The sequence below is a fragment of the Sebastes fasciatus genome, chromosome 13 (assembly GCF_043250625.1).
Source record: "Sebastes fasciatus isolate fSebFas1 chromosome 13, fSebFas1.pri, whole genome shotgun sequence".
NCBI classification, from domain to species: domain Eukaryota; kingdom Metazoa; phylum Chordata; class Actinopteri; order Perciformes; family Sebastidae; genus Sebastes; species Sebastes fasciatus.
The window spans coordinates 6,040,915-6,112,828 of NC_133807.1; the positions used below are offsets into that span (position 1 = coordinate 6,040,915).

The 71,914-nt window shown below is 41.8% G+C and overlaps 3 protein-coding genes across 3 annotated transcripts; 1 reads left to right on the forward strand and 2 right to left on the reverse strand.

Annotated features, from left to right (window-relative positions):
- The first annotated feature begins 640 nt into the window (after positions 1–640).
- LOC141781435 (uncharacterized) lies at positions 641–34,252 on the forward strand. The gene is made up of 19 exons (XM_074657203.1): positions 641–1,009; positions 3,472–5,329; positions 8,354–8,527; positions 8,650–8,823; positions 10,245–10,418; positions 11,222–11,395; positions 11,532–11,578; positions 13,485–14,033; positions 14,547–14,624; positions 14,726–14,733; positions 24,045–24,330; positions 24,426–24,518; positions 25,761–27,630; positions 29,011–29,184; positions 29,307–29,480; positions 31,139–31,312; positions 32,074–32,247; positions 32,384–32,430; positions 33,519–34,252. The coding sequence occupies exons 1-19, from the start codon at positions 655–657 to the stop codon at positions 34,073–34,075; spliced, it is 7,140 nt and encodes a 2,379-aa protein (XP_074513304.1). The 5' UTR covers positions 641–654; the 3' UTR covers positions 34,076–34,252.
- A 4,185-nt stretch (positions 34,253–38,437) lies between these two features.
- On the reverse strand, positions 38,438–49,465 carry ube2z (ubiquitin-conjugating enzyme E2Z). The gene is made up of 7 exons (XM_074655116.1): positions 48,566–49,465; positions 47,151–47,223; positions 45,536–45,723; positions 45,036–45,147; positions 43,435–43,547; positions 43,202–43,292; positions 38,438–42,559 (listed from the first exon to the last, which is right to left on the reverse strand). The coding sequence occupies exons 1-7, from the start codon at positions 49,009–49,011 to the stop codon at positions 42,377–42,379; spliced, it is 1,206 nt and encodes a 401-aa protein (XP_074511217.1). The 5' UTR covers positions 49,012–49,465; the 3' UTR covers positions 38,438–42,376.
- A 2,606-nt stretch (positions 49,466–52,071) lies between these two features.
- Positions 52,072–59,795, reverse strand: atp5mc1 (ATP synthase membrane subunit c locus 1). The gene is made up of 5 exons (XM_074655118.1): positions 59,681–59,795; positions 57,365–57,412; positions 56,057–56,137; positions 54,300–54,478; positions 52,072–52,512 (listed from the first exon to the last, which is right to left on the reverse strand). Exons 2-5 carry the CDS (start codon positions 57,401–57,403, stop codon positions 52,398–52,400), a joined length of 414 nt encoding a protein of 137 aa, XP_074511219.1. The 5' UTR covers positions 57,404–57,412; positions 59,681–59,795; the 3' UTR covers positions 52,072–52,397.
- Positions 59,796–71,914: the final 12,119 nt, after the last annotated feature.

A 71,914-nucleotide genomic window follows, 5' to 3' on the forward strand; every position in this document is an offset into this window, starting at 1 on the left:
TTAAATTATGTTTAAGTTAAGGTAAGGGTTAGGCAATTGAAACACTTGGTTATGGTTAATACAAAGGCTAACTTTTATAGTAATTCTGTAAAAACTGAATTTCCCCTAATGAAATATGCCTTCTAACTCTTTGTCTTCTACCCCTCCACCACCATGACCTCCTCACCCATACTTCCTGTCTCACTACATATAGAGTTTACTACTTCCTGCACTGGCACTGAATATCGGCACTGGACGTAAATTGTGAAGTGCAGAATTGTCCAGTATGAAAATAATTATTAGGGATACTGGGCTGGTAATTACTTAGTACTATCAGGCTAGCAGCTACTGTATGCAGAGAGTGAGAATAAGGACTTGACTGGTTAAAAAAAAGTACAGTAAATGAAGACAGGGAATCTCCCAGTTTGCAAACCTCACTGCAGAAATGCAAACCTACTTCTATTGTTGACAAAAGAGAAGAAATACATTCTTATAAAATCTCCACTTGACTATACAACAACAGATGAGCAATAAGCAGGTTCTTGAGCAAAATACAATACACTTCTCTTACAGCTAACCTTTGGCCTTCCAGTGACAAACATGACCCACACGTTAAAAACACTGTATTTCCAACTGTTGTTGGAGGTAACACATCCTCTTATTTACCAGGAACCAATGATGGCGGCTGTTAAAGAGCTGCTTTTGGAAACACTGGATGATCTGGGAGAGGAAGAGTTAAAGACCTTCAAGTGGTTCCTACAGCAGGCTGAAATCCTGGAAGACTTCCCAGCCATCCAAAGGAGTCGTCTGGAGAAGGCTGACAGGCTGGACACAGTGGACCTGATAGTGAAGACATACAATAAACAATCGGTGGAGGTGACCAAGATAGTGTTGACAAAGATCAACAGGAATGACCTGGTGCAGAGTTTGTCCAACATCGGCTCAGGACCCAATGTGCATGATGTTGGAGGAATTTCAGAGAGCAGAGAAACACCCTCTGCCCGTCCCACCAGCAGCAGTCAGACTAAAGGTAAAGCTCCTCTCATTTTCTCTCCCTGGATGTCTTTTTAATCAGCCTGCTTATTTAGTTAAAGGTGCTAAATGTGAGATTGATGGTGACGGCTGAGCCGGCGGCTCACAGCTAACGGTGCTAACAACGCTATCAGTGAAAACAACAGTGCCGACAGAGCTAACAGTGTTAACCTGGGAGGAAACAATAGACTGTAGCTGGCCTATATAAGAATTGGACGTAGTCATGAACATCATGCTGTATTGAAGAAGACTTGAAAGTAGTTATTGACTCGACGGGAGCGAGTAACGTTATCTACTCCGGCCCAAGCAGGAAAAGTGAACAGTGTTTGGTTTGTCCGTTCTGGGCTACTATAGTAACATGGAGGTGCAACATGGCGGACTCCATGGAGAGGACCTGCTCCCTATGTAGATATGAAGGGCTCATTTTAAGGCAACAAAGACCAACAATTCTTATTTTCAGGTGATTATACACTAAAGAAAACATACTTATTGATATTATATTCCATTTCTGTCAATAGATCTCCCTAAATGCTACACACTGTTCCTTTAAAGACTTTGGATTGGTTCTGTTATGCAGTTGTTTTTTTTAACTCTATGATTGTTTTCACAAAGTTTTAGCAACGAAACCAGGGAGATTGTCTTCAGTCTCTAGTTGAGCGAAGCGTTTACAGACTGACTTATGAGTCTAGTCACGGTGTGTCTCTCTGTCCCTCCTCTCCAGCCACATTCCCTATTTCCCAGGCCGCTTCATTGCCATTTTCCATCTTTCTTTCCTTTCCCCATCACCTGACTGCCCCACCCAGCTACACACCTGTTCCCACCTCCCTCATCTGTTCTGCTGCTTTCCCTCATCAGCCACTCTCCATATACTGGCCCAGATCCTTTGTTCCTCTGTCAATTTATCAATGTTGCAATGTGATTTCCGGTCATTGCTTTTGAGCCTGTTTCCTGTCTGCCTGTAACCAGGCAGCAACCTCCTATTCCGAAAAGTAAAGCCAATGGGGAAGTGCCTTAAACTTGCATTCTTCCTAACAGCCAGCACGACTTCTCAGGTTGCAAAAAAGAAGTCTGATTGTATAGAAGTCTATGAGAAAATGAGCCTACTTCACACTTAATTTATTACCTCAGTAAACATTGTAAACATGAGTTTATGGTCTCAATCGCTAGTTTCAAGTCTTCTTCAATACAGCATGATGTTCATTTAGTAAATTATGGTCCCATTTAGAGTCAAATAGACCATAAAGCAGGGAATGCTTTAGGGCGTGACTACCTTGTGATCGCTACCACGGCGTTGTCCGGTCTGGGAGTTATCCGTGTTTTCGTCTTAGAACTTTAACCCTGTGTTTTCTGCTCATAAAAGTTAATTGGAACATTTTGATCGTCTAAAGATGTCTTGTTCAGCTTTCAGCTGTACTTAGCTTCAACCTCTCGTGTCACTTCTGGTGCCAAACTCGAGGCTTCAAAACCACAGTCCACAAACCAATGGGTGACGTCACTGTGACTACGTCCACTTCTTAAGGCTCTGACACACCAAGCCGACGGTTGGCCATTTGCCAGTTTGGGGCCGTCAGTGAGCGTCTGTTGGTCTAATTTTTGCGATGTGTCCCGCACCATCGGCTCTAGTCTGCCCGTGTCTGAGTTTTTTTTGGCCGATTCAGCATGTTAAAACGGCGGCGGTGCCAGTCAGTGAGAGAAGTCATTCTGATTGGCTGTTTAGCTTAAACCAAACAGTGCACAAGAAGTGAGGAAAGCAAGCAAACAAGTAAAGTCAAGAGGGCACACACAGAACAGACACACATCTTTATCTCATCTGATCATTCAAATACACAGATATTTTCACAACCACATGGCCACCTGGACTGAAGCTAAGTGGTGAGCGAGAGTGGTGTGAAAATGGTCGGCAAGCGCCGCTTTGTTTCATGTACATATAACAACAGCATGTATAGCCGCCATCCTCGGTCTTCTGGTTTCCCTTTTTGAATGACAAATACAGACTAAAGCTGCCTGCTGGTGTGGAGAGTTATTTCCTCTCACGCAGGGGCAGAACAAAAGACGGCTAACTGGCTGTCGGCTGCAGTCTTTGCTGTGTCTTCAAGTACAACTTGTCGGCCAAGACAAAGACGACGCAATAGCCAGCTTTCATCGCCGCTAGTTCTTTCGTGTCAGTTTGGTGTGTCTGGGCCTTTATATACAGTCTGCCTGACCTACTGCCTAATTTGGATTCCTGTCTTTAGCTGCTCCCAGCCTGGTCAGGTCTGCCTTCCTTTGTTTGCCTGCCTGCCTGTAAGTCTATCCATACCCTTGCCACAATGAAACACTGAAATCGCCCTGCTTGCTCGACTGTCTGCATTTGAGTCCTTCCCCCGTTGCCACTGTCCCCCCTCCCATGTGACAGAATCTGTTTGTGGATATACTGATTGACAGTTTGTATTTACTCTATGTTAATTTGTTCTCGCATAGATTTGCTGGAGCCAGAACCTGACCGTCCAGAAGTCATTGATTTAAACCAACGCACACTCCAATCACACCTCCAGAACAGGTTTATGTGTGCCCAAGAAGGGTGGTCAGAAAGGATGGATAAAAAATACCTAGATGACATCTACATAGAGCTCTACATCACATATGGGAGCGGTGCAAACATCAATATGCAGCATGAAGTCAGGCAGGTTGAGATGGCATCAAGAGAACCGGGGGGAACAGAGCAACCAGTCCAACACAGTGATATTTTCACACACCCCTCTGGAAAAAACACACCCGTAAGAACAGTGCTGACCACTGGGATTGCAGGAATCGGCAAAACATTCCTTGTACACAAATTCATCCTGGACTGGGCTGAAGGAAGAGCCAATCAAGATGTGCATCTCACGTTCCCCTTCACCTTCCGCCAGCTGAATTTACTGAAGGGCAGAATGTTTCGTTTGGCAGAGTTCATTCACGAATGTATCCGGGAAACTAAAGACATCAGCGAAGAGGATCTTAATGATGTCTTCACAAAAATACAGGCGTCAGGAAACACCAACTACGACAAGAGTAAATTCAAACTTCTGTTTGTGCTTGATGGGCTGGACGAAAGCCGCCTTCAGCTCGACTTCACTGCTGACAAACATCCCACTATTGATGTGACACAGGCAGTTGGAGTAGAAGTCCTGGTGACTAGCCTCATCAAGGGAGAACTGCTCCCCTCTGCTCGCCTCTGGATAACCACACAGCCGGCAGCAGCCAATCAGATCCCTTTGGACTTTGTTGACATCATGACAGAGGTGAGAGGGTTCACTGATCCACAGAAGGAGGAGTACTTCAGGAAAAGATTCAGAGATGAGGAGCTGTGCGGCAGAATCCTCTCCCATGTCAAGACATCTCGAAGCCTTCACATCATGTGCCACATCCCAGTCTTCTGCTGGATCACCGCTACAGTTCTGGAGGATGTGTTGAAAACCAGTGACAAAGTAGAACTGCCCAAGACCTTGACTGAATTGTACATAGAATTCTTGATGTTCCAGATCAGACAGACGAAAGAGAAGTATGGCACACAGAAGTGCATTCAGTACATTAATTCGCTTGCAAAACTTGCTTTTCACCAACTGAAAAAGGGGAACCAGATCTTCTATGAAAAAGATCTCAAAGAGAGTGGCATTGATTTCAACGAAGCCTCAGTGTACTCAGGAGTCTTCACGCAGATCTTTAGAAAGGAGCGCCGCTTGAAGAAGGGCAAGGATGAGGATAAGATGTTCAGCTTTGTCCATCTGAGTATTCACGAGTTCTTGGCTGCTGTTTATGTGGTGCAGTCACTCATTAACAGAAACAATAATGTAATGGGGCCACAACAACTCGTGCAGATGCTTTTTAGCAAACCGTCTATAGCGGAGGTCCAAAGAATGGCTATTGACAAGGCCTTAAAGAGTCCAGATGGACACCTGAACTTGTTCCTCCGCTTCCTCCTGGGTCTCTCCTTAGAGACCAGTCAGGATAGCCTACAAGGCCTACTGAAACAGACAATAAGTACTTCAGAGGCCAATCAGGAAACAGTGCAGTACATCAAGGAAAAGATCCGGGAGAATCCGTCTCCAGAGAGATGCATCAACCTGTTCCACTGTCTGAATGAGCTCAATGATCATTCTCTAGTGGAGGAGATCCAGCAGAGCCTGAGTTCAGGAAGTCTCTCCACAGACAAACTCTCTCCGGCTCAGTGGTCAGCTCTGATCTTCATCTTACTGTCATCGGGAAAAGACCTGGACGTGTTTGACCTCAGGAAGTACTCTGCTTCAGAGGAAGGTCTCTTGAGGCTGCTGCCGGTGGTCAAGAATTCTAGTGTGTTCTTGTAAGTGTATAGACAACACTTTATAAAACTTTATGAAGTGAGAAGATAGTGATTTTCCAAATTGATTTTATCAATCTTTAGACCTGTAAAGTCCTAATGCAATAATAATTGGCCATCATGATGAATCACAGTTCACATTGCCAGCTAATGGACCTTTTTCACAGCAGACATTTTGACTTGTCCTAGCAGGAAAATTACAGGTGAAAAACATTTCATTAACAATGGCTCAGTTCCATTACGTGTCCTAATAAGCTATGCCAGTAAGCAAGTGTTGGAGGCGGGCGCACGTTCATTCCGATGAGAGTTTGCTCAGTCGCGCATGAGCCAAAATGGCCCGACTGCCGAGTGATAAAGTACCTCATCTTCCTCATCCATTGGGCCCATAGAGCAGGCGCAGTAGCGTTTCCTTTGACTCCGCCTCCCAGCCCTCGCTCCTGCCTCGGTCTGGGTCTCATTCACATGAACGGAGGAAGAGAGATAACTCTGGATTCAATTATTAGTGCATTTTACAACTTTTAGGACCTAATGATTGAAACAAGGGCTATTCAAATGTTTATACTGGGAAGTTGATTTACCTAAAAAAAAAAAAAAAGAAATATCCGCTGATGTATGGACATGTCTTTCCCAATGTAAGTTCCCAATGGGAAAAAAGTTTTTTGGACCCAATGGCATCACGTGACGGACTGAAGTTGTAGTACCGCCATTTGGCCACTATGAAAAATTGCTTCAAAGCCTGGGGCTCTTCCTGGGGGCTTTGGCCAACATGCACCATACCAGGACCCTGGAACTAGCTCACGTGAATTGAATGCAGTTGATTTTAATGTTTTAATTTACACCTGTGCTTTTCCTGCTGTAAAGACATGATAATCGCAAGTCTTTTCGTGTGCAATAGGAACATTGTTCTTGCTTTTGGCATGCCATGTAGTCTGTATTGACTGCAATATAAACGTAAAATCTGCGTAAATATGCAATACTCAGAGCTAGTGACGTAGAATAAAAAGTGAGAAAGACATCTTATGGTGGGCAGTAGGAGAGGTGGATGGGTCCAACAAACACAGGACTTTCAACCTGGAGACCAGTATTCAAGACCAGTGTTCGTGTCCCAAAATGTAGTTGAGTTAGTTTGAAGTAAGGTTTGTGACATTATTTCCATACTTTCGTTATTTTGTTTCCGTACATATTTCACTTAATTTACATACTTACTTTAAAGGTCACCTATTATGCAAAATGCACTTTTCCATGTCTTTTAAACATCAATATCTGTCCCCAGTGTGTCTACAGGCCACCATAGTATCATAAAAGACCATCCTCTCTCTTTTTCTCCTCCTCCGTTTGTCCGGAAATGGGTGCAGAAAAAAAATTCGCTTTTTTCCTTGTATCTTGACGTCATTAGGGAATGCAAGTCACGTGAGGGTTTCCTGGTCGAACCAGAGAGAACCTTCAGTAGCTGACCCCGGCCCACAGCGCGTCACTGTCTCTCCTCCTCAACCTAACTTGAGCAAAGTAGCTCCCTACAGTTAGTCTGCAAGAACCAGCAGAACAGGCTTCATGTACTCCCATCATCTAAATATAACATGTTCTTTCACAAAGGCTTTATGTAATTACACTGTTTAAACAGATGATATTTATATATTATATATATTTGATGTCATGCATGTAGCAGATTACAGGTAGTAAATAGTGACTTGTAAGCAACACAACACATTTCTGTTTCACAGTCAAACTTTATTTGAGTTGACAGATGACAATATTAATTATTCACAGCATTTGTAATCATCTCACCTGCAGTTATGTTAACATGGTACAGGAGAAAGTCTTCAGCTCTGGTAAACTACGGTAAGCTAAGCTCCGGTGGTCTGTAGTCATGAGACAGCTACTATTGTAAATAATATACCATTACTCTGATCTTCCATACATTTATCTTTTAGCAGAAATAATGAACTGACCACTGTTTCACATCTTCTATTTTCCACCCTGATGGTCGCTGTGTTTACACACCGTGTCATAGCGGTAGCATGTAGCTAACCCGTTAGCATGTAGCTACATGCTAACGGGTTAGCTACATGCTACCGGGTTAGCTTTGTATCTCCATGTAAACAGCCATCTGCTCTCAGCTGTCTGCTCTCCTCTGGGATGATTCTGTCGGTCATTTCTCACAGATGGATCTGTAAAGACAGACGTAAAACAGAGTGTATGTTTACGGTTTACAGAGTTGATGCATGAGGTAAACACTGAGCTAACTAACAGAGCTATAAACAGCATTATTTACCTGAGAGAAACCGTCAGGAAAACCTGGAATCTGGACCGCAGATGTTCATCATGTGTCGCCGATTTCTGATCAGATTCCTCCGGTAACGTGCGCTGGGTGAAGTTTCTGGTTTATAAACTTTAAAGTGGTTTATAAACTTTATTCTAGCTGCTATCTCTCCACTCGTCTCTCTCTCTCTCTCTCTCTCTCTCTAGAGAGAGAGAGAGAGAGAGAGCTTCTCCGGGAGGGAGGGGGAGGGTGACGCTGTTGTTGAGGACGTTTGATTGACAGAAAACGCTGACCAATCAGAGCAGAGTGGGAGGAGACAGAGGCTACAGACACAGAAATCAGCACTTTTGGAAATGGGCTGAAACAGAGGTTATAGAGACATGCTGGAATGCATGATCTGATTGTTTTTTTGAAAAAAAAACTTCAGAGACATGGTTTGGAGGTGTCTGAGACCTATAATAACTAGTTTAAATAGAGTATAATATGTGACCTTTAAGCCCAACCATGATGTTTTTCCTAAATGGTTTTGTTGTCTGAACCTAACTGTGGCTGTTACCGTAGTTTTACTGCGTGGCGTAAAAATTACACAAAAAGAGGTGTACAAACGAGACGCAAAAAGGCTATTATGCGTTTTCATGACACGCTGAATGTCTTTGTATTGTTGTGCTATTTATATGCCTTCCCATGAGATCGGGTTGCATGATAAGATGTCTGCAATGAAAAAGGTCTATTGTGGTTTGTTACATCTGTCACTATTTCTCCTTTAGCCTGAGTAGCTGTAAATTATCAGAGAGAAGCTGTGAAGCTCTGTCCTCGGTTCTCAGCTCCCAGTCCTCCACTCTGAGAGAGCTGGACCTGAGTAACAACGAGCTGCAGGATTCTGGAGTGAAGCTGCTTTCTGGTGGCCTGGAGAGTCCACACTGTAAACTGGAAACGTTCTGGTCTGCTCACCTCAATTTTATAACCATTCGTAATTCACTTTTACATGTTTTATGTTTGTGCATGTGTATGGTTTTCAAGCCAAGCTTATTGTGAGATTATTTTGTTTCTGATTCTTAATCAGGCTGAGTGGCTGCAAACTGACCTGGAGAAGCTGTGAAACTCTGGCCTCAGCTCTCAGCTCCCAGTCCTCCGGTCTGAGAGAATTGGACCTGAGTAACAATGACCTGCGGGATTCGGGAGTGAAGACACTCTCTACTGGACTGATGAGTCCAAGCTGTAAACTGGAAACACTTAGGTTAACATTCATGAAATTGCACAGTTTGACTGAGTTTTAAATCAGGTTGGAAATGTTAAAATATGTTATGAGGAAAGAGGGTATGGAGGAATTCATTTATCTGATACACTGTAACTTGAAGAACATGTATGATGAGTGAACTGTAGTTTTTTTGGATTCCCCATTATGCACTGATATTCCAACACAGTCTCACGACAGTTTGTGAAATAGTCATGAAATTTATACTATTTGATTCGTGTACACAGACACAAATTTCCCCCTTTTTTTTCTCGTGACGCTCAGCACGACTTTAAACAATGTATTTTTTTGTGCTTTTTCCTACGAATGTTCAGCAACACGTGACGCACATGTCAATTTTCGCTACAGTCTAATCAAAATAAAACGAATTGGTTAGGTTTAGGAAAAGATCGCGGTAAGGGTTAAACTTACTCCGGAAGTGCCATAACTTAAGTACGGAAGTTACGTGACAAATAAATCAACTTTGACTTCTGGTTTCAAATGGGACACAAACACCAGTCTCCTGTGTGAAAGTCCTGTGTTTTTTGACAAACCCATTCACTCCAACTTCCTCCCTACATGCCGTTCACCGCTCTTCACAATAACCTGGATTACATATGAATGCTATGAAGCAGAGAGAGATTACTGGTTGCTCTGTGTACCCAACTGTAGATAACAAATGTGTTGGGTGCTTTTGGAAAATGGGGGAAAACAGGATAAACACAAAGGCAATCCAGGCACTCCAAAATCTTAGGACAAGTAACAACGAGGAAATAAATATAAAAAAAAAACTTTACGATCGTGGCTAAAATCCGGAAATGAGTTAACATTTTAGCAATTCGGTTCCCTCGTCTGGAAGTCAATGGGTTTTTAGTAAGATACCTGAAATAAGGTCGGTGGTTAACACAAGCTTACAAGATGTCAACGTTTTGTTCTCAGACATAAAATACATCAGTAAATACCGTAAATTGCTAACAGATGGCTAAATGAGACTACTAAACGTCATCACGCCAACTCGTCCTCCTTTACAGCCTCGTTGTGTTTACTCGCGCTCATGGGACCGTGGTGTGGTTCATTTATAGCCTAACGTTAGCTTTTTACTTCTGGCATTTGCGTTCACGCTTCAAAAATCATAAAAGTGGTGTTCATTTGTGGAGATTATCTTGCTGAACAAAACGTGCATTTGCCACAGAGCAAATTTTCTGCAATAATCCAAAACCCAACGGAACAATCCCATGGGCTTTTTGTCGAGGGAACCAGGGAGATGCTAACTTCCTGGTTGGCCTACAAAAATATGTCATACCTGGAGCACTTTATTCATCAAGGCATTTAACTATATGAGTACAGTATGAGTGAAACTGAATTTTATATCTGAACTTTTCTTTTATGTTTTTCAAATTTCTTTTTTATTTCAAATTCTTCAGGTTGAATGTGTGTAACCTGTCAGAGAGAAGCTGTGAAGCTCTGTCCTCGGTTCTCAGCTCCCAGTCCTCCAGTCTGAGAGAGCTGAACCTGAGTAACAACGACCTGCAGGATTCTGGAGTGAAGCTGCTCTCTGGTGGACTAGAGAGTCCACGCTGTAGACTGGAAACCCTCAGGTCAGGAATCCTCACTTTGACAATACTGCCGTTTGGTAAGTTCCCCTCGGCATTGGAAACCGACGCACAGAGACACCCTTTAGCAACAGTATGTGACGAACCGGGCGTTCAACTAACTCCAATGTAAACCCACCCACTGCATTATTTTTGACAGTCAGAGCAGGTGACGTAGTATTAATAGCGTGAGAGTCCGTGCAGGGCGGGCGGGAGGAGTGGTGGAGGGGTCAAACAAACACAAGTCTTTCAACCAGGAGACCGGTGTTCGTGTCCCGTGTGAAACTAAAAGTAGTGTTGACTTATTTTGTCACGTGAGTCGGTAGTCAGTGAAGCTAAGGTCAACCACGACCGTTTCCTAACCCTACCTAAGTGTTTCCTAACCATACCTAAGTGGTTGTGTTGCCTAAACCTAACTTCCTGTGAAAACAGAAGTTTATTTTGAAAGGACACTATGCATGTAACGAGTGTATATTGACACGCCGTCCTCGGTCCGTCCAAAAGTAACGCAAGAGGGTTACCCCGTGCGTCGGTCTCTGATGCCGAGGGGCACTGACCAAGCGGTGGTAATTGACGAGTTGGGAGTGAGAATGTGTTGGTTTGTCCTTGTTGCCTTCAGTGTTGAGGCCTAAATTACATTATAAAAGGGAATTATGCAGCAACTTATTCAAGACCTGCTGAAGTGACCAAATACAGGCAGAAAGAAGATTATGGAGTAGTGGTTGCTGTTTGTTTTTCTAAAACATTTTAACACCACACATACAAAGTGCTTTGTAGTAAGACCGTGGCCCTCTCTCATGTCTGTGCAGGTTGTCGGGCTGCCTGGTCACAGAGGAAGGCTGTGCTTCTTTGGCCTCAGCTCTGAGCTCTAACCCGTCCCATCTGAGAGAGTTGGACCTGAGCTATAATCATCCAGGAGACCCAGGAGTGAAGCTGTTGTCTGCTGGACTGGAGGATCCACTGTGGAGACTGGGCACGCTCATGTAAAGCTTTAAACTAAACCCATTTTCTCAGTCACACTGATGAGCTGATAAGTATTGTCTCCATATTTAACAAGGTTATGACTGATATTGCTTGTAAAAAGAAAATACAACAGTCTGGTTCTGTTTATTTCTCCAGAGTGGACCATATTGGAATATGCTGGTTGAAATCTGGTCTGAGGAAGTGTAAGTGTGTATCTTTTCATAATAAATCCTGTGCATTCGATAATGGACACAGTTTTGTGTGAAAGCTAATCTATGATACCTTTGGGAAGCAGGGCTTGGGTCTGTTAGGGCTGTCACTCTTTATTCAATGTTTGAACGTGGGAAAATAGTGGGAACAACATAAAACACTTTGTGACACACCAAATTAAACAGAAATTAGATTTCTCAAATTACCTATGATAATTTAAAGAATGATACATGAAATAGAAACCCCTGTACAATGTGATGTAATGATAAGAATATATTTACATTGTATCATGTTATAATTGTTTATACTGTGTCAGTTAAGATTTCGTGGAACTTTTATAACTGTAGTTTGTTGTGAGGTGGACAAAATATCAGAAACACGTTTTCATATAATACAGTTCAATATGATAGCAAAGAACGCAAGAAGTGAAAGTCAATTGTTCGTTCCTTTGCAACATCAGCGCCCAGCAGCAGAACTACGGTTCCGCCATTTTGGACTAAAAAGCGACTACCGGACGCCAGTAAAACGTCCGCATACAAGTGCTGTACAAAATTAAAACTAAATTATTTATATTCTATTGTCATATTCTACTGAAATGGCCTGTGTTGAATAATAAAATGTTATAAATATAATAAGCGTTTTCAGTCCAAAATGGCGGCAACAGCTGTTGCCCAAAGAAACACTGTAGTTTTGTCTCTTTGCTTCTCTACTCTTTGTTAATCGGCTACTAACACAAACACCGAGCACCCTGACCGGTCTGTGGCTACGCAGCCCCATACGCAACAAACTGCGATGCACTGTATATTCTGACACATTTCTATTGGAACCAGCATTCACTTTTTCAGCAGTTTGAGCTACAGTAGCTCTTCTATTGGATCGGACAACACGGGCCAGCCTTTACTCCCCACGTGCATCAATGAGCCTCGGGTCTGACCCTGTCGCCGGTTCACCGGTTTTCCGTTCTCGGACCACTGCAGACCGGGAACATCCCAAAAGAGCTGCAGTTTTGGAGATGCTCTGACCCAGTCGTTTAGCCATCACTATTTGGTCCTTGTCAAAGTCGCTCACATCCTTACGCTTGCCCATTTTTTCTGCTTCCAACACAAAGTTCAAAGTTCAAAATTTGCACTTGCTGTCTAATATATCCCAGGTGCCATTGTAATGAGATAATCAATGTTATTCACTTATCCTCTCAGTGGTCTTAATGTTATGGCTGATATATCTATATATATATATGTCAATTCTATAATAATAACTCTATTCTATCTTTCATGGTGTCAGAAAAACAGCCGTTTTCAGCTTTGCGACGATGCTTTTTCCAGCTGATCCAAGAGGATTTTTTAAATAGTTTATTTAGCTGAGGAAGTTGGAGCATTTTGTCAATCACAAACATTCAACATCAACACATCTGGAGATACCTGGTTTTCACTGGACAGTAAGGGGATGAAAAACTGTCATCTGAAAAGTAACTTAAGCTGTCAGACAAATGTAGTGGAGGGAAAAGTAGCTGCAAAATGTACCCCTGAGATGTGTAGTTGTATAAAGTTGCATAAAATAGATACTCAAGTAAGTACCTCAAATTTGTACTGAAGTAAAGTACTTGAGTAAATGTACTTTCATTCCACTATTGTCCTTCTGTAATGAAGTTCTGTAAGATCTGAGCTAATCACACGGACAAAGTGCTTTGGTTAAACAGCAAATTAGAATTTCTGTTGATACAGAGCGGAGCTAAACATTGTTATCCTGCTAACTGGACCCAGTTTATCTCATCCCTGTTGTCTTCTGCCAACCACTTCAGCTGCAGAACAGTCCCACATCTAACATAAGAAAAGCAGTTTGGTCTCCACACAAAAGATGGAAAAATCATGGATAAAGATGATTTCTTGTTCTCTCCATCAGATGCTTGTGAAGTCACCCTGGACCCAAACACAGCAAACAGATACCTGGTTTTGTCTAAAGACAACAGAACGGTGACACTGGTGAGAGAGATGCAGCCATATCCTGATCACCCAGAGAGATCCTCCAATTCGAAGCAGCTGCTGTGTACAAATGGTCTGACTGGCCGCTGTTACTGGGAGGTGGAGAGGAAAGGGTGGGTTGATGTAGGAGTGACTTACAGAAGAAACAGTGCTGACTGCTGCCTCGGGCTCAATGACACGTCTTGGAGCGTGTGCTGCTCTCTGGACCGGTACTCTGTCTTTACCAATAACAGATTGACAGCCATATGTACGACCACCTCTGTTTCTGACAGAGTAGCGGTGTATCTGGACTGGCCTGCCGGCACTCTGTCCTTCTACATAGTCTCCTCTGACACGCTGGTCCACCTCCACACCTTCCACTGCACATTCACTGAACCCGTCTATCCTGCGTTTGGTTTTGAGTATCTGAGAGGCACTGTGTCTCTGTGTCAGCTGAATGAGGGAGAGTCGCCACCCATAGACAAACACGGTTGCTGAAATAAGGCCGTACAACATCACGCACACAAATAAAACTTATATATTTATGTTACAATATGTATTTTCATGTCACAATACAAATCTCAATGTCAGTGTCTTAATGTACTCTGCATGGAGGGAAATGAACAGTAATATAACTTGTGCAGTATCTGTATATTACGATTGACCGATTAAATTATCTTTCTTATGAACCTTTTTCTTTTATTTCCTTTTTTTTATTGGGTTTCTTTAACACTTTTCTTTTTTGTCAACCTAAGCAATTTCAGTTTTCAAATGTTGTCACACAGAATTGCAAGTTAAAGGTTAGAGAACTTTAATTGTCGCTCACGGTGGAAAAATACACTGAAAACTGAAAGCTAATGTCCAAGAAGTTGCACGTTCTGTCTGAATATAATAATATTGGCCCCTTGGCAGTGACAGTGGGTGGACATCTACAAGAAAAAAACAAGACTAGTCACAGGCACTCTTTGTGGACAATGCTCTCAGGCTGGTTTGTCTCCTGTAGCTTCCACCACCCTGAGTCCACCACCAGGAACTAAAGGGGAGCTACACTACAAGTCAGCCAAGTATAGGTACTATGCAAGTGTGCAAAAGAGTTAGACAAAGCTCTCCATCTACTGGACAAAGAGAAAAATTAAACTTCCACATTATGTTAACCTTGAGCTCAGTGTTCCCTGAGCTCAGCCTCGCAGGTAACATTTCCTCCCTTCTATGTACTGCTGCCAGCATGCTAATAATAAAATAGCTTTTCTAAAGCCTGAAAACAGAGCCATGAACACTTGAATTACAATATGCTGAGAGGTTATTGAAATTATGGAATTTATGCCCAATGATGCCTAAAACATTCTGCCTACTGCATGTTTCAGATAGTAGATGGTTAACTTTAGTGTTTGGATCATGACAGTTTTCGGGTACCTGCCAATCATACTGAATGGCAGGTTTACAGCATGCAAGGAAATGTTGCCTAGCAAGCTTCACTCAGGGAAACAATACCTCGCAATATTTCTTCACCTCAGACTTGCACTGGTCCAACGGTTAATCTGGATTTGAAGAGTGAAGTTGTGAGGATGTGACAGCAGGATCAGATCAAATGAGGCACAATCAGCAATGTTTCCTGAGCGTTTCCTATACAGATGGAATGAAAATCTCTTCATTTGGATGTGAGTTGTCTATGTTTAATGAACAAATTATTGTCATTTATTCTATAATTATATATGTAAGGATGACTACAAGGGCAGTTGTATATCTGAATATTAATTTGAGTTGTAATGTGATTGTGGGGGGAACAGCCTTCAATGAATCCATTTTTGCTTGTTATTCGCAGTGTTACAAGAATGAGGCCGACAGGTTGCAACTTGCTACGGTATTGGTGCAATGTGAGAAAATAGCAGAAGTAGTCGGCCAGTTTATATCATTTTGACTGAAGAGTATTTATACCAACTGTCACTAATGTCAACCAAGTCCTCCTATGAAACATTCAGGCTTCATTTGACTTCAAAAGCTCAGTGGAAAGTCAGATATGTAGGATGTAAACTTCAGTCTGATAACAGTATGGTGATAACAGTAAAAATATATTATTTTGAAAGATTTTATCTTGAAAGTTGCTTAAAAACCTGTATAAACCTGTATTAGACAATGTGAAATCTATTGATGTAAATGTTTTAGTTAAAACTCTGCAATAGTGACTGCTAGTGTCTGTGTATGTGTGTGTGTGTGTCTAGTGTGTATCTTTAATTTACTTCCCTAAATGTAACTTCTGCTGACGTAAAACTGAACAGTTACAAACACACATAACAAAGCTATGTGCAATACTGCCACACTGACAGTTGAACGTACTCAAGATTTTACTTCTCATTTACTACAAATGATGTATAGTACATACATACTACATGACTAGAAACCATAGTCCAAGTATTTATATGATCAGAGTGGGGAAAAGGAAAAATCTGTGGAGTATTCTAATAAGGCCTTACTCATAATGGTTTCCTACATGATGATACACGTTTTGGGGTCCCCCAAGAATTTGAATATGTTGCACTTTCAGCACTGCTTAACAGATACATGAAAACAAAGCATCTACTTAGTTAGCATGCTAAGATTTCCTAATTAGCACTCAACACAACGTGCACTGATGCTGATACATCAGACCGGCACATCCGAGTACTTTACAAAAAGTCAAGGCCACGCCCCCTTTTTGGGAATAGAAAACTGAAGATGAACTTCAATTCAATCTGACATATGATTGGATTGTAATTTTAACAAGTTCTTATGCATTCACCTCTTGTTACAATACATATACAAATGTTTGTTTATACACATGTCTAATATTTATTTTGCGATCTTGCCTGAACCTGAGCGTTGGTGATACCTTAAAGGAACTATTTGTAACTTTCAGAATTGCTTGTTAACAGCGACACCTGTGGCCGTGAAGTCAACGAAAGTCAGCGTCGGGGTCGCGCTTGCTCGCTCTAAATATACCTGAACAGTGGTTCAAAACAGTGAGGCGACACACGTCAGCTAAAACCACAATATCACTCTATATTTCACCTGCTTGACAGTAATGTTAGCTGACCAGACGAAGGTCTCTCCATGAATCAATGCTGATCCTAGTGTTGGCTTTTCCTGCTTCAGCGCAGGCTGAAGCAGAGGGGCTCCGCAGCGAGTAACGTTGTCGTCCCCGCCCGCAGCCAGAGTGAGCAGGGAAGACACCGGCACCCGGTCGATAATGTAGGGGTTCTACTTTGGTAGGTTTTGGTTATTAGCAAATTAATTAATAAGTAATAATAGAATTATTAATATTAATAAAGATTATCAATAAACATCAATAATAAACGGGGCACCACCCTGGAATCAGGGACCAATGACCAAAACGTTAATATAGTCTCATTATATATGCTAAACTATCAATTTGGAACGTTGATTAATAATTAAATTAATAACTATAACCAAAATAGATAGTAAAGGTTGAAGGATATCGGAGTTCTTGACATAGCAGAGGTTGGCAGTATTCACTCTTGTGCAACATTAAAGAGACCAGCATGTATATTCCACAATCATTTATTTACAAGATAATAAAGGTTCAAAACACAATATTAATCTAACTAAATAACTAAACTAAACAAACCAAACACAGTGTGTGTGTGTGTGTGTGTGTGTGTGTGTGTGTGTGTGTGTGTGTGTGTGTGTGTGTGTGTGTGTGAGAGAGAGAGAGAGGGGGGGGGGGGGGGAAACAAGATGGCGTCTTGTTTCAAAATGTCTGTATGGCCTACAAACAAAATGGCGAGCACTGTAAAACTACAAAGATGGCGGAATCAAAGATGGCGGAATCAAAGATGGCCATCAGCATGTCATCACATGACCTCTTTGTTCTAGGACAGAGAGGGGGGTGATGTGGGGGTTAAGATTATCTGAAGCTGTATGTTTATGTTTAACTAATTCACAGTTTCTGTATGTGATCTTAATGTGTGTTAGATATGCAGTGGGTTAGAAAAGATGGTTAGTTTGCATGCAAGACCTTGTCTATGTAAAGCATAAACTAAACACATCAGATGTGGCGAAGCCAGTTACCCAAAAATCAAATACAGATAAATCAACACAGTGAAACTCAATGAATAACATTAAACCAAATCAATACAAGTACTTTCTAGAAATCAAAGTTGGACAGTCTTGCTCAGCCATGTGCGATTGCTAATGCTAAGGCCCAGTACGTTACCAATCCATGGAAGAACCGGTTTTGTGATTCCATGTGTTGAAGTTGTGGTTCCAAGTCAAAGATGTCGTCTTTGCTGTTAGTTTGGTGCTAACTTCTTTGCTTGATAGCTTGAAGTTAGCTGGTGGAAAGGGCAGAGCACTCGCGTCGTCTGCCGTTTGGTTCCTTGGTTGCAATGGCTGTTTCCTAACAGGCCATTGATCAGAACCAGAACTGTTTTGCAAGTTCTGGACTTGAGAGCCGTTCACCTCAACCAGGTCAGCCTGGGTTGAGGAGATGAAGAGCAGAGAGAGCGCAGCAGCTCACCTCTGGCACGTCAGGAGAGATGAGCAGATGAGAAGAAAGAGGAGGAACAAAGGACATTCCTCTGGTTTTGTTCTGGCTGAATTTCACACCTCTGGGTGAAATGTTACTGTAGCCAATGAGGACTAAGCTGAGTCCTGTGGTCAAGGAGAGCATACCTCCAGGATTCTGGGAGACAGTTCACTGTGTCTGCCACCCGAAATGGCAGGTCCCTACATCCCCCCTGTTGTGGTCTTAAGATGTGTGTCATCCTTGAAGAGCAAAACAGAAGGTTGAACAGTTCACAGATCCTTGGAAACAACCTGGAGGTTGTACAGTCCAATCCCTGTGGACAACTGAAAAGTTGTTAAATCCATGATTGAAAAAGTTCATTCAACAGTTCATTCCATTTTGTAACGTCTGGGCAGTTCATTAACCAATTGGGCATTGGTTAAGACTATCTATCCTGGCTAAGCAAGAACAGTCCCTAAGTTACAAATAAAACCAGATAAACAAAAACAATAGCATTGTATAAAATACCTAACTATGTTTCTCTGTTATTTATAAGGTTAGTGAAGAACAGGAATGTTAGAGGTGTTAAGTTGTTAAGGTGAGAGGCGGAGTGTCACCTAAAACAATGCGGACAGGTGTATGACTGGTTCTGTACAGTCATAATGTGGTGTCCTAAGCTAGTGTGTGTACTAGTGATCTCTAAACAAGATACTACTAAGGAGTTGGTCCAAGTGTACTTGTAAAGTTGGACAGTGGTGTCTGAGTTGAGTGTTTGCTGTTGCTAACAAACTCTAGTTTTCCCTAGTAACTGCAAAAGAGGAAAGGAAAATGAAGGCACCGTAATCTAGCGTCAGTCTCACTGTTAGCTAGGTGTAGCTAATACCGTGGGAAGGTAGCTCTGGATCTCTCGTGCTTACCTCGTGGCTCAGGGCTGTAACGCTCCAGGTAGCCAGAGGCAGAGAGGCACTCAGAGTAGCTATCACTGTATGCTAGATTATGTCCATGTTCTGAACCTTGTTCAGAGTCTGAAATGTGGTCAGAGATGCTGTGGTCATCGTCAGACCGGTCACGCCAATTCTGGGACAGAATTTCAGCGTATGGCTTTCTAACACTTCTGTTGTGTGAATGCCTATCTCTATGCAAATGGGGGACATGGCGGTTCCGCTCAGTGTCCTTATGCAACCTCTTCTGACCCCCCTTCGACCTATTGTGAAGGTGGTCTTTTGAGGTGGCAGATCTGCTTGACACGTCAGTGTTTGAGCTGGTGGGCTCAGTTAATTTACCCCCCCTTTTGGAAATGACCAGAGTTTCCCAAGCTATCTGTGTCATCTTCCTTATCTCACACAGTGAGGGGTTACCCTCATGCGTCCTTAGTACCACGTGAGTGCGTACGCAGGGATGCAGATTCTGCAGAAACAAGGACTTGAAGAAGGAGTTTTCTTCTAAGCCTGGCGCATTCTTACCTTGGAAGTATGCATGCCTTAAACGTTTATAGTAATCTCTAGGATTCTCACTACGTGAATGTTTAATCTGAAGGGCTGCAAACATCGCTGAGGTCTCGTCAGCTGTGGAAGAGAATTCTTCTATCAGTGCATGACGAAGCTCACAATAGTCATTTCTGACACTGGGAGGTTGTGACTGTATAAACTTGTGCACAGCTTTTGAGCTGGTTTTCCACATAAGTTTAACTTTCTCCCTTTGGGTGGCGTGTGTTAAGTCAATTAGATTGTGATCTAATTCCTTAAAATAGTCATCAATGTGTTGATCACAGTTGCCTGGATCAAAACATTCAATGTCCTTAGCTATGAATTCCAGCACTTCATGGCGGGGAGTCCTTTCTGCTGAAGGCAAGACTAAATTAGCATTACAATGCACTGGTGCATCACATGCTAATGTTCTCTCTGGCTGAGAGGCAGAGGCTGGACAGCTGTCATCACCCTTGTGACAGAGTGGGAAGCAGGCTGAACTTTTGGAGGGAGGAGCATAGAGGAAGGTGTCATTTCTCTGTGGCTGAGAAGAACATGAGGCAGGATATCTTCTTGAAGATAAACTACATGTGTCTTCACTGTCAGTTTCAGAACAATAAGTAGTCAGGTAGCTGTTCACTCTTTCTCTCGGCGGAGGTTGAGGATCTGACTTCATTCCCAAAGATTTTGAGTCGGTTGGAAATCTTTCACTTCTGAGTGGAGAGGGAGTTAACCTTTCATCGAGTGAGGAGAGCGAATCTGAGTAACCAGAATCACAGTGACTGACAGACTGTGGTGGGGAAAGACATTCTAGTCTAAGCCCTAACAATTTTTCTTTGTACTGAAAAAGAGCTAACTCTGCTGAATGCAGGTCTTCTAAGTAACGCATGGCTTTCTTATCAGCTGTCTGAACTTCATGGAGGAGACTAGCACTTTGCGTTCTTAGGCTATCTACCTCTTTTTCCAGGGCTGCTTTACTCTGAGTGGCAAGACTGGTCTGCCTGTGGAAAATCAGAAGCAAGCATTTTAACAATGAGTCTTTGGATGCGGTCTGCGCATCAAACCTGTCTGTGAGGAGCGATTCCATTTCTTTCCTGCACTCACTGAAACTCAACCTGCTGATGAGTTCAGGGCAGCCAGGGTTTAGGCTCTGTGCTAGGGAAGAAATAAAAAGCTCTACACAGGGGTTCTCCATTGTTAAACCTGGAATTAGAGGGTGAAACTAAACAGGATGTCTAGTACAAAACAAAACAATGTTGTTGGCTATGGTGTTGCGTTGGCAGACACCTTGTGGTGTAGTTTGGGAGGTACACTAGCCTTACAACAATACACTGGCCTACACTATGGGGGGTAGCTCCCTGTGGAGTAGCTCCTGTGGAGGAGGGGACCAACTAGTGACTCTAGTGGGCATCAACAAAAGGCCAGTAAAGTAAACAAGGTTTACAAAATAAGTTTGCTTACACACAACATGCACTAACTGAAATGCACGGCAGTAACAGTTGTGATGATGTTTCTTAAAGGTGACTCAAGCTGGACACGTGGAAGTAACAGCTAGGTTGCAAACTTATATCACAGGGCTGGTAGCACACTGTGGCTCTTATCTTAACTCAGGCTGTGGAATGCTTGGCAGTTACACAGCAGGGTACAAGCTCTCTATGTTACACAGGGCCGGTGGCACGCTGTGTCATTAAAGGAACACTTAGATTAACAGCAAAATATGACAACTAGACTAGATTGCATTGAATATGTGGTATTCGAATGCTGAACCAAAATTCTCTCAAGTTCTACAGCATAGGTTAACTTGAATTAGCAGCAAAAGCAAATGTTTAAAATTAACACCATAAAGGCTTAAAGTGTTAATACTCAAAATCTTTCAAATAAACAATTCTAACCACAATGTACTTGTTTAAAAGTACAGCTGGACTTCTACTCCTGTGGAAGACTAGTGGTGTAGACTGTAAACACTTTTGGTTTGTTTAGAAGTGGAATATGAAATTTTTGTTTTTGACCAAAAATTATGCTGAAAATTAATATTGCACAATTATGAACATTTGCCAACAAGAATACTATGCCTCACACGGGGCACCATTATGTAGGGGTTCTACTTTGGTAGGTTTTGGTTATTAGCAAATTAATTAATAAGTAATAATAGAATTATTAATATTAATAAAGATTATCAATAAACATCAATAGGGCTGCACGGTGGTGCAGTGGTTAGCACTGGCGCCTCACAGCTAGAGGGTTGCAGGTTCGAATCCGGCTTGGGACCCTTCTGTGTGGAGTTTGCATGTTCTCCCCGTGTGAGCGTGGGTTTTCTCCGGGTACTCCGGTTTCCTCCCACAGTCCAAAGACATGCAGGTTAGGTTAATTGTGGACTCTAAAATTGCCCGTAGGTGTGAATGTGAGCGTGAATGGTTGTCTGTCTCTATGTGTCAGCCCTGCGATGGACTGGCGACCTGTCCAGGGTGTACCCTGCCTTCGCCCAATGTCGGCTGGGATCGGCTCCAGCCCCCCCGCGACCCCTAACGGGATAAGCGGTTGCAGATGGATGGATGGATGAATAAACATCAATAATAAACGGGGCACCACCCTGGAATCAGGGACCAATGACCAAAACGTTAATATAGTCTCATTATATATGCTAAACTATCAATTTGGAACGTTGATTAATAATTAAATTAATAACTATAACCAAAATAGATAGTAAAGGTTGAAGGATATCGGAGTTCTTGACATAGCAGAGGTTGGCAGTATTCACTCTTGTGCAACATTAAAGAGACCAGCATGTATATTCCACAATCATTTATTTACAAGATAATAAAGGTTCAAAACACAATATTAATCTAACTAAAAAACTAAACTAAACAAACCAAACACAGTGTGTGTGTGTGTGTGTGTGTGTGTGTGTGCGTGTGTGTGTGTGTGTGTGTGTGTGAGAGAGAGAGAGAGGGGGGGGGGGGGGAAACAAGATGGCGTCTTGTTTCAAAATGTCTGTATGGCCTACAAACAAAATGGCGAGCACTGTAAAACTACAAAGATGGCGGAATCAAAGATGGCGGAATCAAAGATGGCCATCAGCATGTCATCACATGACCTCTTTGTTCTAGGACAGAGAGGGGGGTGATGTGGGGGTTAAGATTATCTGAAGCTGTATGTTTATGTTTAACTAATTCACAGTTTCTGTATGTGATCTTAATGTGTGTTAGATATGCAGTGGGTTAGAAAAGATGGTTAGTTTGCATGCAAGACCTTGTCTATGTAAAGCATAAACTAAACACATCAGATGTGGCGAAGCCAGTTACCCAAAAATCAAATACAGATAAATCAACACAGTGAAACTCAATGAATAACATTAAACCAAATCAATACAAGTACTTTCTAGAAATCAAAGTTGGACAGTCTTGCTCAGCCATGTGCGATTGCTAATGCTAAGGCCCAGTACGTTACCAATCCATGGAAGAACCGGTTTTGTGATTCCATGTGTTGAAGTTGTGGTTCCAAGTCAAAGATGTCGTCTTTGCTGTTAGTTTGGTGCTAACTTCTTTGCTTGATAGCTTGAAGTTAGCTGGTGGAAAGGGCAGAGCACTCGCGTCGTCTGCCGTTTGGTTCCTTGGTTGCAATGGCTGTTTCCTAACAGGCCATTGATCAGAACCAGAACTGTTTTGCAAGTTCTGGACTTGAGAGCCGTTCACCTCAACCAGGTCAGCCTGGGTTGAGGAGATGAAGAGCAGAGAGAGCGCAGCAGCTCACCTCTGGCACGTCAGGAGAGATGAGCAGATGAGAAGAAAGAGGAGGAACAAAGGACATTCCTCTGGTTTTGTTCTGGCTGAATTTCACACCTCTGGGTGAAATGTTACTGTAGCCAATGAGGACTAAGCTGAGTCCTGTGGTCAAGGAGAGCATACCTCCAGGATTCTGGGAGACAGTTCACTGTGTCTGCCACCCGAAATGGCAGGTCCCTACAATAACGAGATGATAACGTTTCTCGCTGCGGAACCCTGTCACTTCACAAGACTCGGGAAACCTCTGTTGGTCTGGAGGAGTTGCAGCAGTTATTTCTGCACAAACGTCCACTGAACATTCACTAGATATTCTCAGAGCTACTAACTCTTCTGCAGTGTGGAGTGAGCGTCTAGAGGTGGAGAGAGTATGCAAGAACGCGCGCGCGCTGTCTAGTGAAGGCAGGCAGAGGAGGAGAGACTGCGGCCACACGCGAGCGCGCAAATGCGAGCACGCATGTGTCCCGACCCGGTACATTTATACGCTTAAAAAGTTACAAACAGTCCCTTTAATAAATGAAGGTTGATCGCTGTCATGTCCCTTCAGTCTTCCCCCCATCCAACATAGTGGCCGGATATTGCTTATCCAGACATCTCTGCATATCTGATTGAATCCCCTTAGGCTAAGTGTTGCCTGTATATAGCCAACGTGGTTACAGCTAACTTTTGGCCTTTCAGTGACAAACATGACCCACACGTTAAAAACACCTTATTTCGAACTGTTGTGGGAGGTAACACATCCTCTGATTTACCAGGAACCAATGATGGCGGCTGTTAAAGAGCTGCTTTTGGAAACACTGGAAGATCTGGGAGAGGAAGAGTTAAAGACCTTCAAATGGTTCCTACAGCAGGCTGAAATCCTGGAAGACTTCCCAGCCATCCAAAGGAGTCGTCTGGAGAAGGCTGACAGGCTGGATACACTGGACCTGATAGTGAAGACCTACAATGAACAATCCGTGGAGGTGACCAAGAAAGTGTTGAAAAAGATCAACAGGAATGACCTGGTGCAGAGTTTGTCCAACATCGGCTCAGGACCCAAACGTAAGTCATCACATCTGCAATGTGACAGAAATTAAGTCCTGGTTTGTATAAAATGAAGGTCTTGGGAGATACTTGTTTCTTTCTTTATTTGTCAGAAATTGTGCATGATGTTGGAGGAATTTCAGAGAGCAGAGAAGCATCTTCTGCTTCTCTTCCTCCCCGTCCCACCAGCAGCAGTCAGACTAAAGGTAAAGGTCCTCTCATTTTCCACCCCTGGATGTCTTTTTAATCAGCCTGCTTATTTAGTTAAAGGTGCTAAATGCGAGATTGATGGTGACGGCTGAGGCGGCGGCTCACAGCTAACGGTGCTAACAGCGCTATCAGTGAAAATAAAACGGCAACAGTGCCGACAGAGCTAACAGTGTTAACTTGGGGGAACGCATAGACTGTAGCTGGGCTATATAAGAATTGGACGTAGTCATGAAAATCATGCTATATTGAAGAAGACTTGAAACTAGTTATTGAGACCATAAACTCGACGGGAGCGAGTAACGTTATCGACTCCTGCCCAAGCAGGAAAAGTGAACAATGTTTGGTTTGTCCGTTCTGGGCTACTGTAGTAACATGGAGGTGCAACATGGCGGACTCCCTATGTAGATATGAAAGGCTCATTCTAAGGCAACAAAAACACAACAGTTCTTATTTTCAGGGCCTTCATTACAGTTTGGGGCCGTCAGTGAACGTCTGTTGGCCTAGTTTTTGCGGTGTGTCCCGCACCGTCGGCTCTAGTCTGCCCCTGTCTGATGTTTTTTTGGCCGATTCAGCATGTTGAATCGGCGGTGGTGCCCATCAGTGAGAGAAGTCGCTCTGATTGGCTGTTCAGATTAAAAGAAATCAGTGCATGAGGAGTTAGGGAAGCAAGCAAACGCTGCTTTGTTTCATGTACATATAACAACGGCATGTAAATCCACCGTCCTCGGCCTTGTGGTTTCCCTTTTTTAATGAAGAATACAGACTACCGCCCCCTGCTGGTGTGGAGAGTTATTTCCTCTCACGCAGGGGCAGAACAAAGGACGGCTAACTGGCTGTCGGCTGTAGTCTTTGCGGTGTGTTCAAGTACAACTTGTCGGCCAAGACACAGGCGACATGAGGTGACGCAACAGCCAGCTTTCATCACCGCTAGTTCTTTGATGTCAGTTTGGTGTGTCTGGGCCTTTATATACAGTCTGCCTGACCTACTGCCTAATTTGGACTCCTGTCTTTAACCGCTCCCAGCCTGGTCAAGTTCGCCTTCTTTTGTTTGCCCTCCTGTCTGTAAGTCTATCCATACCCTTGCCACAATAAAACACTGAAATCGTCCTGCTTGCTCGACTGTCTGCATTTGAGTCCTTCCCCCATTGCCACTGTCCCCCCTCCCATGTGACAGAATCTGTTTGTGGATATACTGATTGACACTTTGTTTTTACTATATGTTAATTTGTTCTGCATAGATTTGCTGGAGCCAGAACCTGACCCTCCAGAACTCATTGATTTAAACCAGCGCACACTCCAATCACACCTCCAGAACAGGTTTATGTGTGCCCAAGAAGGGTGGTCAGAAAGGATGGATAAAAAACACCTAGATGACATCTACATAGAGCTCTACATCACATATGGGAGCGGTGCAAACATCAATATGCAGCATGAAGTCAGGCAGGTTGAGATGGCATCAAGAGAACCGGGGGGAACAGAACAAGCAGTCCAACCCAGTGATATTTTCACACACCCCTCTGGAAAAAACACACCCGTAAGAACAGTGCTGACCACTGGGATTGCAGGAATCGGCAAAACATTCCTTGTACACAAATTCATCCTGGACTGGGCTGAAGGAAGAGCCAATCAAGATGTGCATCTCACGTTCCCTTTCACCTTCCGCCAGCTGAATTTACTGAAGGGCAGAAGGTTTCGTTTGGCAGAGTTCATTCACGAATGTATCCGGGAAACTAAAGACATCAGCGAAGAGGATCTTAATGATGTCTTCACAAAAATACAGGCGTCAGGAAACACCAACTACGACAAGAGTAAATTCAAACTTCTGTTTGTGCTTGATGGGCTGGACGAAAGCCGCCTTCAGCTCGACTTCACTGCTGACAAACATCCCACTATTGATGTGAAACAGGCAGTTGGAGTAGAAGTCCTGGTGACTAGCCTCATCAAGGGAGAACTGCTCCCCTCTGCTCGCCTCTGGATAACCACACGGCCGGCAGCAGCCAATCAGATCCCTTTTGACTTTGTTGACATCATGACCGAGGTGAGAGGGTTCACTGATCCACAGAAGGAGGAGTACTTCAGGAAAAGATTCAGAGATGAGGAGCTGTGCGGCAGAATCCTCTCCCACGTCAAGACATCACGAAGCCTCCACATCATGTGCCACATCCCAGTCTTTTGCTGGATCACCGCTACAGTTCTGGAGGATGTGTTGAAAACCAGTGACAAAGTAGAGCTGCCCAAGACCCTGACTGAGTTGTACATAGAATTCTTGGTGTTTCAGATCAGACAGACGAAAGAGAAGTATGGCACACAGAAGTGTATTCAGTACATTCATTCGCTTGCAAAACTTGCTTTTCACCAACTGGAAAAGGGGAACCTGATCTTCTATGAAAAAGATCTCAAAGAGAGTGGCATTGATTTCAACGAAGCCTCAGTGTACTCAGGAGTCTTCACGCAGGTCTTTAAAAAGGAGCGCCGCTGGAAGAAGGGCAAGGATGAGGATAAGATGTTCAGCTTTGTCCATCTGAGTATTCACGAGTTCTTGGCTGCTGTTTATGTGGTGCAGTCACTCATTAACAAAAACAAAAATGTAATGGGGCAACAACTACTCAAGTTCCAAAGTGTGCAGATGCTTTTTAGCAAACCGTCTATAGCGGAGGTCCAAAGAATAGCTATTGACAAGGCCTTAAAGAGTCCAGATGGACATCTGGACTTGTTCCTCCGCTTCCTGCTGGGTCTCTCCTTAGAGACCAGTCAGGATAGCATACAAGGCCTGCTGAAACAGACAATAAGTACTTCAGAGGCCAATCAGGAAACAGTGCAGTACATCAAGGAAAAGATCCGGGAGAATCCGTCTCCAGAGAGATGCATCAACCTGTTCCACTGTCTGAATGAGCTCAATGATCATTCTCTAGTGGAAGAGATCCAGCAGAGCCTGAGTTCAGGAAGTCTCTCCACAGACAAACTCTCTCCGGCTCAGTGGTCAGCTCTGATCTTCATCTTACTGTCATCAGGAAAAGACCTGGACGTGTTTGACCTCAGGAAGTACTCTGCTTCAGAGGAAGGTCTCTTGAGGCTGCTGCCGGTGGTCAAGAATTCTAGTGTGTTCTTGTAGGTGTATAGACAACACTTTATAAAATGTTATGAAATTAATTTCTGAGAGAAGATAGTGATTTTCCAAATTTATTTTATCACTCTTTAGACCTGTGATCAGAGTTCACATTGTCAGCTAATGGACCTTTCTCACAGCAGACATTTTGACTTGTCTTTGCAGGAAAATTACAGGTGCAACACATTTCATTAACAATGGCTCAGTTCCATTACGTGTCCTAATAAACTATGACGGTGAGCCAGCATCATAGAGAGAACTGAATACAGCGTTGGAGGCAGGCGCCCGTTCATTCCGATGAGAGTTGCTCAGTTGCACATCAAGCCAAAATGGTCCGACTGTCGAGTGATAAAGTACCCGGATCATCCAGCGATATTCCGCAGCCATTGGGCCCATAGAGCAGGCGCAGTAGCGTTTCCTTTAACTCCCCCTCCCAGCCCTCGCTCCAGCCTCGGTCTGGGTCTCATTCACATGAACGGAGGAAGAGAAATAACTAATAACCTAATGATTTAAATAAGGGCTATTCAAGTGTTCATACTGGGCAGTTGATTTACCTAAAAAAAAAATATCCGCTGATTTATGGATGTCTCTTTCCCAATATAAGTCTATGGGAAAAAGTATTTTTGGACCCAATGGCATCACGTGACGGACTGAAGATGTAGTACCGCTATTTGGCCACTATGAAAACTTGCTTCAAAGCCTGGCGCTCTTCTTGTGGCTTGGCCAGCATGCACCATACCAGGACCCTGGAACTAGCTCGTGAATGGAATGCAGTTGATTTTAATGTTTTCATTTGCACCTGTGCTTTTCCTGCTGTATGAAGGACACGGTAATCGCAAGTATTTTCGCGTGAAATAAGAATGTCGTTCTTGCCTTTGGCATGTCATGTGTACGCCATGTAGTCTGTATTGACTGCAATATAAACTCATCTGCGTAAATATGCCACGCTCAGAGCTAGGGACGTAGAATAAAAAGTGAGAAAGACCGCTTATGGTGGGCAGTAGGGGAGGTGGATGGGTCCAACAAACACAGGGCACTTCACCTGGAGACTAGTGTTCGAGACCGGTGTTTGTGTCCCAAAGTGTTGTTGAGTTAGTTTGAAGTTATGTTAGTGACATTTTTCTATACTTCCGTTATGTTGATTCCGTACATATTTCACTTATTTGACATACTTACTTTAAGCGCAACCATGACATTTTTCCTAATCCTAAATGGTTTTGTTGCCTAAACTGTGGCTGTTACCGTAGTTTTGTAGCATGGCATAAAAGTGACACGCAAAAGAGGTGTACAAATGAATTGTGAAAAGGATAAAATACGTTTTCATGACGTGCTGAATGTGTTTGTATTGTGGTTTGTTATATCTGTCACTATTTCTCCTTTAGCCTGAGTAGCTGTAACTTGTCAGAGAGAAGCTGTGAAGCACTGTCCTCGGTTCTCAGCTCCCAGTCCTCCACTCTGAGAGAGCTGAACCTGAGTAACAACGAGCTGCAGGATTCTGGTGTGAAGCTGCTTTCTGGTGGACTGGAGAGTCCACACTGTAAGCTGGAAACTTTCGGGTCAGCTCACCTCAATTTTATAACCATTTGTAATTCACTTTTACATGTTTTATGTTTGTGCATGTGTATGTTTTTCAAGCCAAGCTTATTGTGAGATAATTTTGTTTCTGATTCTTAATCAGGCTGAGTGGCTGCAAACTGACCTGGAGAAGCTGTGAAGCTCTGACCTCAGCTCTCAGCTCCCAGTCCTCCGGTCTGAGAGAATTGGACCTGAGTAACAATGACCTGCGGGATTCGGGAGTGAAGACACTCTCTGCTGGACTGATGAGTCCAAGCTGTAAACTGGAAACACTTAGGTTAACATTCATGAAATTGCACAGTTTGACTGAGTTTTAAATCAGGTTGGAAATGTTAAAATATGTTATGAGGAAAGAGGGTATGGAGGAATTCATTTATCTGATACACTGTAACTTGAAGAACATGTATTATGAGTGAACTGTAGTTTTTTTGGATTCCCCATTATGCACTGATATTCCAACACAGTCTCACGGCAGTTTGTGAAAATAGTCATGAAATTTAAACTATTTGATTCGTGTACACAGACAAAAATTTTCCTTTTTTTTCGTGATGTCCAGCACGACTACCAACAACATATTTTTTTGTGCTGTTTCCTACGAATGTCCAGCAACACGTGACACACGTGTCAATTTCCGCTCCAGTCTTATCAAAAGAAAACTACTTGGTTAGGTTTAGGAAAAGATCGTGGTAAGGGTTAAACTTACTCCGGAAGTGCCATAACTGAAGTACGGAAGTTACGTGACAAATAAATCAACTTTGACTTCTGGTTTCAAACCGGACACACCAGTCTCCTGTGCGAAAGTCCTGTGTTTTTTGCTGTTCGCCACTCTTTATACTTCCCGGTTCACAATTACGTGGATTACAAATGAATGCATTTTGTGTTGACCATCATGAAAAAAATGTGTACGCGAATCAATATATTCAATTTTGTGACTTTTCACAAACTGCTTTAAGACTGGGCTGTCTATTAATGTGATCAAACAGGAGAAAACAATGTCTGCCAGTTTAAAAAGTTGTTCAGACCTGGACCACATGGGTATACTATTTGGGGTAGAACTCAGCATCCAGGACAATACAGTATGAGTGAAGCAGAGAGAGATGACTGGTTGCTCTGTGTACCCAACTGTGGATCACAAACGTGTTGGGTGCTCTTGGAAAACGGGGGAAAAACAGGATAAATACGAAGGCAATCCAGGCACTCCAAAATCTTAGGACAAGTGACAGCATGGAAATAATTATTAAAAAACCTTTATGATCGTGGTTAAATCATTAAAAAAAGCCAACATACTACGGCCAATGTAGGTATAGAGTGCTACAAGAAGGAGTCCTAAAACCCGGAAATGAGTTAGCATTTTAGCACTTCGCTTCCCTCATCTGGAAGTCAATGGGTTTTTAGTAAGATGCCTGAAATAAGGTCTGTGGTTTACACAAGCTTACAAGATGTCAACGTTTTGTTCTCTGACATAAAATACATCAGTAAATACCACACTCGTGAATTGCTAACAAATGGCTAAATGAGACTATTAAACGTCATCACGCCGACTCGTCCTCCTTTACAGCCTCGTTGTGTTAACTCGTGCTCATGCGACCGTGGTGTAGTTCATTTATAGCCTAACGTTAGATTTGTACTTCTGGCGATTGCGTTCACGCTTTAAAAATCATAACAGTGGTGTTCATTTGTGGGGATTATCTTGCTGAACAAAACGTGTAAGTATCATAAACGTGCGTTTTGCCATCCAAAACCCAGCGGAACAATCCCATTGGCTTTTTGTCGAGGGAACCAGGGAGATGCTAACTTCCTGGTTGGCCTACAAAAATACGTCATACCTGGATTATGTATTCATCAGGGCATTTAACTATATGAGTGAAACTGAATTTTATATCTAAACTTTTCTTTTATGTTTTTCAAATTTCTTTTTTATTCCAAATTCTTCAGGTTGAATGTGTGTAACCTGTCAGAGAGAAGCTGTGAAGCTCTGTCCTCGGTTCTCAGCTCCCAGTCCTCCAGTCTGAGAGAGCTGAACCTGAGTAACAACGACCTGCAGGATTCTGGAGTGAAGCTGCTCTCTGGTGGACTACAGAGTCCACGCTGTAGACTGGAAACCCTCAGGTCAGGAATCCTCACTTTGACAATACTGCCGTTTGGTAAGTTCCCCTACGCATTGGAAACCTACGCACAGAGGCACCCTTTAGCAACAGTATGTGACGAACTGGGTGTTCAACTAACTCCAATGTAAACCCACCCACGGCAGTATTTTGGACAGTCGGAGCAAGTGACGTAGTATTAATAGCGTGAGAGTCCGTACAGGGCGGGCGGGAGTAGTGGTGGAGGGGTCAAACAAACACAAGGCTTTCAACCAGGTGACCAGTGTTTGTGTCCCGTTTGAAACTAAAATGAATGTTGACTTATTTTGTCACGTGAGTCGGTAGTCAGTGAAGATAACGTCAACCACGACCATTTCCTAACCCTACCTAAGTGTTTCCTAACCATACCTAAGTGGTTGTGTTGCCTAAACCCAACTTCCTGTGAAAACTGAAGTTTATTTTGAAAGGACACTATGCATGTAACGAGCGGATATTGTCACGCCGTCCTCGGTCCGTCCAAAAGCAACGCAAGAGGGTTATCCCGTGCGTCGGTCTCTGATGCCGAGGGGCACTGACCAAGCGACGGTATTTCACGAGTTGGGAGTGAGAATGTGTTGGTTTGTCCTTGTTGCCTCCAGCCTCCTTCAGGACCTGCTGAAGTGACCAAATACAAGTAGAAAGAAGATTATGGAGCAGTGGTTGCTGTTTGTTTTTCTAAAACATTTTAACACCACACATACAAAGTGCTTTGTAGTAAGACCGTGGCCCTCTCTCATGTCTGTGCAGGTTGTCGGGCTGCCTGGTCACAGAGGAAGGCTGTGCTTCTTTGGCCTCAGCTCTGAGCTCTAACCCGTCCCATCTGAGAGAGCTGGACCTGAGCTACAATCATCCAGGAGACCCAGGAGTGAAGCTTTTGTCTGCTGGATTGGAGGATCCACTGTGGAGACTGGACACGCTCAGGTAGAGCTTTGAACTAAACCCATTTTCTCAGTCACACTGATGAGCTGATAAGTATTGTCTCCATATTTAACAAGGTTATGACTGATATTGCTTGTAAAAAGAAAATACAACAGTCTGGTTTTGTTTATTTCTCCAGAGTGGACCATATCGGAATGTGCTGGTTGAAATGTGGTCTGAGGAAGTGTAAGTGTGTATCTTTTCATAATAAGTCCTGTGCATTCGATAATGGACAGAGTTTTGTGTGAATGCTAATCTATGATATCTTTGGGTCTGTTAGGGCTGTCACTCTTTATTCAATGTTTGAATGTGGGAAAATAGTGGGAACAACATAAAACACTCTGTGACACCAAATTAAACAGAAATTTGATTTCTCAAATTACCTATGATAATTTATAGAATGATACATGAAATAGAAACCCCTGTACAATGTGATGTAATGATAAGAATATATTTACATTGTATAATGTTTTCTGCTTCCAACACAAAGTTCAAAGTTCAAAATGTACACTTGCTGTCTAATATATCCCAGGTGTCATTGTAACGAGATAATCAATGTTATTCACTTAACCTCTCAGTGGTGTTAATGTTATGGCTGATATATCTATATATAGGTCAATTCTATAATAATAATTCTATTCTATCTTTCATGGTGTCAGAAAAACAGCCGTTTTCAGCTTTGTGATGATGCTTTTTCCAGCTGATCCAAGAGGATTTTTTAAATAGTTTATTTAGCTGAAGAAGTTGGAGCAATTTCTCAATCACATCAAGGAACACTTCATCCTTCAGTTTATCACAAACGTTCAACATCAACACATCTAGAGATACCTGGTTTTCACTGGACAGTAAGGGGATGAGTGGATGTAGTGGAGTAAAAAGTAGCTGCAAAATAAAACCCTGAGATGTGTAGTTGTATAAAGTTGCATAAGATAGATACTCAAGTAAGTACCTCAAATTTGTACTGAAGTACAGTACTCGAGTAAATATACTTTCATTCCACTATTGTCCTTCTGTAATGAAGTTCTGTAAGATCTGAGCTAATCACACAGACAAAGTGCTTTGGTTAAACAGCGCACTAGAATTTCTGTTGATACAGAGCGGAGCTAAACATTGTTATCCTGCTAACCGGACCCAGTTTATCTCATCCCTGTTGTCTTCTGCCAACCGCTTCAGCTGCAGAACAGTCCCACATCTAACATAAGAAAAGCAGTTTGGTCTCGACACCAAAGATGGAAAAATCATGGATAAAGATGATTTCTTGTTCTCTCCATCAGATGCTTGTGAAGTCACCCTGGACCCAAACACAGCAAACAGATACCTGGTTTTGTCTAAAGACAACAGAACGGTGACACTGGTGAGAGAGAAGCAGCCATATCCTGATCACCCAGAGAGATCCTACCAATGGAAGCAGCTGCTGTGTACAAATGGTCTGACTGGCCGCTGTTACTGGGAGGTGGAGAGGAAAGGGTGGGTATATGTAGGAGTGACTTACAGAAGAAACAGTGCTGACTGCTGCCTCGGGCTCAATGACACGTCTTGGAGCGTGTGCTGCTCTCTGGGCCGGTACTCTGCCTTTACCAATAACAGATTGACACCCATATGTACAACCACCTCTGTTTCTGACAGAGTAGCGGTGTATCTGGACTGGCCTGCCGGCACTCTGTCCTTCTACAAAGTCTCCTCTGACACGCTGGTCCACCTCCACACCTTCCACTGCACATTCACTGAACCCGTCTATCCTGCGTTTGGGTTTGAGTATCTGAGAGGCACAGTGTCTCTGTGTCAGCTGAAGGAGGGAGAATCACCTCCGGTAGACAAACTCGGTTGCTGAAATAAGGCCGTACAACATCACGCACACAAATAAAACTTATATGTTTATGTTACAATATGTATTTTCATGTCACAATACAAATCTCAATGTCAGTGTCTTAATGTACTTGCATGGAGGGAAATTAACAGTAACATAACTTGTACAGTATCTGTATATTATGATTGACCGATTAAAATATCTGTCCTATGAACCTTTTTTTTATTTTTTTTATTGGGTTTCTTTAACACTTTTATTTTTTGTCAACCTAAGCAATTTCAGTTTTCAAATGCACTGTAAAAACTCTAACTTGTATTTGTTGGCATAAAAAAGCGTTTCAAGTTGTTAAGACTTTGAAATATACGTTATTAATATTTGAATCAAAAATATAAGTCAATCCAGCAAACCAGACTTTAAGTTGGCGTCAAAACCATTAAGTGAGTTCATAATACTTATATCTCTCAGTTGTGAACACAGACTGTAGGTTGCGAGTCAACACAAGGGGCGAAAGTTCAGGTAACTCTCGTGTCTTTGTTGTGAATGGAGGGAAAGACAACTGAAGGAGTTGACGCTTGAAGTACTCCGCCCCCCAATCTGTCTGTCTGCACCGGAGCTCCAGGCTGACTCCACACAGGTAAGTTTAACTTATTTTTCGTTTGATATAGTTGAAATTGTGTCATATTTGTATTCAGAGTTATATGGTGTGATACATTAACAGATACGGTAGACATTACCATGACAACAGTTCACTTAAACACTAGTAACATTAGCTTCATTAGCGACAGCTAGCTGCTAGCTGATGCTAGCGAGGCTTGTATGGACAAGAAGCTTTCAAACAGGGAGGACGATGTTAGGACTGGTTTGTCTGAATGGTATTAAAGTGTTAATGTGTATTAATACTGTAACGTCTCGTTACAGTATTTCAGCTACAGGGGTAGTTAGCTGCGTCCACATGTCAACGGCTAAACTGCGCTAACCGTTAAGCTATTAATGCTAACAGGGACATTGTGGTCATTCTAGACGGTGTTGGTGAGTAACGTTAGCGTTGTTGTTTGAACTAAAGTGTCCGTTAGTTAACTGAATGCTTCGTGTCTTAACTAGAAGGCCACTCGGAGAGTTTAGACCTCCGTCAAGGCCAAATGCCCGTCGCCCGTAGCGGCCACAGTCAAGTCCGTCCGTCCGTCTTCCGCCCCTCCGGTTAACACTATTAGCTCTGTTAGCTCTGTTAGCACTGTTAGCACCGTTAGGGCGGCTAGCCGCCGCCATTTCGGCTCTGCCACCTCCGTGTTTGCTTGTGAGGTCGGAGTGGAGGAGTGGAGGGCCCTGTGCAGACTCTTTGCATAAGCTATTCTAAAAAATTTAACTTTCGAAATGAATGGGACAGAATATTGTATTAAATTTTTCAATTTAATACAATAAATTGACAAATTTATTGACAGCGCTGGATCACACTAGTTCTGTTTGGAGTTCCATTTCAACCCATGAGCTACTTCTTGTGGTAACTCTGAATCTTCTTATGTTTTGTATTTTATCATGGTTTATTACACGGCGTTGTTGAATACTCGATTCTGATTGGTTAATCACGGCGTTCTGCGGTCTGTTATTTCTTTATAGCAGACGTTGCTATGGGCGCAGCTCTGATGTCAGACTCTGACACTGACAGACCGCTTTGTGTCAAATTATTGATTTCTCAAGTAAGTAGCCATGTAATAAGCGAGATAATGTACAGCTAGCCGGTCATTGGTGTGAAAGAATCCCCTTCAGGGCGATGCCGCTCAACGTTTCTTTCACAACAATGACCGGCTCGCTGTACATTATCCCTTACGTAGACGAATGTACTCTCTTTTTAGTAGTCTAACTGTCGAAGTGCTGACTTTTTCCTTTAACTTTATCTTGCTATGCTCACAACTGCTACCTCATTGTATTATGGTGTTCAAGATGTGATTCATACTAGTATACAATGTTAAAACACAAGTTAAGTGCTGCATGCTAGTATTCAATGTTACACTACTTAAGTGCTTCATGTTAGTTAATGGATTGGATAGACTGTGTTTTACAGAATTAAAAAATAAGTGTTGAAGGTAGATGTTGCATCTGTAATTATTTATACATTTGATGGGCAGTTATTGCTCCTAATTTATATATTTGACTTAACTGTTGCAGTGCACAATTTGAAGTTACTCTAACCTATTCCACTAAATTAACTCAACTGAAATTAAGTGGGTACTATGTACAGGTTTAAGTTACTGCAACTTGAGTTAACAGAGTTAAGGATTCAAAGTTGTTACAATATGAAATTATAAGTTACTGCAACTTGAGTTGAGTTAATAGAAATGAGAATTGAAAGTTGAGCAAACTCAAAAGCAGTGTTTTTTACAGTGTGTTGTCACACAGAATTACAAGTTAAAGGTTAGAGAACATTAATTGTCAGCAAATCTCAAATGAAAAGACCAAGAATGTGTTACTCCGTCTCTCAGTACTTTTTGACTTCCCGACACCGTCTGTGGCTCTCAGCTCCAAGCCCATTGATTCCCACTGAAGACGTAAATCTTTAAAAATACCTCACAAATACACTGGGGAAAAAATAGTTCGGAAACTTGTGTTTGGTCTTTTATTTTTCTGTTGTTACAATGCTAATTGGCATTGTATTTGAAATAGTTGGAAAGCCTGTTTATTTACCTTCACAATGATGTCCAACTTGTAAGGATCATGCACTTGTGGGATGAGCAGCACAGCTGATTATGTGGGTAGCGCCCAAGAAAAAATTGCCAAAATGCTCTGCCAATGGTAAACAGTGTTCTCCTGTTGGTATTGACTCTTGTTTTGAGTTGTTTGGTGGATTGGATGATTAAACTCTCCATCAGTAACAAGGAACAAACAAAACATATTGGCAATTTTTCACTTTATTCATTTAATACACCGTCAGGAGCCTCAGTAGCGGTGGAAGATCCATACGCAGCCACAACAGCCTGGCACCTCCTCCTCATGCTGGTCACCAACCTGGTCACACGTTGCTGTGGGATGGCGTCCCATTCCTCAACCAGGATTCGTTGCAGGTCAGCCAGCGTGGTTTTGTGTTCCCTCAATGATGTCACTGGTAAAACAAGGCTTGTCATCATTGAAGGCCATCTCAATGCAGTGAGATATCGGGATGAGATTCTGCAGCCAGTGGCGATCCCATATCTCCACAATCTGGCACCTAACTTCATCCTCCAAGAAACAACGCTCACCCCCACAGAGCCAGGGTTATCACAGACTACCTCCACAATGTGGGAGTAGAGAGAATGGAACGGCCTGCCAAGAGTCCACACCTCAACCCAATTCATCACTTGTGGGATCAGTTTGGGCGTGCTGTACGTGTTAGAGTGACCAACGCGACTCAAAACAAGAGTCAACACCAACAGGAGAATACACTGTTTACCATTGGCAGAGCATTTTGGCAAATTTTTCTTGGGCGCTACCCACATAATCAGCTGTGCTACTCATCCCACAAATGCATGATCCTTTCAAGTTGGACATCATTGTAAAGGTAAATAAACAGGCTTTCCAACGATGTAAAATACAATGCCAATTAGCATTGTAGCAACAGAGAAATAATCGACCAAACACAAGTTTCCGAACTTTTTCCCCCCAGTTTATATAGTTTCATAACAAAAAATCTCCGCCAACCAGTTATGTTTCCTGAAATACTGTGTTTTGACCCTCAAGGCCACCGTAATCCACACATAAAAACGCAACATAAACGTATAACATGTGCTGCGTTGCTTTAAATGTCGCTGCCGCAAGTAAGTGTGGGACGGCGTTATCTCCTTTCCTTTCACAAAGGATGGCCCAGTGTATCCTAAGCTAAAGGAGACAAGAAAGGAAGCCCTGAAGCACCTTTCTTTAACATTTAGAGGATTCTAACAGCTCTTATCATGGCTGCCACTTTATATTTCAGGGTAATTTCCCTCAGTTAGGAACCTTCCTAAGCAAAAAAAGGCCGTAGGTCCAGAGTGCCCCCGGACACCAATACATTTTAAACATATTGGTGTTTTAAAAGAGCACTAATTAAAACAGAAAACAGTAATATGAAGACATTAGGATCAAATTGAAAGACGTGAAAATTTGAAATGATAGAATAAAGCTGCTGTGAGATATGACAAACAGAATACCCTTGGGGTCAGCGGGGACCCCAGTTGGTAGGATTAAGATTAAAATGAAAGGATGTTAGATTCCCACAATCTTGAGAAGAGACATAAAATAAACTCACTGTGGAATAATACACTGAAAACTAAAAGCTAATGTCCAAGAAGTTGCACATTCTGTCTGAATATAATAATATTGGCCCCTCGGCATTAACAGTGGGTGGACATCTACAAGAAAAAAAACAAGACCAGTCACATGTATCAGGACTGAACAACATTTTATTCTGTACTTTTCCAGAACTTCTGTACAATGCCAACATTTTTGCAGAGCTGGACATGATGACATGTCAGTAATCCAGGCTTTATGGAGCCACAGAAGAACCCTGCTTTAAGCACAACACAACACAACCAAACAGGGATATGATCTCTTTAACTTCCACTTCAGGAAGTGTGTTGCAATCAACATTTTGGCAATCACATATATTCTGCTATAGGAGCTGCTTCTCATATAACCATTCTATAACATAATAAAACAAATAAAAAGGAATGCCCTATATTAGTAATCCCATTTGCCATGAACCTAACCTGTGCCGGTGGACATGGGGTTTGACAGAACACTGACAGCAGAAGCAAACTGCTCCTCTCTCCGTCAGCATGGCTGCGGAGAGCTAAAGGCAGACACTGGAGGACAATGGAAGGCAGAAAGGAAATACAACAAGCACAAAACGTCGTTCACTTGTCCGACCCCTTGTCTCACCATGTTGAAAAGAGTGCAAGAAGGGTTTGCATGCTGAAGAGTCTGTATTCGGACTTAAAGGAGTAGTACGCAAAAATGTTGTTACCACTCTCCCTATCGGCTAAATATGAGGCTACAGCCGAAATGAAACTATCGCAACATGAGATATGAATTCCCCTTTTCCTCTCACAGTCCAACAGCTAACTAGCTAGCTAGCTAGCCCGACCACATCTACCGGCATCAAAACAGGAAGGGGATAGCATAATTGCTAAAAAATGCTAAAAAAAAATGGGCAAATGAGCGAGCACTCTCCTTCCGGTCGAAGTAGTTTCCCAGCGGCGGGGAGGAGGGACCTAGACCCAGCGCTGCCGCTGTTCTGCACATTTTCTGTAACCAGAGTAACGTTAGCATGAAAGCATGGTCGAATTAGCAAGCTATTGTTAGCTAGCTAAGTAGCCAGCTGCTAAATGAGTAAATGCTTCATCTATCAACACACTCGTCACAGCGAAGGAAAGCACATCGCTATCGTTATGCTCAGTTATTAACACGTAACATCTTGTTTAATCCGTACAAAATGTAAAAATAATGTTTTATGGTTTTATGGGGGGTTCTGTACCGGACTCTTTCTTGGCACATACTCCCCTTTAAAATGGCAAATTGTCATTTTTGGCTGGACCGCAGAGGGCCAGCCCTACAAACGCAAGTTGAAGAAGTTGTGAAGTTGTGAAGTTACACGATTGGTCGGCAGAGTGTTTGATGAGTTTCCTCATTGTGCCGTTGCTCTTTCAAAATAAAACAAGGCGGGAACAGTCCGTTATGCAAATGAGCCTGTCCAAAGTGACGCGTCCGGCTCACGAAACTTGGACGAAGCTGTGAAACTGGGGCGATCTAGTTCTAAAATGAAACCAGATTCAGCAGAACATTTAGTTTATTTCACGCTTACAATGTTTTCACGGGTAGATTTTGGTGGATTGTTTAGACGGGATAGTTTACGAGCAGGCCGCCATGTTGCGTCCCTTAGTGTCCTCACTGGACCTTGTGGACATGTACCGCTGGATTTAACGATATAGATGTGACCACTGATTATTTGTATAGCAATTTAGCCACAAATTCACAGACTGACCGTACACGGTCCAGACGTATACTGGGTTTATACACTTTGGTTTGTACAGATTAAACAATGTGTTAATTGGTGAGTTTTGGAGGTGCTAGTATGTGGATGGTTACCTTCAGACAGAGACAGGCTAGCTCTATTCCCCCCCCTATTTACAGTCTTCATGCTAAGCTAACTGGCTGTAGCTTCATATTTACTGTACGGACATGCGAGTAGTATCGTTCTTATCCCACTCTTGGCAAGAATGTCAATAAGCATATTTCCCAAAATATCAAACTATTCCTTTAAAAGGATTTTTTCAACTCTTATCTCAATACGATGCTCACGTCCTGTATGTATGTTTGGAAGAGTTACTGGTACTCGGTATAATCATTCCTCCTGTTATTTAGCTGACAAGTTAACCTGGAAAAATTCTACTTTCCACTGACAATGTTTCGAGCGTGGAATCCATCCACTGGGGCTCAGATACTGTAACATCCTGGTAGTTGCAAAGCAGGCACCAAATATAGCAATAAACCTACACCGGACCACCAAGACGTCATACGAACATACCCAATAGATGTTTTCACTGCCAGTGTGAACAGGTTGAATAATTACAGCAACCGATAACACATTCGACGTACATAAGACATGTGAGTATTGTGTCAAGATGGACTTCTCCACTCATAAAGCCATGCTCCCTTCTCTTCTTCCTAGAGAACACGTCTCCCTGTGATCACACTGCAAACTATGCTGTCAACGAGTCCGTTCATTTCACTGTGTGAAACTTGCTGATCAGATTTATTCATTGCGTCATTATTTCCCCTATTGATGTGATTTTGGAACGTCAAACCCAAATCGGGGCTTACATCTAGGGGCACGCATGTGAAATGACGAATATTGGTATGCGAATTATTGGAGGGCAGGTTTTCATCGGTTTCTTTTCAACAAAAGCTCCAAGTATTAAATCAAATTATTTAGAAACCGATACCAAAGCAGTAAGAGGCTTACATTGCCCTCTGTGTATAGAGAGGTGAGTTGACTCCGGTGACTACCGTACATATCTTTTCCGAAATAAGGCCCCCAAAGGCTTTGGTTGGCCCTCATTAACAGCGCGACTGAGTCACTTACAGTGTGATCACATGGAAAGTTACTTTTGCTTGCCTCCATTAGTTCCCCCCGAGCCCGGGTGGATCTAGCTAAAGCATAGGATAGTTTGGTTTATATCTTGACGGGTTAATCACAAGAGCCAGCAACCCAAAGAACGGCAGGGTTTCCAAATAAACGATGCACCCTACACACTGCAAATTAGCATTAGTTTCAGCACAACAATGAGGAAAACAGACAAAAAGAGGGTATAAACAAAAAGGGTATAAAGGTGGAGGATGTCAATGAAACATTGTGACATTTCTCTAACTGCTTCTTATCTGGTAAACAGATTTACTGTCAACTCAACAGCACTATTAGAACTGAAATCTAAGCAGAGGTTTTTGTATAATACACAGGAATCATTGTACTCAGACTAGCGAGCTGCTGATGTTTTTTTGTGGCCTGGTTATATAGGCGGCTGAGGTTCAGTATGAAAGAGCTGTGACGTGGCTTCACCCTGCCCAGAGGAGACGAGGCACGTGACTCACGAAAGCCTTTCTCCAACTACCTTCCGTTTGTTAAAAGGTCCATCTCTGAATTTTAAAGAAGACGGGGCGACTTTGAAGGAGAGCCTGCTGTGATGAACACCATCATCCTTCACTGGCCAGTTACCCCGACGTTCAAAGTATAAGGTCCCTTCGTCTGGCTCAAACATGCCAATTTTTTTAGCTCCAGGCCTTCTCCTCGTCGATTCCCATCAGACAGTCTTTTCTCAGTAAGGAGTATAAAAACTGACTGGGCATCTGTTTTGGGTTTTGTGGGTTAAAGTGGAACAACTGCCTTAGAATGTTGCAATAATCTGCATATATGCATTCAAAAGGTTTGAGCCATGAAACTAATCTTTTATATCCACAAGCAACAATGGCTGGTTAACATCTTTCGGGCATTTGGGCAGCCGACAAATTTTAGAATCAAACAGGACATCAAAATGACAGCTGGTTCGCTACAAAAGTAGCACAAATACGCCGCTCCACCCTAGATTTACCAGCATTTGACTAGCGGATGGTGCTCATTTCCTGTTGTCAAGAGAGCACTACCAATTCTTCTCTCTCTGAAGCAGCGATACAACAGAAGCTTGATTCCAAACCCTGAACCCTGGACTCACTAAACTTTGCATTCTCTTCTGTGATTTTGTTCCTCCAATGCAACCAAAACAAAAAAAAAAGGTCCCTTTGTCTTTAGTTCTTGGCCTGGCTTTGAGTCCACCACTGTCCAGGGAGTCAGGGCTGGGAGCTCCCCTGGCTGTCAGGGTCCGTCCCCGAGGAGCTGGTGTCTGAGTCTGAGACGTCGTCGTTGTGGTTTTCCTCCGCCAAAGTTTTCTCACGTATTCGCCTGTGGGTGGCGCCAAGACGAGCCATTAGGCCCTGGTAGTCGAAACGGCCGCGCTTCTCGCCAAATGGGTCCTGGGTAGAGGGACGGGTAAATAAACAGAGAGGTGAGCAAAGTTTAGGCTAGAATTAGGGATGTGCGTTCCAAGCAAAAATACTATTCGAAAACCATGCCTCTGTGTCCTCCGGTGCTCCTAAAGACATCTGCAAGATTTCACAGACTGGAGGAAAAACAACCAATCAGAACTGATCTGGAGCCTTGCTGTCTCTGAGCGGCTGTCAATCACTAGCCAACTCGAATCGAACGGTCAAACTAGGCAGCGCTGATCAAATATGAATCAATATTCTGTTACTGTAATGCCTATTTCTCTCCTCAAATGTTCTCAGAAACATCTTGTAGTGTACTGTTTAGCTGTAAAATGAGAAAGTTTGTGACCCGTCAGCCATGTTGAGATCAAGTTGAGGAAATACGAAAGCACCGCCCACCAGCCGGAGCAAACTTGTCTCCAAAGACTTTGGTGAATGCAACAACAACATTAATAACTACATTTTTAGAGATATATGTGACATTGTTTCTTCCGCATGTTGTTCATTGGTAAATATTTACATCATGAATATTCATCTCAATGGATTTCTTACATTGTTACTAAAATATACTGACATTAGTAGACATGTAGATGTAAATGGATTAAAATAAATAACAAGAAATATAGTCACCTGCATGTTCTGTCCCTGTAGATGCAGTCTCTCTTTGCAGACTCCCTCGTAGAAATCGTAGTATTCTAGGAAGGACTTTTCCATCACACTCCTAAAAAACACACACAAGTACGCACCAATCAGCTGATGAGCAGAAAGAAGAAAGAGGATGAAGAGAAGGACAGGATCAGAGCCAGATGGAGAAGAAGAAGAAGGAAAGTAAAGCTCAGCTGGACAATTATGTTGGGTCTCACCACAGAGCTTCAGGACAGGGGACTTTACCCTCCAGCATGTCACACACAGCCACCCTCATGGTCTCATGGCGGATACACTCGTTGTAGTTTTTGCTGTCCCCTGGGTGGCGCTCCTGAAAGACACACGTACACACACACACACAGACGAACCATAGTCTTATATTGAAACTTTAATGACATGGCTGTGACTGTGAATTTGGTGTGACATTGCTGGTATCAGCTCACACATACAGTAAGTTATGGTCACTTCATTATTACGGGTGTCACTATTCTTCAAATCCACGATTCAATTTGATTTTCAATATAAACACGCCATTGTTGGACTATGGAGTCTCGATCCGTAAAGATCAACAGATCATTGGTTTTATGTCCTGACAACTGTCATTTACACTTTCAAATTCTTCTTTAAAAAGAGAACTGAACTCCCTTTTTATTCAGAAAGTGTTTCAAAAACTAGACTATAACAGTCTGTGATAGAAAAAGCTGCATCTTTTCAATACCAGTATCTGTGTGACCCACCTCAGTACATAATCATTACAAAAACTAAACAGAAGTCCTTCTGAAGTGCATTAGAGTGTGCTGTGATCTACAAAAATACTGTTTTGTTGTTGCGTTTGTTTCTCTCTCCTCTTTTTTCCCTCTCTTCTCTGATCGCCGTTTGTCACCGAGAGCGGAGGCGGAGCTTTGGACACAGTCTGCGTGCACTCAGCAGTCCCGCCCGCTACCAATATCAGCTGCTCTGATTCAACAACGTTGAGCAGAGAAAAAACATGCATGTAGGCTGAAATTCATCCGTGTTGTTCTGTCAGGAGATGCAGCGACTTTAACGTTAAACCGAGTAAGAGTAGAAGAGTTATGATGAGTAAGGAAACTAACTACCTAAAGACCGCTAGCCGCTAGGCTAATTCATGCAGTGTAAAATGACACAGATATGCAGGAAGTGCCCCGAGTATCGTAGCGACAGGGACAGCCCACATTTCCCATCATGCCTGCCATGTCCCGAGTGCTGGACTGAGTAGTTTCAGTTTACTTCTGTTAGTGTTTGTAATGTAGTGTGTCTGTTCAGAACATTGTGGCTGATGTTGGTAATTGGGATTTCTGTGCTGGTTTATAGTTTTAACCATGAGTGAGGTGGCGGATACATTTCTTGAGTCCAGCAGTGATTTTCTTCAAACGCACGAAGAGGGAGGGGGCAGAGAGAAAAAAAATAATCGGCGATCCTGCTTTTGATTTCGATGGTCGAAATCGGAAGCTGATATCGATTGATTTCTGATTTAGAATTGAAATCGTGACGCCCCTAGATGACACTGTAGTTTTGGGCTTAGGTGTGTGTGTTTTAGTTTGGCAATTACTACTTGGGCATTAATAGTGTGTTAATCAACTCTGACTTCTGTTCCTAAATGACACTCACAGTGTGTTTTAGGTGCAGGTGTCAAAAGGCCTTGCATAAGAGCTTTACTGATCAATACAAAGATGAGATTGATAACCGTGTTCCTAAAAGCACCTCTTGCTAGATGTAAAACCAACCCAAGCCAGAGAAACAGACAGACAGACAGACAGACAGACAGACAGACAGACAGACAGACAGACAGACAGAGTACCTGTTCAAAGCCAGGTTCATTGTGATAGGGGTTCTCGGTCATCAGAGACTGGATGGAGATGAGGACAGATGAGATACTCTGGGCTGGGCTCCATGCTGGGCCTGTCCATGTCCTACACACACACACGCACAGGTTATAGTACTGGATAGCAGTTTATAGGGTATTAACTCTACATTGCAAGACAGAAACACACTTGTGTTTTCCCACTGTTTCTCACCATAACCAATAGGGGTGTAAGAAAATTTCAAGTATTACAATATTATGTTTTGTGATACTCTATCGATTCGATGGCGTTTTTTTATACTATTGACAGTTTTCCTAAAATAAGATTTAAAAAATTTAAATATATCGCCTTGCTTACTGTATCGCAATATATTGAATGGTAACCCCTGTATCATGATACGTATCGTGATATGTATCGTATCGCCAGATTCTTGCCAATACACAGCCCTAATGACCGACCATCCTTAAATGGATGAAAGGAATGAATGGTGACTCACCCCAGGATGCTGAGGCAGACCTTGCCGTTGCGGTAAAAGTTGGGGTTGAAGCGGACAGTGTTGTGTCCGGTGGTGATGAGCTTGACCCGCGGTGGGTGGATGGGGTAGTCGGGGGGGCAGCGGAACAGGAAGAGGAAGAAGCCGCCCTCGTACGGTGTGTCGAACGGCCCTGTGATCAGGGCATGGATCTACAGGAAATGAAAGAAGAGAGATTATGAGAGGTGTACAAGGGGAGAGAGGGATGCTGTGGATGAACAGACCATGGAGCAGAAAATCAGACCTAGAAAACAACTGGTAACATCCACATCAGAGTCTGGTGTGAGGAAGACATGAGAAGAACATCAGGTTTCAATGATTCCATGACCTAACAACTTCACTCCTTCCCTGTGTGTTAATGGTTTCCAGTGTGCTTTTGAACTGGAAACCCCCGTGTCAAAGCATGACACATGCTGGAAAACACCCTGATGCTTTCCAACATGCACACAACATGACAACATTACAACATTACAACATGCACAAAAAAGGAATGTTTAGTCAAAAGTGTACCTGGGTGATAGCTGCTACATTAGCTATCTTAAGTCCCAACTGTAAACTATGACGTGATGACGGTTACACAACGTGAGGCGTGACTCCAGGTGTCTCCTGACGCCTGGTTGGTTCTGGTTGTCTCATAGTGGATTTAGCAGTTCGATAGATGAGAGGGACCGACTAAAAATCGGCCCACTGATCTGTGCTCTCAGTTTGTTGACGAGGCATTATCTCAAGTTACGAGAGGTGAAGCCATGATCGATGGAGCAACGTGTGGATTCAACTCCATTCGGTGTGTCCCTGCCATGTAGCCAGGTCGTGCGTTGTTAAATAGGTCTTTCAATGACAGGCTGCTTCACCCGCGGTGTGTGAAAGAGAGATACCACAGGTCCTTCTGCTACTGGAACACTTTACATCAACATATAATAAAAGATCATCTGACCTTAAACGTGGACAATCGGTGAAAAATATCACTTCATTACCAAGGTTGGAAATTGAAATAAACAAAGATATAACCTACAGGCTACCACAAAAGTTTATAAATATTGAGTTAATTGTTCGAGTTTCGGAGAAGGTGTAGTACCATGTACTTCTTCCAACTTCTTTTCGGATATGTAATATTTATTTATGTTGATTATTTGTTCATTTTATTTGTTATTCTTGTTTTGTTTTTTACTTGTTTGAAATAAATAATTAATTAAAAATAAAGTGAAACGAAAAGGTTGTCACTGTCCACTAATATTAAACATGAATCCCAATTAGTGCATGAGCGTATGAAAATAATATGCAAGATAAGCATATCGTTTGTTATCCGGAACGGCCGAATGGTGCGTCGCTTTAAATGCTGCGACCGCAAGGAATTGTGGGATGTTATTCTCTCTTTTTTCCTTTGGTAAAGGATGGTCCAGTGTATCCTATGCTAAAGAAGATAATAAAGGAAGCATTGGAGCTCCTTTCCTTAGCATTTAGAGGATTCAATCACAGCTCTTATCATGGCTGCTACTGAGGTACTTCCGGGTCATTTCACTCCGTTAGGAACCTTCCTATAAGCAAAAAGGACTATTCGACCGCAGCCCTGGCCTTTTACCTTGGTCATGTCTTGAGGATCAGGGACGACAAACATCCCTGGTGGAGGTTCCTTGTAGATGGACATGATATCCCTGCAGAGACAGACAGAGAGAGAGGGAGTGAGACAAATGAGGTTCCGAAAAGGACAAAGTTAAGGTAGAGATAGAGAGAATCTTACATGTAGTAGACACAAACTTGCCATAAACATTTTTTTATGGGACTATTTCTTTGGTAGAAAGTACTTCCAAAAAAAACTACAGTAAAAACTAGGGATGTCACGAGAACCGATACTTCCGTACCAACTGGGTACCAGAATTCAAAAAATTTGACGGTACTCGTTTTCTTCGGTACCAAAGGTACCGAACGATGCCTGTAATGGTCATTTGGTACCGGAGCGGAGGTACTGGAGATGCGATTCTTCCGGATCTAATGGGGGCAGTATACGCTTACAAGTGTTCTCATCTGCTGTGAAATGAAGGAAGAAGAAGAACACTGTAACTGCACGGAAAAAAACAACAATACGAGACGTGAAAGATGGCAGCTGCTGCAGCGCTACCTCCGCCTCACCTCGTTGAGAAAACAAATAGCAAGAGTCGGTATGGAAGTACTCTGCGTTCGAGGCGGATTTACAAGGAGTAATAATAGATTCGCAAAAAACAGTATGCGGTGCAGTAACAGTGCCGTCGTACTTTTCTTTCCAAAGGAGGAAATACTTCCAATTTAGCAGAGCACCTGAAAGACAGACATCCAGACAATATTGTTTATATTAAATACTTGAAGGCTACATGCCACTGTTCTGTTCGGCAATGTTAATAGACGTTTCTTTTTATTTATTACTTGAAGGCTACATGCCTCTGTGTTTTGTAATGTTCAAGTGTTTTAATAAAAAGGAGTGCGTGTTGAATTACATGGGATTTATTTTTTTATTTTTTTTAACCGTCGTACCGCATTGGTATCGAGAATCGTGTGAATTCACTGGTATTGATATCGACTACTAGATTTCTGGAACCGTGACATCCCTAATAAAAACCACAGCAGCAGGTAAATCCAAAACTATCTACTTGGTTAGATATCACAAGGGGTAAGTGAAATATGTATTTTTGCAATTTGGGTGAACTAACCCTTTAATAAAGTTTAACTCATGAATAGGAAGCAACATGGCAACCGTAAAAGACAACACATAAATGTTGTTTAATATGGTTAAACCAAACTAAACTGATGATCCTGACATCTTTCTCAAGTCCTACCTGTGATCTGTGTATTATTGTCTACAGTAAACACTGAAGTATTTCTTTAAGGCCCCAAAAGAGGTTTCCTGAAACTTTAAGGAAAACTTTCACTTTCGATTTTTACTCACCTCGTTGACATTTTAGGTCTTAAATTACCTGAAAACATACAAATGTGAGAACTGTGAGAAGAACATGTTTCCATTACCTCTTTATCCTCAGGATGCACTGCTGGGAAGCCTTCTCGTTGTCCCAGTCCGTGCTGAGAGTCGGGTCCCAGGACGTGGCGTGGATGTGGGACAGGAGGTCCGCTCCTGCCACCCCGCCGACCCCCAGCCCGACACCGGGGAGAGGCAAGGATGCGTGTAGGGTCGGAGACATGGCCACGACCGGTGGCGAGGAGCCCGGGGTGAACGTGTTCCCAAACCCGGCAGAGGTAGCAGTGACAGCGGACAGAGGGGCCACCAGAGCGGTTAGGCCACTGTGCGCGGCCGCGGCGGGAGGAGGGGAGAACGGGTTCGAGCTGGAGTGAGCGCCGCTGGCTGCCGGCAGAGAGTTGGCCAAAGTCGGCAGTGAAGCTCCGCTGCCCTGTCCGGTACCGGCTAAGCCAAGGGCACCGCTGCTGCTGGATTGCTCTCCAAAGCTGTCCGCCATGGCTCCGCAAGCTAACGAGTAAAAACCGTCGGTGTTGACTAATTTACAATGCTAACTATGAGCTGCATTGACAGCTGAAGTTACCGCTGCTCGTGTTGTTGTCCAGCGGGATCAGAGAGCAGGTGAGCGGGCTAGAGGCGAGCACAGAGCCGAGGCCGCAAAACAACAAGGTATTTCTTCCCACGACATGGTGGCTACGTCTCGTTAGCTCAACGCTGAGTGTGTTTCCCCCCAGGCCTCCGGGGAAAAGTATGAAGTCGTCAGCGAAATGACCTCGTCTAACCTCGCTAAGGCTTGTGAAGCCGCTCACTGTCCGGTTGTTATCGGTTTAAAGGAATATGTTGTCCGAGTATTTGGTATTGAACCGACCACATCGCCGCCGCCGCTCCGTTAACACACAACGCAACTTCAGGATCTGATGTCGCTCCAGTTCAGCTGCACTGACATCACACAACACGGGACATCCGGTAGGAATTTCAAAGTAAAAGTCCTCTATGACTTGGTAAAAAACTAAAGCGTTTAAAGTGGCAGTAGGCAGTATATTTTTGGCATCATTTTGCAAAAAAATCCCATAATAACCTTTCAGCATATTGTAATTCAAGTGTTCTGAGAGATAACTAGACTTCTGCTCCTCCTCATGGCTCTGTTTTCAGGCTTTAGAAAATCTAGCCCTGACGGGAGACTTTGACCAATCACAGGTCATTTCATTGAGAGAGAGCGTTCCTATTGGCTGTGCTCCGGTCATGTGACCGATACTTGGTGTTCCTTTACCAGATTTCACAATGTTTTTGTATTTTTGTATTTCACAATACGGCGTCACAAACTTTCTCATTTTACAGCTAAACAGTACACTACAAGATGATTCTGAAAACATTTGAGGCGAGAAATAGGCATTACAGTAACAGAATATTGATTCATATTTGATCAGCGCGGCATAGTTTGACCGTTTGGTTGGAGTTCGCGAGTGATTGACAGCCGGCTTTCATAGACGGCAGCTGGACAGCGGACCTCAAATCAGTTGTCTTCCTCCGGTCTGTGAAATCTTGCAGATGCCGTTAGGAGCACATGATTTTTGTCAGATTACCTGTTTCATGTACTACTGTCACGATATAGCGACCGTTATATAAAAATATTTTTTTTCAATCATATTTGCTCCAATCTCGCCTACTTCAGCTTTAATTATTAAAGTATGTATGGAAAAAAATATAAATGTAAATCTATTTAAATTATTTTCCATTAAGTCCAAGCCACAGACCTGCTGATGCCAGACACCCATTACTATTTACAACACATGTACCTGAGAGGTACAGTAGACCACTGCTGTTCTCCATGTATTATGTAAACAATCTTTGTGATAACTTATCAAATGCTGCGTTCCATTTTTATGCAGACGATACAGTTATCTATTGCTCATCCCCTTCAGTAGTACAGACCCTTGAATTTCTGCAGTCTGCCTTTGATGTGGTTCAGTCATATCTAACTCAACTTCATTTGGTGTTAAATACAGACAAATCCAAAATCATGCTATTTTTTAATGGCAAAAAAATTACCATCTAATCTTCCTAAGGTCTCAACTGCTCAAGGGTTTGATATTGAAATGGTTCCAACATATTAGTATTTAGGTATCATTATTGATCAGAGATTGTCTTTGAAATCACACTTTGTTTCCAAACTGAAAATTAAATTGGGGTTCTTTTTTTAGAAACAAATGGATTACGGTGCTCTATATGAATGCACCTGACCAGTGCCTAAAGAAGCTGGATACTATATACCAGTGTGCTTTACGTTTTATTACTGGCTGTTGAAATCTGGTTCACCACTGTACCCTGTATGCTGCTGCTAAATGGCCATCTCTGTATGTCCGCAGACTTTCACATTGGTTGGCTCTTATATATAAATCGCTCCTTGGAGTGGTTCCTTCGTATCTGTGTACATTACATGTGCACAAACCGCAATCAATATGGCCTGCGCTCTCACAATGCTCTACAGATGTTGGTCCCAAAGGTTAGAAGGGAGCTAGGCGAAAAAAGCATTTAAATACGCTGCTCCTTCTTCCTGGAATAATGTACAGAAGGACCTACAATTGTCAGAGCTGATTACTGCTGTACGGGGGAATTTAAGTCCATTTTAGAGGATTGAGAAAGTGGCACTATAAGTCGATGCGATTGACCTTGATTTTCTCACTGAATTGTTTTGAGATTGACCCGTTTGTGCGTTATAGCAATTTTTTGTGTTGCATACAAACTGGATGTCATGCTTGTTCACTCGTGGTGTGTGACTTGTGTTTGTCTGCTTGGGTTTGTTTTTATTGTTTCTTCAATACAAAAAAAAAAATTGTTCTTATGTGATGTGACATCCAGATCAATAACTTTTTCAAAATCCCTGTAAAGACCTGCAAAATATGAAGTCCTAAATTATGACGACTAAACTTACTGACCGACAGAATCTGATACAACCACCAGTACTGTGATTTAATTAGCTTTGTAGCGTAAATAGTTGAAGCCCTAATTAAGTGGCAGTCAAGTTTCATGACAAATTCTTTTTCATAGCATATTGGAGGTTAGGAACCGAAAGGCTGCCTGTAAACGAAGGAAAAGCTTGACCCAACTGTCATTTGTAGTAAACGGGCTAAAACATCCAAACACGAGTGGGGTCCTTTAAGCCCGGTTAGAAATGACCACACAAACACCCAACAGTACATCTGAAACTAGATAACTTTTCTTCAAGTGCTCATGTGAAACCTGCAACTTATTTCAGTAGAGTTAAGAGTACATCTAGTTCAGCAGGACATTTTGGTTCTTTTCACAACTCATTTTGTAAGCAGTCATAATTGCCACAGTAGATCATCTACATTAACATTTCCCTTTCTTTTTTTAAAAACACAGGAGGTTAAAAGGAACCTTGGTTCCAAACACTTCTGACTGCCAACTTGTCATCATTTATAAGACGGGCAAAACCTGTGAATGACATTTGAAAACAACCATCTGTTTTTATTTTTCATTGTACATATGCAAAAGTTTATTTTCTTAAGAAACGAAAAAGATTCAAAACACTGCAGACTTTTTTTTTTTTTTTTAGTTATCCCAACCATTTATTTTGGACAGATTATTTTCAACTGAAGTGAGGTCTTACATAAAACTTTTGAAAAACAGAAATAAACATAGGAACATAAAAATGTAGGATTGAAGGTTTTGTTAACCTCAGATGTAAATATTTTTCCATTTATATATTTCCGATTGGAATGGCCTGTCAGCTCATTCAGAGTTCCCGTTCTGGAAACCCCCCCTCTGGATGGGAGGAAGGGAGGGCGAAGGGAGCAAGGAAGGAAATGAGACGGGGAAGTAGGGGCAAGTGATGGGAGCGGAGCTGTGGTTGTGTATCCAGGTTTACATGGCAAAGAGGATGAGGAACGCCACCATCAGACAGAAGAGACCCATAGCCTCAGACAGAGCGAAGCCCAGGATGGCGTAGGAGAAGAGCTGCTGCTTCAGGGAGGGGTTCCTGTGGGAGGGAAGAGGTGCACAGTCAAATACACAGCTCATTAAATGTTAATTTCACTACAACAAAAACAAAAAGGACCGGCATCTCTACAAACAGTCCTACAGGGTGGACACAAAGCTTCCGTTTGTCCACAAGACACGTGTTCAAAATTTTTGCCATCTCAAAAATGTCAGTGAGAGAGGTTTCTATGGCAACACTTAAAGCCCAAGGGAAATCACAGGGGTTTCCACATCTTATACTTAAACCTAGAGCCAGGCCATTTACACATGAATGTGTTTTGAGGCAAGATGGAGGGGTAACATGCAGAGAAAATGTCATGTATTGCATGTTTTTGTTGTTTTTTTGTAACTGTGGCTGCTCATTAATGGTGGCTACATCAGTGTTTGTGTTCTCTCCGTTTGGGTCTGCTCAGGTCTACTGCATTTTGGATTTGGACAAGTCCTTGAGTCCATTTTAGGGCAGCTGTGGCTCAGAGGGTAGGGAAGGCCGCCCACCAGTCGGAAGGTCGGCGGTTTCGATCCCCGGCTCCTTCAGTTCACATGTCGAAGTGTCCTTGAGCAAGATGCTGATCCCCAAATTGCTCCTGAAGGCTGAGCCATCGGTGTGTGAATGAGTGTTTAGATTAGATCTTGATGGGCAGGTTGGCACCTTGTAGGCAGCCTCTGCCATCAGTGTGTGAATATGTGTGTGAATGCTGACATGTAGTGTAAAGCGCTTTGAGTGGCATGTTTGGGATTCACAGTGTATAGAAAATAAACATTTATAACACAGGTATAGTACTTAAGAGACAGTCTTGTACTTATTCGCAACTACCTCGCTATTTGGCACTCGAACATCGTTTTATCAGAGATCATCATCGCGCATTAGTTGAAAAATGACAATATTGTCCAGAAACCTTCACAGGTACTGCATTTAGCATAAAAAGAAAATATGCTCAAATCATAAGATGGAAAACTGCAGCCCAACAGGCAACAACAGCTGTCAGTGTGCTGACTTGACTATGACTTGCCCCAAACTGCATGTGATTATCATAGAGTGGGCATGTCTGTAAAGGGGAGACTCGTGGGTACCCATAGAACCCATTTTCATATATTGGAGGTCAGAGGTCAAGGGACCCCTTTGAAAATGGTCATGACAGTTTGCAATGTTATTTTTCCTCCTTCGCAACAAGTTTTCTAGTTTCATATGACGCCAATATCCTCACTCTAACTGAGCCTGCTACAACCTAAAAATTGTAAGTAGCGTTAACGGATTTGAGCAAACGCGTCTTTATCGCATTAACTTTGAAAGCCCAAATTATAATTATTTTAACACTGAAGACTACTCTCTGCTCTCTACTGCAAGGACACAACCTCAGCTGAGCGTGCACACATTCATATAGAGCATGTAGGGGCGGGACTGATCCAGACAGATAGGCACGTTTCTCTAATATCAAGCTCACGTTGTTTTGAAGCGGAGGTGAATGGTCGTAAAATGTACACGCATAATGAATCACAACCAAAACCTTTAGAATCCCACAATTAATAAAATATGGTAGTCGGCTGTTTGGCCGGTAGCCGGCACTTATGGAAAGCTCAGGTTCCATTAATAATGTATAGCAGCCTATGGTTATTTTGTCAAACTTATTGTTTCCAAGGTCAAGAAGGAAGTTCTGGTGTTTTTAAGGTAAAACTTCCTTTGTCAAAATGGTCTGTCCAAATCTAAAAACAGACTAAAAAAATCCAGTTCTCATCTGAATGTCTTGAAGGGACCATGCAGAGTGTTTAGTGATTGTAGAAGAGCTTTACCTGGCATAGCCAATGATGAGGCTGCCGAACACCGTTCCGATTCCAGCTCCTGAGCCGGCCACACCCACTGTGGCAGCACCAGCACCAATGAACTTGGCGGCAGTGTCGATGTCCCGGGAGACGGCGCTGGTCTGGAAGGAGCGGGTCAGGACTGCAGACTGGCTGAATGGCAATAGAGCCTGGGAGAGGAGGGAAAGGAGAAACGGCTATAGTACATGCCACTGCTGCATCAGCCAAGAGCTTACCTGACTTTAATGCCCTTTATGCATTTAATTCATTTTAATGTATCCACTGTAAGTCAGCTATATACCTTTATACCTGGTACCTTGAACCACAGACGCATTTAGAGTGGAATTTGACCTGCTTATAATTATTAAACCAGAGGATGCGAGGGGTGCCAGCACACCCCAAAACTCCAATATCACTAAACGAGAAATAACATTTAATAAAAAAAGCTGTGTGTAGGATTTGGCAGCATCTAGGTGTGGTTGCAGATAGCCAACTGAGTAACCCTCTTCTCACTACTCCCTTTCCAAGACTGTGGTAACGTGAGCCACTGAGTGCAAAACTGTGGTAACGCCGTTCTCCTCTCTCAGAGGCCATCCTTACATAATACTACTTTAGGAGCATTGGAAGTCAGACGGTGACTGGCAGTACCACAGTTTTGCACTAAGGTTACTTACCCCTGCTCTAGAGCCAGTGTTAAGTTTGTCTGTTCTTGGCCACTGTAGAAACATGGCTGACTGAGGAGGACCTGCTCCCTATGTAGATACGAAGGGCTCATTCTAATAGGTACCGAAAATACAACGATTCTTAGTTTCAGGTGATTATACGCCAATGAAAACAGTTATGAAAACCACACTCCATTTCTGCCAATTAGGGATGCCAATTTTTTTTCTGACCAATAGCCGACCCTTGTTAACCGCTCATTAAACGTTAACCGAAGTTTAGTGTGTTGCATGCAGGGCTGCTGTGCGGCTGAAGTGCCTAACACGCCAGCCAGCTGCAGCGATAAGCCGATGCACTAACAGGTCCCCGGTTCACCCACCCGGGAGAGTTACTGTAGCAGCCATGATGCTGCGTACACTGCAACCACTTTCCCAGTAAAAGTCTCCATCGCATCATTTTAGCTTAGCATTGCTCAGATTTAGTATGTCCCAATACATAGTATGTCAAATGAAGTATGCCAAATATACCAGGATGTCCTACTGCATCCGGTCGCATTTTGCAGTATGCAAGCCAGCATGCTTTTCTGGCTATTCTGACCTACAATCCTCCGCACAGTGGATATACAAGCAAGAGGGTCAAAGTTCAAGCGCAATACTTAAAGTAAAAAGTATGCAATTTGGAACGTAGCTACTGTTAATTTAACGGTAAAATGGCAGCTAAATTGTGATGCTGGAAACCTACTGTGTTCACAGATATGTTACTTGATAGTGCAGAACCATTTTACATCTATCATTTAGATATTTAGCCAGAATCTGTTTAACATTCTGTCTTGTGTTCACTTATCTCAGATTAAGGTGGGTGAAATAATGAGGTTATACTGGTGTAGCTATCCCTTTACGAGGCCAATTCGAAATAGTACGATATCCAGATGTATATCAACATTGCAATACAAGTGATGCACTGCAACAGATTTGATCAATATTGGCCATCTCTATGCACATCACAGTATTTGCCATGTGTGTTGAGAAGAAGGCAAAAGCCATTCAAAGACAACTGGGTGCAGGATCATTGAAGTTCAAAGGACTGACCTGCTGCTCCGCCGTGGCTTCAGGTCTGTTGAAGAGGGATACGGAGACTGGCCGGGCGAGGACTCTGGACCCCCCACGCAGCTACAGAAAGACAAAACTATATTAGTGCACTTCCATGTTGTGTCACGCTTAAAAACATTTTCTATTGCAAAAAACAAAAAGAGCAAAACTGACAATCTGAACGTTTCACTTTTACGACATACTGAAGTTAACTGAAACTAATAGAATAATATAACAGGATCAGCTGCAATGTAAGGTATGACGGGCTTAAAAATTGCATTTCTGCTGGTATGCTTCAAATTTTCAGAACTGCAGTCTTTTGTTTCTCTGAAAGACTTTGTTATTTCAAATACTGAAATATTTGACCCCTTCCTGGGGAAGTGCATTAAGAATTATTTTCTATGACTGGATTTGGGATTAACAAACTACCAAATTAAATAAATCGAGGAAAACATAAGCATAATTTAAGTAGAAACTTTTGCAACACTCCATAAAAGCTTTAACATAATGAATTCAGTCAAAATGATGGAACAGCAAAAAAAAAAGTACTTCAAGTCGGACAAAATGATTATACTTGATCAATATTGTGATTAATAAAGTTCAAATTATGACAAAATACCCACTGTTGCAACATCAATTTTTCTAGTTTCACACAGGTAGTTTTAGATATAGATGTAGCCGGGCAATGCAGCTACATATGTGGTCTGTCAATCTGTAGAGATTTTGATTCTACCGTTTCTACCATGGCATCTATCCCATAATCTCTCTGGTTATAATTGGCCCATTTAAGGCAATTTTGCAAAGCTGTGAGCAAGACTGATTGATTAATTATAGCATTTCTGCATCAGCATCAATTTAGCTCACCCATAGAACTACATTATGACTGCCCAACTTGATCGGAGTGTCTGATGTAAATATGGAACAGTGTCCTCCACAACACCTCCATGGCTGAGATGCCCTACATGCTGCAGGGTCAGCTGACACGGAAATGCCACCAACGGTGCAACGGTCATAAAGAGCATGGACAAAACATGGCTGCATATCTACTGTGTCCTTGAAGACAAATGAGGATGCCAAAAGCTTATGCAGCCATGAAACTCTGAATGTAGTCATCCTTCAGAGTCATGTCACTGAGATTACATTTTGTGTCCCACAGGTGGGTTTAAATACTTTTCCACTGAAGTACATTAACAGGATAACTACATGTAGCTGCATTACAGTTAAAAGCTTCACAATTAAGTACCGATGCTCATATCGGTACTTAATTGTGAAGCAATTGTGTGCCAAAAAGTAATATAGCTGACGTACCACAGCTGGAGAAGTGACGAACTTTGCGCAGGCATACATGGCTGGAAGCTGGAGAGAGAAGGAACAGTTTACATCAGTTGTCAGTGTTCTCATGCAATCACTTGTTGATCAAGTACCAGATTCAGATTCACTGGTTAAAGGGCATTTCAGGAATCAAACCTGGGACCTTTTAGTTATAGACCGAAGTTTGTTCTTTACTGACTTGCAGCTTTGACAGCTTGAGAAGTTACCTTAGGTCAGTTATTGTCAACTGGCGGCCCGCGGGCCACATACGGCCCGCCAAAGCTTCCACTCTGGCCCTCAGACTATTATTGAACTCAGAAATTGGAGAAGAAAAAAAAAAAATGTGTGCCGGTATTTAGGCTATCTAGCATGTTTTTGTTCGTATATTGAAGCAAACTCTAAAAACAATTGAGATGGAAATAATTATGAGGAATGATTTACCAACCCCAAATATGTGCGTTCTATCCACGGGTACTAAAGATGTTATAAATCTGTCAGCTTATTAGCAAGTAGCCTACACAAACCAGTGCAGGATTATGCGAGCTGTGCTTACTTTGCTGATTGTGCACCGAGTAGCAGTAGCCTAGGATAGGTGAAGCTGAAACGATTCCCCATCTTATATGCAGATTGTGCCGTGTCTAAAGTTGCATGCCTTCTGTAACGGTAACGCCCAATATTGTATTCTTTTGCAACAAATGAGGCATACTTGCATGCATACTTGGGAACAACTTCAGGCTCTTTGAGAGTAACATTACCTTACCTGACAAACTATTCAACAGGCTTTTCAATCAGGACACTGCATAATAGTTTCAAACCGGTTAAAGACAATTCATATTTCCTGCCAATCAGGACTGCATTCTGCAATTATGTTTCTGTTCATTACAGATTTTAACCACCACTCCTCAGTGAATTGAATGTATATATATATATATATATATATATATATATATATATATAGATATATATATATATATATCTATATAATGTGCAATACTACTTTTTAAATTCTCATGTACAATATCACTGGTCATTGTGTGAAATATTAATGTCCAATATTTGCAATATTACTTATTTTTCTGTTTGTTAGCTTACTTTACCTTTTTTATTTTACTTATCTTATTTACTCATTTTTCCTAAATGTATCTTACTTAATTGTTACTTTATTAGGCTCTGGTGCTAGAAATAGTACTTTTTTATTTCATACACATGAACTTGTTGTATTTTTGAGCAATCTCTGGCACAAGAATTTCCTTTGGGATTAATAAAGTTCTATTTTATCATATATATATATATTGTATTTGAAAGTCCGGCCTCCACAGTGCCAGCATAGAAAAACTCTAGCCCTTGGACAAATGCAGCTGAAGACCCCTGGGGCCTTAGGTTCACAGCTCTGGGTCAAAGTACACACACACACACACACACACACACACTCATCTAGGTACGCTTCCAGTGCATACAAGTCTTCCATGTGAAATAAAATGAGAGTTGCAAGATAGATGTCCCAATCACAGAGGGGAATATCTATATAGAGTATACAAAGGTCAAGTCTAGCAACAAGTTGATCTTGAAGACTAATTCTGGTCTGTTGGTCCTCCTGGTCAGCTCAGTCAGAGGGCTAATCCAATCCAATCGACTACTGAAAGGATCACCTCTAGATAAACCTGCTAAATATCCACACACACATGCTGCAGAATGAATGGCTTTAACAACACTCCCACTTCCAGACGCCATTAGCTAAAGAAACCTCGAGGACATGTCATGCTTGGAAGTGGAGCTGCAAAGATGTGGAGTCCAGTAAATAATCAATACGTTTAGAGAAAACACCACTACTACTTTAATCTCTCCAATTAGTTGGCATGATTGGATCTCCTGTTTATTCCAGGGTTTGTCTGTCTGACTGTCCTCGTAGAAGAGGGGAAGCTAAGCTGCTAAGCTAAGCTAACCAGTCTGCAGACTTGAAGGTCACAAATGAGCCACGGACGGTCACATTGGGCCTGGAGAGCAGGCACGGTGCACCCCCTGCTACAATGCACCTTAACCGTGCTGCAGTGCAATGACAAGGGGCGACATGTCACCACGGCTCTCCGACAGGGGTGTCCTTGTAGCGGCGGACTGAAGCAGAGCACGGTAGGCCCAGAGTAGTCAGACATTTTACATCCAAGTGTCTGTCAACCAGCGCAGCTCGGCCGCGCTCTGCTCAGTAGCACGACCCGCTGCTTACTGCACCAGTAGTAACATTAACATTACAACCTACAGCATTTACAACACGGACCACAAAGTGAGTGCACATTAAGTGTAGAAGGCAAATATTACCGGTTTGTTACGGCCTTTCGGAGGGTCCTGGATTACTCTCGCACACACAGCGGCAGTCAATGAGTGTAGGATGAGATGAGCTGTCACCTTGTTATTTATAAGCGCAGCGTCTTACGTCCTAAACGCCCATTGGTCAGTCAGAAGCCTCCTTCGTTCATGATTGGCTCATCACCATGTGACGTCCGTCACTCTAGCCTATCGGATAGAGCTTTATTGAAGTACAATGTCTTTGATTGGATGGGAGGTTTAAAGAGGCGGGACTTGAGGAACTTTCATTAATTTGATTGGACAGTGTTGCCGGGAATGACGACTTTACTAGGGAGCAACCTTTCAAAGCACATCCAGTGTCCTATGTACCTATTGGTTAGTCTATGGGAAGTCCCGCCTTCTTATTAGCTTTTTTTTTTTTTTTTTTAATTAGTAACAAAATATAGGTAAAATAGCAATATGTACATTCAAAACTGTTCATGCCAGGAGTACAATAAAAAAATACATAAGTAAATAAGAAAATATAATAAACAGTAGAGAGATTTACATCTATATAGAGACAACAAATACAACATAATTTCTCATCTGTCCATAAGAAATTTATCAAACACATAGCTGGTTCTGGTTGCCTTCTTATTCTTAATGTTTTTAATTATGGTGCCATACTGCCGCAGTTCTGATAAAAACTGTTCAAAATTGGGCCTTTTTATTAGCTCCTCAGCTCTAGGTCCTCTTGCCAGATGTCAATGCCACAATTTGGGGTATCCATGAAGGGTATCCATAAAGTTAGAAACGGGTTTGCATTAAACAATATCTACACAATTCTGTAAAGCACTGATAAAACATTGTTTTGTTTCATCCACAATTAGCTTCACTTGACAACATGTAATAGGACTAATGATTTCATGAGAACATGCATTAGAAACTACTAAACACAAACTGCTTGAAACTAATTTCAAGTAGACCTAGACAAAAATCCCCCATTTCATTAAGGATTTCATTACTAGAGTACAAAATATCTATCTTTGTCTTCCTATAATATAAAAGAGACACATTTTAAGACTATGAAAGACTAAATTCCCCAAAGAAAATTTAAGTGTGGACGATAAGTATTCGTTGACGTCCCTTTATTTCATGACTAAATTGTAAAAACGATGTAAATGAAAAAAAAAATAAAAAAAAAATTACATCAAAATCTCTGTTCATAGGGAATGGGAATCGTGGAGCATTCTGGGGCGCTGCTGCCATTTTTGGAGGATAGCGTACGTACCTACGGTAGCTGTCATTATCTGTCACCGGTCTATTCATCTGTCAATCGTTCCTCATCAGAAATGTACAAAGTGTGCGAAAGACACATGCCGATATAAAGTGAAGCTGCAGCAGAGACGAAATATTACAAAATTGAAGTTAATTAATATATTGATCCTTATAAATTAGGAAGGCGGCACAGTGATGCAGTGGTTATACTGTTGCCTCATAGCAAGAGGGTTCCTTGGGTCCTTCTGTGTGGTGTTTGCATGTTCTCCCCGTGTTAGCGTGTGTTTTCTCCGGGATGTCCGGTTTCCTCCCACAGTCCAAAGACATGCAGGTTAGGTTCATTGTTGACTCTAAATGTCCCGTAGGTGTGAAGGTGAGTGTGAACGGTTGTCTGTCTCTATGTGTCAGCCCTGTGATAGGCTGGAGACCTGTCCAGGGCAGGCCAGCCATTAGGAATTATGGGCAGGGGGACAGACTTTCCAAATTGGGCCCCTCATCCACCCCTCATCCAGGTTCATATGATACCACTATCTACACTCTAGCTTTAAAACTGAGCCCGCAACAGCAGGTTTTCTAGTCTGCATATAGCTCCTCATCTTTGTACGACCAGCTTCGCCTGTCATACCTGGTGCTTCTCCAGAAATTGTTCATTGCCTCTCTGATCCTTTCATTTTCAAGTTCTCTCTGTACCCTGGCTTTTATTTATTTTTAATTTATTTTTATACAGCTGCCCTCTGTCCTTGGCCCAGCAGTGTTTCAGTGTGTCGTCTCCTTGTTAAGTGACATCATGTTTCTGCGTTGTTTGACTTGAATGAGTCCTTCAGAAAGCTGCAGGATGTCCTCAGCTCTGCTGCTTTCTTTATTCATATCAACTCATATTTCGTGGCTCTGTCGGCTCATGTTTCAGTCTCTGCCTTTATTTTGAAATTGATCTCACAATAACTTAACATCTCATAGTTAGTACTTGATATCTCATAATTAGTATTTAATATCTAAGTAAAATTCTTAAAAAATAAGTACAATACTTAATTATGAAAATTTGCAAAATCCTTTATCACAACATTAAGTGAAATTCTTATGAAATAAGCAAAAACCTTCATTAGAAAAAAAGTAGTCAAAGTAAAATCCTCAATTCTAAATTTGTGTAAATTTGTTAAGTACAACATTAAGAAAATTCCCAAAGTACAAAATTCCACAAATTCCTTAAATACAAAAGTAAGTAAAATTCATAGAAATTAAGCACTTTCTTTAAGTGCAAAATTAAGTAAACTCCTTATGTACAAAAATTAGCCAAATTCTACTGAAATAAAATTAAGTAAAATTCTTATATAATAAGAAGATTCCTTAATGAAAAAAATAAGTCAAATTCTTAAAAAATAAGTACATTACTTAATTATGAAAATTTGCAAAATCCTTTATCACAACATTAAGTGAAATTCTTATGAAATAAGCAAAAACCTTCATTAGAAAAAAAGTAGTAAAAGTAAAATCCTCAATTATAAATTTTCCTTATGTACAAAATTAAGCAAAATTTTAATGAAATGCGAAAATTCCTTCATCACACTATAAGCTGTTAGTACTCTTTTATTTTTGCTCCCATTTGTATTATTATGGTTATTCTTTTAGCTAAATGTGCTCCTGCTTCCAAAATCTTGCCCACAACACTAAATGAGCCACGTGAACCACAGGGGAGCGCCAAAGTGAGGTCATAAAATTCATGTCTCACTAACAAGATGAAACTGGTGTCAAAACAGCCTCTGATTTTTAATACTCTACTTTGTTTGCTAGCTACATGACTTTGATTCAGTCATTATGTATTTTTTGAATCACAAACCCCAACAGCTTGTCAACCCTGGATGTGCTCCAGATCTACAGATCCAACAGTAAGTTGCTCTGTGACATCTTTTTCCTCTTATCTCAGGATTTAATTCTTCAATTGTCTTCAAATTTGATTGGTAATACAGAGTTTAGAGCATATATATCAATGTTTCACATTTATTTTAATTTAATAAATAGCATTGTTCCCGATCAGCATAGGTTGGTGTCTTTGGTTTCAAATTGCGCCGGCTGCTTGGACTCCGGTATTCCTGCTTACAAGCCTAGTTTTCAATGACACTTTATGTTTGTGAGGTGTTTTTAGAGATTTACGTCTTCAGTAGGAACCAATGGGCTACATACGTTGGTTTTCATGTTGACAGTAAGACAAATATAGTATACAATCTAATAGAATAAATCCAGCCTTTTTGTTTAAAGGGAACATTCATATAAAATGAGCTGAGGCTGAGTTGTGTGTTATAAATCCATCTGGATGTGAGATGAGCGCCTTGGAGGTGCTACTCTCCTCCCTGAGCTCCTTCCTCTTCAGTCGGCCTTCCTTCAGCTGCAGGAACACCCAGGTTATAATAATCCAGCTCAGTGTTTTCCCTTCTGCCCGGTTTCTGCCCCCTGGTGGCCTGGAGACACATGACAGCACACAGATGTGACTTCCTACATCACTCCTCTTTCTTCACTTCAATAAACACAGACTGAGTGCTTCATGTCAGTCAGTGGTCTGAACAACAGACGTGTGTCAGTACCTTACAGTAGAAGTAAAGGCCAATGTTCGCCAACAGCAGAATCAGCTGCAAGACGATCGCTCTGATGATAAAAGGCCTTAGATCTGATCAAACACATGGACAGTCATCACATCACATCACATGACATCATGAGTCCAACAGTTCCCATTAAACACAAACTGTAGTGACCTGAAATCTAAAATCACTTCTTAAATCTTCTTTACGTGAATCCAGGCTCTGAGGATGGAGATTGGTCTTTGTTGTACAGATTATAAAGTCCTCTGAGATTAATCTGTAGAAATACAACTGACGTGACTGAGTTGAATCTTGTAATGGAAATTCTGTCAATTTCCTTGGATGAGTCCTAACGAACGTTGAAATACAGATCTCAAACAGATGAAATGTCTTTGTTGTATATTATTCTTGCAAGAAGAGGCAACTGGTTATACAGAGTCACACAGAGTCTGCAGAAGAGCGCGCTGAAGGAGGAAATTACAACATGATTATATAGAAATCTACAACGGGGAGTGTGGGAAACGGAGTTGTGTTACACAGATAAGGAGTCGTTTTCACACAGTGTCTCAGTGAAAGTCAACTCTCAATACTTTTCCACTACATGAGACAAAGAGCACACGACAGAGACTTTCCACTGTTGCACAAAGAGACATCGCTACATACATAGTCATTTTCCATTACATTTCCACTTAAAACCTCTTCCCCCTGTAAGTGTTTGAGAGTGCATTTGTTTATGCATCCTATTACACTGTAAAAAAAAAAAAAGTGTAAAATAACGAAAATTTTCCGGCAGCAGGGGCGCCAGAAAATGTTTGTTAAAAAACTGTCTGTTAATTAACATGAATAAACTGTAAAAAAAACCAACCAGTAATTATCTTTATATAATTAGCCTTTATTACTGTAATATTACAAGAAATATTTTACTTTTAACATGTATTTATTGTTAGAATAGTCATACACCGTAAATCTAAGACCATTTACATATAAATCACAAATGAAACATGTAATTTTACGTTGCAAAAGCCCAAATTTACATTAGCTCTCAGAAGTTTTGCAAACATTTTTTTATTTTTACAAGAAATATTTTTAGAATTTCATGAAATCCTTTTCTTCTAACATAAATGAATTGTTAAAATAGAGTCATAAACATCTAAAAAACAGAATATAATATCTTTAAAAATGATCAAGAAAAGCTTAAATACAGATAATTACGATTGTGATTACAAAAAATACTGTAAATCTAAGACCATTTACATATAAATCAAAAGTAAACATGTAATTCTTAAATTTTTTTTCAGTCATTTTGAAATACAGACAAAAAATGTAAAATTTCTTGAAAAAAACTGTTTTTTTTAACAGTGTATAAAGACAGCAATTAAGGACGGTTAGGGTTATGGTTATATATATAGATGATCTTTTTCCAGACAAGCTTCTATGTATTTTGCACATGCGACTTTCGATAACCTGCTGAATAGACTTGTGCTATTAAAAAAATAACTTCCTGTTACAACCTCAGTACCACCATACAGGCTACAATAGTGATTTGCATTCACTTCTCTTGGTCACAAATGTGATGGATTACAGATTGGTGATATATTGGTGAATATTTCCAAATGGGTCATGTGAATTTGGTCATATTTATATTATATTTTGCACCTGATCAGAGACTTCAGCTTGATGACAGTTATAAATCCAAAAAGACACAAGATGTCAATATTACAGTCAAAGCAGCATAATTAATTGTGATTCAAAGTTGTAGAACAATAAAACATGAAACAAGTCCAAGAGAAAGAGTGAGGTACTATATACAGGCCTGGATGACTGGAGCACGTAATGACATTAAATTCCTTTACATGAAATGTGTGCTGTTAAAGACAGAGTAAGTAAATAACCAACGCAGTCTCACGGCAGTTCGTGAAATAATCACACCAAATTTAATCTATTTGATTCGTGTACATAGAATTTCCCTTTTTATTCATGACGCTCAGCACGACTTTCAACAACATATATTTCGTGCTTTTTCCTATGAATGTCCAGCACACACGTGATGCACCTAAAGCTTGGGTGTCTGGGACCTTGGGACTAGATGATGAGAACAAATATTTTTTTTCTCTTTCTCGTCTCTGTATTTGTTTTGATTATTTCTCAACTATGAGTGCAAATTAATACTTGTCTATTTATTGATCTTTGCACAGTGCTTCTGCATATCGGATACACAGATGCCGAAGAGAAAGGTCTGTCCATGCTGTCTTCCGCTGTTGCCTTCGAACTCTGCTCCAGCTGTCCACCAGATGTCCTCCTCAACATAAGCTGGAGCTGATCCTTTACACATTCACTAGACCCATGCATGATAACAGCTCAATGCAGGCCTTTATCATTATATTTACACACAGAGATTCGGAATGGACCTTGGGAATTTTATATGGAGAGAGTTTGAAGGCAACAAGATGGACAGAGATATTATTTTTTTGTGCCATTATTCAATTGAGGGGGGACATTCTACATCCATAAAAATGGACTGACTTGAGTGTGACACCATAAAAAGCAAGAAAAAAATGAAGATTTTGTTAAATACAGTATATGCATTGCATACATACATATTATGCATATAATGTATTATTTCTAGGGCTGTCAATTGATTGACATATTTAATGGTTGTCCATAGTTAATCGCGATTAATCACAAATTAATCACACATTTTTTATCTGTCTCAAGTATTTAATACTCTTATCAACATGGGAGTGGGCAAATATGATTGCTCCATGCAAATGTATGTATATATTTATTATTGGAAATCAATCCTCACAGGTACTGCATTTAACATAAAAAAATATGCTCAAATCATACCATGGCAAAGTGCAGCCCAACAGGCAACAACAGCTGTCAGTCAGTGTACGTATGTAAGTTAAATAACAAAAGTACAGTAAAATAAGTCAATGTTGACTTTTGGTTGATGACCAGCAGAACAACAGATGAACAGCGGTCACCTGCGTGGAAGTCCTGTGTTTGTTTGACCCGTCCATCCATCACTTTGTCACTCTTTATACTACACCACCTGACTTCCTCCTTTGCTATACAGTCATAATTATTACGGCCACTAGATATCAGCGTCTTCTTCTTGTACATTCGTATCGGTGATCAACCATGTGAATAGATAATAACCTACTTAGTAGGTGTAGCAGGCCCACTGATGACGCCCATTCAATCGGCTGATAACATTCAAAGGGGTTAACTGCCCGTTTGATTGCTGGAATTGAAGTGATAGCTGTTTTTAGTGCCCGCCCACATAAATATTGCACCAATCCCATTCCATTGCCGACATCTAACATGCACTAATGCGGGGCTGCGCTGTCACTGCACAGAAATAAATCAAAACTTGAATGTTTGTCAGCAAGCAAGAAAATTCTCCCTTTACCATCCAGACATATCCAGGCAACACACACACACACACACACACACACACACACACACATACACACACACACCGAGAGAGACTGCCATCTTCATTAGTGCTGAGTGCCAATGTGGCCTCTGGATTTATTGGCAGGCTGAGGGGAAGCAGACATGTACACACACACACACACACACACACACACACACCTCCTCAGCATTCCACTCCACAGTAGCCTAGTAATAATGACCAACCTCAGTGGGATCAATAGACTGGAGACAGATGAGCCTGGTTAGCACACACACACACACACACACACACACACACACACACACACACACACACACACACACACACACACACAGACACACACACACACACACACACACACACACACATACACACACACACGCACACGCACACGCACGCACGCACGCACGCACACACACACACACACACACACACACACACACACACACACACACACACACACACACACACACACACAGGAGATGGATAGCTGTATCCACACTGCAATTAATAATGTTTTTACAAGACTGATAGCGGTGTGTGTGTGTGTGTGTGTGTGTGCGTGTGTGTGTCTATGTGTGTGTGTGTGTGTGTGTATGTGTGTGTTTGAGAGATCTATAGCACTACATCTCCAGTTTGTGGTGACGGGGTTCTGGAGTGTATCTCAGCATGCAAAAGCTAAGAGGCAGGTTGTACTGTGGGCAGGTCGTCAGTCTGTCATGGGCACTATAGGCCCAATTCCAAATCACCCCCTACACCCTCTCCCTACCCAGTTCCACTCCGTTTGCGCGTTCGCGTGGAGGGTCCGCCATGTTAAGGGCCATTCCAAACCAATTCACGGGGAGTGGAAGTGGGTTATAAAACCCTCCAACAGCGAGCCTGCATCGATGCAGACTTAACCAGCTGCCCTTACTGACGACGTGCAACGCCGTTTTGTGTTCATCATGGAACACGATGTAATCTAAATTACGTGCGACTACCAGTACAAACATGCTCAAACTGATAGACATTTCATTTATTCTACTTTATTGTCATACAGACGTCAATGACATAGAGTAAATAGGTTGTATTTAAGATCAAATACACCCTTTTCCAGTCTAGAAAATGGTGGACATGTTCATTAATTGTAAATTTTTGTATGTGTGTATACATATACACATACAATTTAGTGCAATAATTGAGCTGTGCAATAATCTGGTTTACTGTAGCATTAACACTGCATTTATTTATACAGAACATTTAAACTAATATTCTTATTTTACACTATTCTTGCATTTTTATAAATGCATGTATTTAAATCATTTGCACTGTTGTTATATATATCATATCTTATATATATTTTCTTATAATTTCTCTATTTTTATATATTTATATTTATATTCTAGAACGTAAAAAAAAACGTAACTCCCCCCCCCCCCCCCCCACCCGGGAATCAATAAAGTATTTCTGATTCTGATATTTATTTCCATGCCAGAGTGAGAGAAGTTCGTCCCGAAGTAGCTGCTGCATTGATACCCTCCACCTTAAAGCAGGGCGCTTCATTCAGCTGTGAGTGTGACTACAACAGAGTCACTCCACCACGGAGTGGGAGGGTGTAGGGGTCGGATTGGAATCGGGCCGTAGAGTTTCTAGTTCACCTAACATGCATCACAATGTGTAAGGCACAGAACATGGGAGAACATGCCAATCACATTCCTCCCTTCTTCCCTCAACAGAAAGGTGTTCAGCAGTCTTGCTCCACCACAGATTACAGACCCCTTGATTGCTATTGCAGCTACTGTATGTTTCCCCTGGTTCTGGAAGAGTCCCTTTCATTTTTAACACAGACAATGTGCTTCAACTGTCAGTGCTTCTATGGCTTGGATAGGCATGGGAATTTTCAAGCTAGATTTATCATGGTCATTGTGATCTATTGGACTTCCTGAACCTGTAAAGGAAACAATATGCATGATTTTAATTGTTGCCTATTGTCACTGAAAGGTCCTATGCATTTATTTATTACTAAGTTGTTTAGTTGGTTAGGTTTAAAGGAAATTGAATTGCTAGCAGGATTATGTTCGGTGGGAATGTTTTTCCGTATGTAGCCAGATGTGAAAAGGTCACTCCTGAGCCACTGTAGGGTTAAACAGCCAATATACTACCACTTCCAGATTTTCCTTTTTTTTTTTTTTTATTACTCATAGACTGTATAGAAGTGGACATAGTCACCATGACGTCACCCATTGGTTTTTGGACTACGGTTTTTCGCCATCTTGTTTTTTTGCAACCAGAAGTGTCACGAGAGGGTGGAGCTAAGTACAACCGAACGCTGAATAAGACATTTTTAATTGAACAAAATGTTACAATTAACACTCACTGTGAAAAGGTTAAAGTAATGAGACGAAAATGTGGACAACTCCCAGACCAGACAACGCCGTGGTAGTGACCTGTCAATCACAAGGTAGCCCCGCCCTAAAGCATCCCCTGCTTTATGTTCTATTTGACTCTATGGGACCATCATTTATTAATACTATTTTAAATCCACCAGATTCTCTGCCATTTTCTGATGTTTAAATAAATGCTATTTTCCTGGTTTGCTGCTGTATTATGGAGCACTGCAGTGTTTGATGCAATGCAATGATAATCACATATATATATTTTATAAAGCATTTAGTTTACAGAAAATATATATATATATTTTTGTGTGTGTGAGTGTTTTTTATTATAAAAAAACAACAGTGGCATTATGTAAAGAAACTTTCATTTAAAAGGTTAAAATTTTGAAAATGAATAAATATTTGGTAGTTATGATTAGGACTGATGTTGGTTAAAAAATTAACACAGTCATTTTTTTAATCTGACACTGCACAAAAAAATAAAAATGCATCAAAGTCAATGTAGTTGCTAATCATTGACATATCCCAGACTGTGAAAAAAAAAAATTACCCTAGCATTTAATATACAGAAAAAATATATATTTCTTTCTTCATGAAAAACAGTTGTTTGGTTCAAAGGTTCAATTCAGTGAAAGTGGAAAACAATATTAATACACCATTTATTGATAGTTATTTGACGTGGACATTTTTGTCCTCTAAGCAACTTTTCTAAAGGGATGCACAAGGGTTTGCAGTTCCATTCAAATTGCATTACATTGTACAGTATTTTTATTTTGCCTACTTAGACATGTCTGTTCCAATTCCATTATAATTATATGAACTATGAAAAGTTCATTGAGCCTTTTCTGTATGTGTGTCTTCTCTCTTCACTGTGTGGAAATGTGTGTGTGGGCCCAGGACAGTGTGGTGGATGTGCTCTAATAAAGTCTTTGTTGGGTGGCTGTCTGACTCGGATGCCACCAGAGGCTAAGACACAGAACATCACTGCCTAATAAAAAGTGCTAATAAGACACACCCAAACAGTCTAATTATCAGGCCAGAAACCAAGACTCTGAATATTCCTATTAATCCAATGTATCGGATTAATTCTTGTGAAAACTGTGAATGAGAAATTGCCATGTAAATAATACTTTCTGATCTCCATAACCGGAACAAAGTCCCAGTCAGAGGAAGCATAATTGAATTAAACTGTAGAGTAGAGAGACTGATTTTAGTCACACCAGTGTAGCGCATTTCAGATACACATCGGCTGTTGTTATGATGTAATGTGTATAGGGTGTTACTTAGTGATTAATCAGGCTCTGCTCTGTGGTGTACAAACAGGGATTTCAAATTACTCTGATGGAATAAGTTTTTGTTTGTAGAAAATGAGACAGTCCCAGTGAGACAATCTGGGAGCATCTAGATGGAACAACGCCAACATTAATGTTATTAGTTTCACATGTGCTTTGTCTAAGGCTGGGGATAATTTCCAATACTGGTGCCAATATTCACCTTCCCTACAGTACTCAAAGCTCTCTTTTTCTCTTTTGGCAAGTTTCCATTGACATTTAGCATAATCAATTTTAACTGAATTTCCAGAAAATCTGCAAAATAAAATGTGAAGTGAACATGACCAATCATTACTGAAATGAGAAAGTTTGTGACCCGGCAGCAATGTTGAGATCAGTTGAGGAAATACCAAGCACCGCCCACCAGCCGGAGCAAGCTTTCAAATTGTTCAGCTAAACAGTACACAAGATGTTTCTGAGAACATTTTAAACGAGAAATAGAATTACAGTAACAGAATATTGATTCATATTTTATCAGTGCTGCCTAGTTTGACCATTTGACTTTGGAGTTCGCGAGTGATTAGCTGACTCCATTGAATGAACAGCCAATAAGAATACCTTCTCTCTGAAATAAATGGAAGCAATTTGAAGCGAATATCCCTCTCTACATCCACCTGGAGCAGAGCCAGTGTGTAGAGTGTGTGTGTAAGTGAGTGTTGAAGCAAGAGAGAGAGAGCGGCGGCGACGGGAGCGAATAACGTTATCGACTCCGACCCAATCAGGAAAAGTTAACAGAGTTTGGTTTGTCCGTTCGGGGCTACTGTAGAAACATGGTGGTGCAACAGAACATGGGGGACTCAAGCCCCAGAAAGAGCGCCGTTTGTCGATCCCAACTTTTGTAGTGGCCAAACGGCAGTACTGCAACTTCCATGTCCGTCACGTGATGCATTGGGCCCAAAAAGACTCTTTCCCATAGACTTACATTGGGAAAGAGATGTCTGTAACTCAGCGGATCATTTATTTTAGGTGAATCAACTTCCCAGTGCGAACACTTGAATAGCCGTTATTTAAATAATTAAGGCCTAAAATTTGTTGCACTTATAGCTGAATCCAGAGTTATTTCCTTTCCTCCATTTATGTGAATGAGACCCAGACCAAGGCTGGAACGCAAGCCGTGACGACGGCGTGACGTTGGGAACCCGTGACCGAGTCATGTGACCGAGCGGACGCTACCGCGCATGTTCCATGTGCCCCAAGATCCGGATACTTTTCCAGACGGAAGGCGAGTCATTTAGGCTTCATGCGCCACTGAGCAACTCTCATAGAAATGAACGAGGCCCCGCCTCCAATGC

What these genes read in the sequence shown, in the direction of transcription:
- LOC141781435 (XM_074657203.1), top strand. Translation starts at nt 655, where the DNA reads ATGATGGCGGCTGTTAAAGAGCTGCTTTTGGAAACACTGGATGATCTG. An exon ending in GAAATCTGGTCTGAGGAAGT is followed by an intron (nt 11,579 to 13,484) that starts GTAAGTGTGTAT and finishes TCTCTCCATCAG; the next exon opens with ATGCTTGTGAAGTCACCCTG. An exon ending in TGGAGACTGGACACGCTCAG is followed by an intron (nt 32,248 to 32,383) that starts GTAGAGCTTTGA and finishes TTATTTCTCCAG; the next exon opens with AGTGGACCATATCGGAATGT.
- ube2z (XM_074655116.1), bottom strand. Translation starts at nt 49,011, where the DNA reads ATGGCGGACAGCTTTGGAGAGCAATCCAGCAGCAGCGGTGCCCTTGGC. An exon ending in ATCCTCAAGACATGACCAAG is followed by an intron (nt 45,724 to 47,150) that starts GTAAAAGGCCAG and finishes CATTTCCTGTAG; the next exon opens with ATCCATGCCCTGATCACAGG. An exon ending in GTCTGCCTCAGCATCCTGGG is followed by an intron (nt 45,148 to 45,535) that starts GTGAGTCACCAT and finishes GTGTGTGTGTAG; the next exon opens with GACATGGACAGGCCCAGCAT.
- atp5mc1 (XM_074655118.1), bottom strand. Translation starts at nt 57,403, where the DNA reads ATGTATGCCTGCGCAAAGTTCGTCACTTCTCCAGCTGTG. An exon ending in TCGTCACTTCTCCAGCTGTG is followed by an intron (nt 56,138 to 57,364) that starts GTACGTCAGCTA and finishes GTCTTTCTGTAG; the next exon opens with CTGCGTGGGGGGTCCAGAGT. An exon ending in AAGCCACGGCGGAGCAGCAG is followed by an intron (nt 54,479 to 56,056) that starts GTCAGTCCTTTG and finishes CTCCTCTCCCAG; the next exon opens with GCTCTATTGCCATTCAGCCA.